Genomic DNA, 64,270 nt, shown 5'->3' on the forward strand with positions numbered 1-64,270 from the left:
GAATTACATACCTTGTAATAGTTATACATGATCAATGAAATAAAGCTTTTGGTTCACTCTTTGAGTCTTTTACCTCCTTTACTTGTTCATTTTTAGATCATGTATGTTTTTTCGACTAAAACCGCAGAGCTGGATATTTCCGCCTAGGCGTGTATGTAAGTTGTGATTTTCAAAAATCGTCCTTTAGGACGTAAGCTTAAGTTTTCTGGTGGAAATATCTTCTGTTGCAAACTCATGGATTCCTGGTAGCGATTTCCGGCACCTTGGCTGGGGGCTTGTTTCCGCGGTTATTGACGGACTGCCATTGGGCTTCGTCGCCGCTGGTGAGCGTTTCCGGCTAGAGGTTTTCCGGCTCGTGGAAGGTCAAATGGGCAAGCCGGAAATATACAAGCCAGCACTTGCTTTTCATAAACGAAACATGCAAATAAATATTCAAACGGATAGCAGGATAAGTGCTTTCCGCCCATGCATACGTGTTTCATTCCTAGCTACTTAAGAATTTAAAGTTATATTACAAACCCTCTCGGGGCCAAAATGATGCATTGTTTTTTCTTCTTCCCGCAGGAATAAGTTTTTCACTTCTCCTTCGCCGGAGAAGTTTCCACATTGACGTCAGCCCTTGCAGATTCCTTCTCTTCACCCTTGGCTGGAGAGGATACATCATCATCGTTGTCTTCCTCGTCTACAGCCGGAGACGCAGCGTGATGTCTACGCACACTCCTTTTCCTGTAGACAGTGTTGGGCCTCCAAGAGCAGAGGTTTGTAGAACAGCAGCAAGATTTCCCTTAAGTGGATCACTGATACGCGTACAGCACGCGTCCGTTGGGAACCCCAAGAGGAAGGTGTGATGCGTACAGCGGCAAGTTTTCCCTCAGTAAGAAACCAAGGTTTATCGAACCAGTAGGAGCCAAGAAGCACGTCGAAGGTTGATGGCGGCGGGATGTATTGCGGCGCAACACCAGGGATTCCGGCGCCAACGTGGAACCTGCACATCACAACCAAAGTACATTGCCCCAACGAAACAGTGAGGTTGTCAATCTCACCGGCTTGCTGTAACAAAGGATTAGATGTATAGTGTGGATGATGATTGTTTGCAAAGAACAGTAAAACAAGTATTGCAGTAGATTGTATTCGATGTAAAAGAATGGACCGGGGTCCACAGTTCACTAGAGGTGTCTCTCCCATAAGATAAATAGCATGTTGGGTGAACAAATTACAGTCGGGCAATTGACAAATAAAGAGAGCATGACAATGCACATACATGATATGATGAGTATTGTGAGATTTAATTGGGCATTACGACAAAGTATATAGACCGCTAACCAGCATGCATCTATGCCTAAAAAGTCCACCTTCAGGTTATCATCCGAACCCCTTCCAGTATTAAGTTGCAAAACAACAGACAATTGCATTAAGTATGGTGCATAATGTAATCAATAACTACATCCTCGGACATAGCATCAATGTTTTATCCCTAGTGGCAACAACATATCCACAACCTTAGAACTTTCTGTCACTCGTCCCGGATTTAATGGAGGCATGAACCCACTATCGAGCATAAATACTCCCTCTTGGAGTTAAGAGTAAAAACTTGGCCAGAGCCTCTACTAATAACGGAGAGCATGCAAGATCATAAACAACACATAGGTAATAGATTGATAATCAACATAACATAGTATTCTCTATCCATCGGATCCCGACAAACACAACATATAGAATTACAGATAGAAGATCTTGATCATGTTAGGCAGCTCACAAGATCCGACAATGAAGCACATGAGGAGAAGACGACCATCTAGCTACTGCTATGGACCCATAGTCCAGGGGTGAACTACTCACTCATCACTCCGGAGGCGACCATGGCGGTGAAGAGTCCTCCGGGAGATGATTCCCCTCTCCGGTAGGATGCCGGAGGTGATCTCCAGAATCCCCCGAGATGGGATTGGCGGCGGCGGCGTCTCAGTAAGGTTTTCTGTATCGTGGCTCTCGGTACTGGGGGTTTCGCGACGAAGGCTTTAAGTAGGCGGAAGGGCAATGCGGGGGGCCACACGAGGGCCCCACACGTAAGGGCCGCGCGGCCAGGGTCCAGGCCGCGCCGCCCTGTTGTGTCGGTGCCTCGTGGCCCCACTTCCTTTCCCCCTCGGTCTTCTGGAAGCTTCGTGCAAAAATAGGACCCTGGGCGTTGATTTCGTCCAATTCCGAGAATATTTCCTTTGTAGGATTTCTGAAACCAAAAACAACAGAAAACAAGAATCGGCTCTTTGGCATCTCGTTAATAGGTTAGTGCCGGAAAATGCATAAATACGACATATAATGTGTATAAAACATGTAGATATCATCAATAATGTGGCATGGAACATAAGAAATTATCGATACGTCGGAGACGTATCAGCATCCCCAAGCTTAGTTCCTGCTCGTCCCGAGCGAGTAAACGATAACAAAGATAATTTCGGAGTGACATGCCATCATAACCTTGATCATACTATTGTAAGCATATGTAATGAATGCAGCGATCAAAACAATGGTAATGACATGAGTAAACAAATGAATCATAAAGCAAAGACTTTTCATGAATAGTACTTCAAGACAAGCATCAATAAGTCTTGCATAAGAGTTAACTCATAAAGCAATAAATCAAAGTAAAGGTATTGAAGCAACACAAAAGAAGATTAAGTTTCAGCGGTTGCTTTCAACTTATAACATGTATATCTCATGGATATTGTCAACATAGAGTAATATAACAAGTGCAATATGCAAGTATGTAGGAATCAATGCATAGTTCACACAAGTGTTTGCTTCTTGAGGTGGAGAGAGATAGGTGAACCGACTCAACATAAAAGTAAAAGAAAGGTCCTTCAAAGAGGAAAGCATCGATTGCTATATTTGTGCTAGAGCTTTTATTTTGAAAACAAGAAACAATTTTGTCAACGGTAGTAATAAAGCACATGTATCATGTAAATTATATCTTACAAGTTGCAAGCCTCATGCATAGTATACTAATAGTGCCCGCACCTTGTCCTAATTAGCTTGGACTACCGGATTATCGCAATACACATGTTTTAACCAAGTGTCACAAAGGGGTACCTCCATGCCGCCTGTACAAAGGTCTAAGGAGAAAGCTCGCATTTGGATTTCTCGCTTTTGATTATTCTCAACTTAGACATCCATACCGGGACAACATAGACAACGAGATAATGGACTCCTCTTTAATGCATAAGCATGTAGCAACAATTAATGTTCTCATATGAGATTGAGGATATATGTCCAAAACTGAAACTTCCACCATGATTCATGGCTTTAGTTAGCGGCCCAATGTTCTTCTCTAACAATATGCATGCTCTAACCAATAAGTGGTAAACCTCCCTTACTTCAGACAAGACGGACATGCATAGCAACTCACATGATATTCAACAAAGAGTAGTTGATGGCGTCCCCAGGAACATGGTTATCGCACAACAAGCAACTTAATAAGAGATAAAGTGCATAAGTACATATTCAATACCACAATAGTTTTTAAGCTATTTGTCCCATGAGCTATATATTGCAAAGGTAAAGAATGGAAATTTTAAAGGCAGCACTCAAGCAATTTACTTTGGAATGGCGGAGAAATACCATGTAGTAGGTAGGTATGGTGGACACAAATGGCATAGTGGTTGGCTCAAGGATTTTGGATGCATGAGAAGTATTCCCTCTCGATACAAGGTTTAGGCTAGCAAGGTTATTTGAAACAAACACAAGGATGAACCGGTGCAGCAAAACTCACATAAAAGACATATTATAAATATTATAAGACTCTACACCGTCTTCCTTGTTGTTCAAAACTCAATACTAGAAATTATCTAGACTAGAGAGACCAAATATGCAAACCAAATTTAGCAAGCTCTAGGTGTTTCTCCATTAATGGGTGCAAAGTATATGATGCAAGAGCTTAAACATGAGCACAACAATTGCCAAGTATCAATATATTCAAGACATTTTAGAATTACTACATGTAGCATTTCCCGATTCCAACCATATAACAATTTAACGAAGAAGATTCAACCTTCGCCATGAATACTATGAGTAAAGCCTAAGGACATATTTGTCCATATGCAACAGCGGAGCGTGTCTCTCTCCCACACAATGAATGCTAGGATCCATTTTATTCAAACAAAACAAAAACAAAAATAAACCGACGCTCCAAGCAAAGCACATAAGATGTGATGGAATAAAAATATAGTTTCGGGGAGGAACCCGATAATGTTGTCGATGAAGAAGGGGATGCCTTGGGCATCCCCAAGCTTAGACGCTTGAGTCTTCTTAAAATATGCAGGGGTGAACCACCGGGGCATCCCCAAGCTTAGAGCTTTCACTCTCCTTGATCATATCGTATCATCTCCCTCTCTTGATCCTTGAAAACTTCCTCCACACCAAACTCGAAACAACTCATTAGAGGGTTAGTGCATAATAAAAATTCACATGTTCAGAGGTGACACAATCATTCTTAACACTTCTGGTCATTGCACAAAGCTACTGGACATTAATGGAACAAAGAAATTCATCCACCATAGCAAAAGAGGCAATGCGAAATAAAAGGCAGAATCTGTCAAAACAGAACAGTCCGTAAAGATGGATTTTATTGAGGCACCAGACTTGCTCAAATGAAAATTCCCAAATTGAATGAAAGTTGCGTACATATCTGAGGATCACGCACGTAAATTGGCATATTTTTCCGAGCTACCTACAGAGGGGCAGGTCGAAATTCGTGACAGCAAAGAAATCTGTTACTGCGCAGTAATCCAAATCTAGTATGAACCTTACTATCAACGACTTTACTTGGCACAAAAATGCACAAAACTAAGATAAGGAGAGGTTTCTACAGTAGTAAACAACTTCCAAGACTCAAATATAAAACAAAAATACTGTAGTAAAAACATGGGTTGTCTCCCATAAGCGCTTTTCTTTAACGCCTTTCAGCTAGGCGCAGAAAGTGTATATCAAGTATTATCGAGAGATGAAGTATCAACATCATAACTTGTTCTAATAATAGAATCAAAAGGTAACTTCATTCTCTTTCTAGGGAAGTGTTCCATACCTTTCTTGAGAGGAAATTGATATTTAATATTACCTTCCTTCATATCAATGGTAGCTCCAACGGTTCGAAGAAAAGGTCTTCCCAATATAATGGGACAAGATGCATTGCATTCAATATCCAAGACAACAAAATCAACGGGGACAAGGTTATTGTTAACGGTAATGCGAACATTATCAACTCTTCCCAAAGGTTTCTTTGTAGAATGATCAGCAAGATTATCATCCAAATAACAATTTTTCAATGGTGACAAGTCAAGCATATTATAGATTTTCTTAGGCATAACGGAAATACTTGCACCAAGATCACATAAAGCATTACAATCAAAGTCATTGACCTTCATCTTAATGATGGGCTCCCAACCATCCTCTAGCTTTCTAGGAATAGAAGTTTCAAGTTTTAGTTTCTCTTCTCTAGCTTTTATGAGAGCATTTGTAATATGTTTTGTGAAAGCCAAGTTTATAGCACTAGCGTTGGGACTTTTAGCAAGTTTTTATAAGAACTTTATAACTTCAGAGATGTGGCAATCATCAAAATCCAAACCATTACAATCTAAAGCAATGGGATCATCATCCCCAATGTTGGAAAAAATTTCAGCAGTTTTATCACAGGCAGTTTCAGCAGTTTTAGCTGTTTCAGGCAATTTTGCACGCTTTGCACTAGGAGTAGTAACATTGCCAACACCAATTATTTTACCGTTGATAGTAGGAGGTGCAGCAACATGTGAATTATTAACATTACTAGTGGTGGTAATAGTCCAAACTTTAGCTACATTATTCTCTTTAGCTAGTTTTTCATTTTCTTCTCTTTCCCACCTAGCATGCAATTCGGCCATCAATCTATATTCTCATTAATTCTAACTTGGATGGCATTTGCTGTAGTAACAATTTTATTTTCAATATCCACAGGTTTAGCAGCCATTTTATTAATTAAAGAAGATTGTGACGCAGACATGTATGAGATTCGGTTTTCAGCATTTGCTAGTTTAGTTTGCAACCCAGAAATCTCCATATTCAGATTTTCAAGTTGATTTCCTATATTCTTCAACAAGGTAGATTGTTCATTCATAGTTTTAGTAAACAATTTATTTTGCTCATATTGTGATTGCATAAAGCTCTTGGTGGATCTTTCAATTTCTAACATCTTTTCCTCATTAGGTGAAACATATCTACCATAAGAGTTACCATTAGCAGGATATGGCCTAGAATTATTGTAATTGTTATTTTTAACGAAATTCACATCAACATGTTCTTCTTGGGCAACCAATGAAGCTAACGGAACATTATTAGGATCAACATTAGTCCTATCATTCACAAGCATAGACATAATAGCATCAATCTTATCACCCAAGGAAGAGGTTTCTTCGACAGAATTTACCTTCTTACCTTGTGGAGCTCTTTCCGTGTGCCATTCAGAGTAATTAATCATCATATTATCAAGGAGCTTTGTTGCTTCACCAAGAGTGATGGACATAAAGGTACCTCCAGCAGCTGAATCCAATAGGTTCCGCGAAGAAAAGTTCAGTCCTGGATAAAAGGTTTGGATGATCATCCAAGTAGTCAGTCCATGGGTTGGGCAATTTTTAACCAAAGATTTCATTCTCTCCCATGCTTGAGCAACGTGTTCATTATCTAATTTCTTGAAATTCATTATGCTACTTCTCAAAGATATAATTTTAGCAGGGGGATAATATCTACCAATAAAAGCATCCTTGCATTTAGTCCATGAATCAATACTATTCTTAGGCAGAGATAGCAACCAATCTTTAGCTCTTCCTCTTAATAAGAAAGGAAACAATTTTAATTTTATAATGTCACCATCTACATCTTTATACTTTTGCATTTCACACAATTCAACAAAATTATTGAGATGGGCAGCAGCATCACCGGAAAATTGCTCTCGCATAACAAGATTCAAGAAAGCGAGGTTTAATTTCAAAGAATTCTGCTGTAGTAGCGAGTGGAGCAATAGGTGTGCATAAGAAATAATTATTATTTGTGGTTGTGAAGTCACACAACTTAGTATTTTCAGGAGTGGCCATTTTAGCAGTAGTAAATAAAGCAAACTAGATAAAATAAATGCAAGTAACTAATTTTTTTGTGTTTTTGATATAGAGTGCAATAAAGTAAAGCTAGCAACTAATTTTTTTGTGTTTTGATATAATGCAGCAAACAAGAAATTAAATAAAATAAAGCAAGACAAAAACAAAGTAAAGAGATTTGATTGTGGAGACTCCCCTTGCAGCGTGTCTTGATCTCCCCGGCAACGGCGCCAGAAAAAGAGCTTGATACGCGTACAGCACGCGTCCGTTGGGAACCCCAAGAGGAAGGTGTGATGCGTACAGCGGCAAGTTTTCCCTCGCAAGAAACCAAGGTTTATCGAACCAGTAGGAGCCAAGAAGCACGTCGAAGGTTGATGGCGGCGGGATGTAGTGCGGCGCAACACCAGGGATTCCGGCGCCAACGTGGAACCCGCACAACACAACCAAAGTACTTTGCCCCAACGAAACAGTGAGGTTGTCAATCTCACCGGCTTTCGTAACAAAGGATTAGATGTATAGTGTGGATGATGATTGTTTGCAAAGAACAGTAAAACAAGTATTGCAGTAGATTGTATTCGATGTAAAAGAATGGACCGGGGTCCACAGTTCACTAGAGGTGTCTCTCCCATAAGATGAATAGCATGTTGGGTGAACAAATTACAGTCGGGCAATTGACAAATAAAGAGAGCATGACAATGCACATACATGATATGATGAGTATTGTGAGATTTAATTGGGCATTACGACAAAGTACATAGACCGCTATCCAGCATGCATCTATGCCTAAAAAGTCCACCTTCGAGTTATCATCCGAACCCCTTCCGGTATTAAGTTGCAAAACAACGAGACAATTGCATTAAGTATGGTGCGTAATGTAATCAATAACTACATCCTCGGACATAGCATCAATGTTTTATCCCTAGTGGCAACGACACATCCACAACCTTAGAACTTTCCGTCACTCGTCCCGATTTAATGGAGGCATGAACCCACTATCGAGCATAAATACTCCCTCTTGGAGTTAAGAGTAAAAACTTGGCCAGAGCCTCTACTAATAACGGAGAGCATGCAAGATCATAAACAACACATAGGTAATAGATTGATAATCAACATAACATAGTATTCTCTATCCATCGGATCCCGACAAACACAACATATAGAATTACAAATAGATGATCTTGATCATGTTAGGCAGCTCACAAGATCCGACAATGAAGCACATGAGGAGAAGACGACCATCTAGCTACCGCTATGGACCCATAGTCCAGGGGTGAACTACTCACTCATCACTCCGGAGGCGACCATGGCGGTGAAGAGTCCTCCGGGAGATGATTCCCTCTCCGGCAGGGTGCCGGAGGTGATCTCCAGAATCCCCGAGATGGGATTGGCGGCGGCGGCGTCTCGGTAAGGTTTTCCGTATCGTGGCTCTCGGTATCGGGGGTTTCGCGACGAAGGCTTTAAGCAGGCGGAAGGGCAACGCGGTGGGCCACACGAGGGCCCCACACGCCGGGGCCGCGCGGCCGGGGTCCGGGCCGCGCCGCCCTGTTGTGTCGGTGCCTCGTGGCCCCACTTCCTTTCCCCTCGGTCTTCCGGAAGCTTCGTGCAAAAATAGGACCCCGGGCGTTGATTTCGTCCAATTCCGAGAATATTTCCTTTGTAGGATTTCCGAAACCAAAAACAGCGAGAAAACGACAGAATCGGCTCTTCGGCATCTCGTTAATAGGTTAGTGCCGGAAAATGCATAAATACGACATATAATGTGTATAAAACATGTAGATATCATCAATAGTGTGGCATGTAACATAAGAAATTATCGATACGTCGGAGACGTATCAATCACCCAAGGTTTATCGAACTCAGTGAGGAAGAGGTCAAAGATATCCCTCTCAAGCAACCCTGCAATCACGATACAAGAAATCTCTTGTGTCCCCAACACACCTAATACACTTGTCAGATGTATAGGTGCACTAGTTCGGCGAAGAGATAGTGAAATACAAGTAGTATGAATGAATATGAGCAGTAGTAACGGCGCCGAAAAATAGCTTGTCTGGCGTGCGATTGATGGTAGTAATATTGCGAGAAGTAAAGATGCAGTAAAACAATAAATAAGCGATGATTGCAGTATTTGGAAACAAGGCCTAGGGATCATACTTTCACTAGTGGACACTCTCAACATTGATCACATAATAAAACCACTCTACACTCTCTTGTTGGATGATGAACACCACTAATTGTGTAGGGCTACAAGAGCACCTCAATGCCGGAGTTAACAAGCTCCACAACATTCGATGTTCATATTTAAATAACCTTAGAGTGCATGATAGACCAACGCAATTATACCGAGTACTAACATAGCATGCACACTGTCACCATCAAGCTATGAAAGGAGGAATAGATCACATCAATACCATCATAGTAATGTAACTTCATAATCTACAAGAGATCACAATCATAAACTACGCCAAGTACTACATGATGCACACACTGTCACCATTACATCATGGAGGAGGAATAGAGTACTTTAATAACATCACTAGAGTAGCACATAGATGAATAGTGATACAAAGCTCATATGAATCTCAATCATGTAAGGCAGCTCATGAGATCATTGTATTGAAGTACATAGGAGAGAGATTAACCACATAGCTACCGGTACAGCCCTTAGCCTCGGTGGAGAACTACTCCCTCCTCATGGGAGACAACGAGCGGTGATGGAGATGGCGGTGGTGTCGATGGAGATGCCTTCCGGGGGCACTTCCCCGTCCCGGCGGCGTGCCGGAACAGAGACTTATGTCCCCCAGATCTTGGCTTCGCGATGGCGGCGGCTCTGGAAGGTTTCTCGTACCGTGGCTTTTTCGTATAGGGTTTTCGCGACGGAGTCCTTAAGTAGGCGGAAGGGCAGCCTCGGAGGGGCCCTGGTGGGCCCAGACAGTAGGGGGCGCGCCCCACCCCTTGGCCGCGCCGCCCTGGCGTGTGGGGCCCCCCTGGCTCCTCTCCGGTACTTCTTCGATGCTCTGGAACCTTCCGGGAAAAATAAGATGCTGGGCATTGATTTCGTCCAATTCCGAGAATATTTCCTTACTAGGATTTCTGAAACCAAAAACAGCAGAAAACAAGAACTGGCACTTCGGCATCTCGTCAATAGGTTAGTTCCGGAAAACGCATAATAATGACATATAATGTGTATAAAACATGTGAGTATCATCATAAAAGTAGCATGGAACATAAGAAATTATAGATACGTTTGAGACGTATCACAGCGCCAGCTTGGTCGTTGGAACCTGTCCAGGTGTATTGGCTTCCGGATTTGGCAGGACGGGACTCCGCCTCACGTTTCTTGTAGAGCTCTGCTTCAAGAGGCTCGTCGGCTGGGAGAACCACCTTGTCATAAAATTAATCGTGGCAAATTCTCCGGGCGATGCGGGTGTCATAGCCACTGACTGCGTTCAGTAGCGCATCAACATCCGCACCCGGAGGAACACCAGAAGTCACTCTATCTATATCCAAATCCGGGTTATGCGCCAAACACATGGCCAGGGACATGGCAGCTGTGCCTCGAGCCGATGACGCTTGCAGATCCACCACCAATTCCGGAAGAATGTCCATCCTCTTGATAAGCTTGCGAACATCGCAGGTTCGGCTCTTCTTGATGGCTAAGTTGTGACAAATCTTCCGGGAGGCGGAAATAAGATCTTTGTAGTCTTCTCCAGCAAGTTGAAGCAGATCATCGCGCGGGAATTGGCTCCGACGTTCTTCGTCATATCCAAGCGGATCTGGAGGACGTAAATTTCGATAAGTATAACAGGTTAAGCGCAACTTATGCACTAGTCTATGAACTTCAAGGACATACCCATGAAGTCGGAGTTCAGCAGATCCCAGCATTGCTCTGTTGTCTCCATGTACTTCCGGAGTCCGCCAAGATCCTTTTGCTGCTGCTTGATGGTTTCACTGTCAGCCTTCCTCTTCAGCTGGAATTCACCTTCTTTACGGATGAGCTCTGAGCTTTTCTCCGCTAGCTTCCTCTTCGCCTCTGCAAGCTTCGACTCTAGGTCTTTCTGGGAGGAGCGCAGGGTCTCCAGCTCGGAGGAGGCTGCAACGAGGGATGAGGATGCACCTACTCAAAGATATGTAAACATCAAGTTTGAGATGCGGAACATAACCTACAGGCAAAAAAGAGTCGGAAACCAACCTTGGGCTTCTGACAGCTGCTTTTTTAGATCCGCGTTCTCTTGCTTGAACAGCTGGATTTTTTCCGCCTGACTGAGGGTAACGCGGCACTGAAGAGCAATGTTCTTGTGCAGCTCGTAATGCAGAGCCTGCTGTTCCTGAAAATCCAGTCAGTGCAGAAGTAAGTTCCACAAGTATTTTATGGATAAGTCTTTCTAAAGCATTGTTGCCGGAAATCATTCCGCCATAATGCTTGGGGGCTACTACGACATTTTTTACAGCTACTTCAGTTTGAGTTTTTTCTCTAAGTATTTAGACGCTAACTATCAACTAGTTTCCGCCTATATACTTGGGGGCTACTGGGGAGTACCTTTCGCTTGCAGAGGAGTTTGTCGAGGAACTGGCCAACCTCTTTCTTAAAGTCCTGGATCTCCGACGATTCGGCGTCAGGCTTACCCCAGGCATTGTCCAGCATAGAGTTGAGCAGATCTTGCTCGAGCTCCCACTTTTCCGCCTCGGTGAGCTTGTTAAAAAACTTTGTTGCATAGGCCTTGGGAGTGGATGTGAGATCAGCCGGATCTCCGAAGTTCTTCGGAAAAACGACGATATCGCTGGCCGCCGCTTCAGCTTTTCCCGTAGAGTTGACTTCCGCCTCCTCTCGGCTCTCAACTTCAGCCTCTTCGGGGATAGGGCCTTTGGCTCTGGAGTTCTCCTCGCCCACCTTTTCGCTGCTAACCGGAATTATTTTCGGTGGAGTTTTGGTGGCTGGAGGAGGAGATTGCTCTGCTTGAGGAGGAGAGGGCTGGGGAGCAGCATGGGAGGTGCTTGGTGGAACTGGCGTCGCGGGACCAATAGCTGGAGACTTTTTCATATACTTAGTGATGGCCTCTTGGACATTGGTCCGCGCGGTGGTGGTACTCGGATTCCTACAGGCAGGTAAAAGGAAATATATAAGTTACAAAGTTTACCAAAATAAAAGACGCGCTGTACTCGGAAACTTACGTCGCGCCAGGAATATTGGGACGTGAGCGTTTTCCTGCTGTCACCAGCAGTTTGAGACGCTCGCGTTCCGCCTTCCTGGTGTCAAGCGGAGGCGGCCTGACGACCTTGGGCTTCTTGGCAGAGGCCTCGCCGCTGGCTCCAGCTTCGGAGCCGGAAGCTTTGGCGCGGGGACGCTTTGAAGGTCGAGGAGCAGCTTTTCGAGGCGCTCGCTCCTCTTCCTCCTCGGGGTCCTCCGGATCCTCCTCCACCACGTCGCCGCTTATAGGGACTCGAAGTATGGTGCGCAGATCTTCCTCCGCCAAAGTGTCGAGCTGAGAGGAGGATTCGATATTAAGTTAAAACACTTCATAAGATGTGAGAAGTTGAAAAATATGACAAAGGAGCAAGTATGTACCGGAGGACACTGGTTGTTCGTATTGATGTCCTTGATCAGTTTCGGGACTGGTTGGCCCCGGCCTATCTTCACAAGCGTCTTGAACCTCCTCTTGAGAGAATCCGCAGGGAGATCATGACGCGTTACCCGGAGAAGGTCGTCCGCCCCGGTATACTCGCACATCAGACGTGCGCTGTAACGGAGAGGCTGGATCCGCCGGGAAAACCAGCTAAGGGTCATCTGGGCTCCGGTCAGTCCATCGTGGACTAACCAAGATATCCTCCACGCAGCCTTTTCCAGGATCGGAGTCTGGGCGAGCGTAGGGATGAAGCTCCAGCTAGCGAGCTCTTCCGGAGGCTGGTTCTTGAACTTGGGAAGTCCATCGTGGACATTCGGAACTGAAATATTTTTCTCGTAGAACCATCCGGCGTTCCAGTACCGGACGGATTCGTGGGAATCATGAGGCGGATACATGCGGCCAGGCCGGAGCATAAACGTCATGCTCCCGTAGTTCACCATGGCCTTGTCCTTTGTCTCCTTCTTCACCCGGAAAAAGAACTGCCATAGTAGGACATCTGGTCGGATTCCGAGATGCCCTTCGCAGAGAGTTGCGAAGTTGGAGAGAAGGAGATACGAATTTGGGCAGATGTTGTGGGGTTGAAGACCGTATGTGTTGAGAACAGAGAGGAAGAATTCCGAACGGGGGAGCGACGAGACCCCGTTCGACCCAAGCCTTGGTCATGACTCTCTCGTCTGAATCCGGATTGGGGACGTCGGAGTCGCGCATGAAACTCCAGTGGGAGGAGATCATGCCCTCGTTCTGAAGCTCTCTGAGCTCCGCATCGGTAGTTTCACAGGGCCACCATTGACCCCGTATGCCTTCACGGATCCGGGCCTTGGAGGCCTTCTTGTTTTCCGCTTCTTGCACTTTGGCTGCCATTCTGGCTTGACCTTCGAGTTCTTCTTGAAGTTCTTTAAGCGTGGGAATCCGGCCTAATGCAGTCTTTGGAAGAGGCGGAGAATGGTTGAGCAAGCCTAGTGTCGGAAACGAATGGTGGTAGATATGCAATGGGATCCGGGCAGATTGGTTCTACAGTGCTGGGTTCCGGGCTACTCGGAGAGCTACCAGTACAATGTGGTGAACCATGTGACATGCTTCCGGCTGCACCCATGCGAGACTAAGTTGAGTATACAGAATCTACACTAAGCTACTTCTTCTTCTACAACACCGGTGCACTTACAGCTAATGGCGCGGTGGTTCGTCGAAACTCCGGCGAGGATGAGGTCGCCGGACTTGTAGCGTTGAGCCTCCAATGACCACGAATCGGTGGCGGAGACAATTTCCCGATCAAACGCGCGAATCTCGGGTCAAGAGCGACCTTGGAGCGGCGGTGGTCGAAGCTCTCAGTGCGGAGGTTCGCCGGAGTTCAGATCCGGCGGGCGGCGCTGCGCAAGGTAGAAGAAGAGGTGAAGGTTGCGGTGAAAGAATGGGAAAATCACCGCGCGTGGGGGTATTTATAGACCTCGCGCGGAGATTCGTGATTCCTATCTAACGGTGGGAACGGAACGGTCACACCTTCGGATGATTGACACGTGTCTTAGGTCAAAGGCGGTAAAACGACATGGAGGTAACTTAACTGTGCGCTCCCAAAATTTCCGGCTAAATATTCGCATCTCCGAAAATTTAGCGCGAGAAAAGAGGAAGTTGCGCGCGGGAAAAATGGAATCTCCGTTGCATTGCCGATTCAGAAGAAAAGAAGATTTTCGAATAGGTGATACCGGAAACAAGTAAGGTTTTGAAGCTCTTCAAGATTCTCTTCGGATCCGAGTTGAATGAAGTCGGAGGAATGATGAATCTCGGAGAACTTCGGGGGCTACTGTTGTGGGTATACTTTATGGGTATATCAACGACATGCCCTAGATCCGGCAAGCCCGGGTGGCCCACAGATGGTGATGTGGCATGTGGCCCATCGGGCGGCCCAGTTGCTATAGATCCTGAAGGATGAAGTCCAGCCCAGGAACAAGAAGCCGGATCCCAACCGACCTACGAAGGAGGCCGGATCCGTGAAGGCCCATGAAGTATCCGGATCCAGCACGATCCTGATGGAAGGCGGATCCTTGACGTACACGGCAAGATATTGTACCGTAGTTAGGCAACTTGTATTCCGGCTAGGACTCTCCATGTAAACCCTAGATCGGTGCGCCTTTATAAGCCGGATCCCGGGAGCCCTAGAGGCACAACCACAACTCATTGTAACAGCGCGAAAGCGCCCGGGTAATTCCGGACAAGCGGCGAGTAGGCCCTGTCATCGTGCATGTGTTCTGAAGCTGGGTAAATCGCGTACCACCGTCCCGTGTGCACTCCGCCCTATGGCCCCTACTTATTCTCCCCCTCGTGAGGATCCCTCCTCCGAGGCACCGTCGATTAGGCAACGACACGTCCTCGAGTAGGTAAGTGATAACAAAATAATTTTTGAGGTGACATGGAGCCAACACAATCTTGATCAAGCATGTAAAGCATTGTGAGCTGGGATCTAAGTACTCTAAACATAGGCATGATAGATATATAATTCAATAGAATTTAGCAACTATGTTATAACATTAAGAGTAAATCAGACAAAGGATCATAAATAATAGTGCATTGAAAGCAACTGTTTGTTTATGAGCATAGAGTAAACATAACAAAGTGGTACTCAACATGTTCTTTATGGAATAGCAAAACATGAATGCTAGGACACTGATGGCGTGTATTTCACACGTTCGTTGGGCAACCCCAAGAGGAAGGTATGATGCGCACAGCAGCAAGTTTTCCCTCAGAAAGAAACCAAGGTTTATCGAACCGGGAGGAGCCAAGAAGCACGTTGAAGGTTGATGGCGGCGGGATGTAGTGCGGCGCAACACCGGGGATTCCGGCGCCAACGTGGAACACTGCACAACACAACCAAAGTACTTTGCCCCAACGAAACAGTGAGGTTATCAATCTCACCGGCTTGCTGTAACAAAGGATTAACCGAATTGTGTGGAAGATGATTGTTTGCGAGAGAAAACGGTAAAACAAGTATTGCAGCAGATTTGTATTTCGAGTATTAAAAGAATGGACCGGGGTCCACGAGTTCACTAGAGGTGTCTCTCCCATAAGATAAAAGCATGTTGGGTGAACAAATTACGGTCGGGCAATTGACAAATAGAGAGAGCATAACAATGCACATACATGTCATGATAAGTATAGTGAGATTTAATTGGGCATTACGACAAAGTACATAGACCGCCATCCAATCTGCATCTATGCCTAAAAAGTCCACCTTCGGGTTATCGTCCGAACCCCCTCCGGTATTAAGTTGCTAACAACGAGACAATTGCATTAAGTATGGTGCGTAATGTAATCAATAACTACATCCTCGGACATAGCATCAATGTTTTATCCCTAGTGGCAACGAGCACAACACAACCTTAGAACTTTACTGTCACTTGTCCCGAGTGTCAATGCGAGGCATGAACCCACTATCGAGCATAAATACTCCCTCTTGGAGTTACTAGCATCAACTTGGCCAGAGCCTCTACTAATAACGGAGAGCATGCAAGATCATAAACAACACATATGCAATAACTTGATAATTAACATAACATGGTATTCTCTATCCATCGGATCCCGACAAACACAACATAGAGTATTACGGATAGATGATCTTGATCATGTTAGGCAGCTCACAAGATCCAACAATGAAACACAATGAGGAGAAGACAACCATCTAGCTACTGCTATGGACCCATAGTCCGAGGGGTGAACTACTCACTCATCACTCCGGAGGCGACCATGGCGGTGTAGAGTCCTCCGGGAGATGAATCCCCTCTCCGGCAGGGTGCCGGAGGAGATCTCCAGAATCCCCCGAGATGGGATTGGCGGCGGCGGCGTCTCATTAAGGTTTTCCGTATCGTGGTTTTTCGCCTCAGGGGTTTCGCGACGAAGGCTTTAAGTAGGCGGAAGGGCAGAGTCGGAGGGCTTGTGGTGTCGCCACCTCGTGGCCCCACTTCGTATGCTCTTCGGTCTTCTGGAAGGTTCGTGGCAAAATAGGCCCCTGGGTCTTGATTTCGTCCAATTCCGAGAATATTTCGTTACTAGGATTTACGAAACCAAAAACGGCAGAAAACTGCAAGCGGCACTTCGGCATCTTGTTAATAGGTTAGTTCCGGAAAATGCACGAATATGACATAAAGTGTGCATAAAACATGTAGGTATCATCAATAATATGGCATAGAACATAAGAAATTATCAATACGTCGGAGACGTATCAAGCATCCCCAAGCTTAGTTACGCTCGTCCCGAGCGGGTAAAACGATAACAAAGATAATTTACTGAAGTGACATGCCATCATAACCTTGATCATACTATTTGTAAACATATGTAGTGGATGCAGCGGTCAAAACAATGGTAATGACATGAGTAAACAAGTGAATCATAAAGCAAAGACTTTTCATGAATAGTACTTCAAGACAAGCATCAATAAGTCTTGCATAAGAGTTAACTCATAAAGCAATAAATCAAAGTAAAGGTATTGAAGCAACACAAAGGAAGATTAAGTTTCAGCGGTTGCTTTCAACTTGTAACATGTATATCTCATGGATAATTGTCAACATAGAGTAATATAACAAGTACAATATGCAAGTATGTAAGAATCAATGCACGATTCACACAAGTGTTTGCTTCTTGAGGTGGAGAGAGATAGGTGAACTGACTCAACATAAAAGTAAAGAGAATGGTCCTTCAAAGAGGAAAGCATGGATTGCTATATTTGTGCTAGAGCTTTTATTTTGAAAACATGAAACAATTTTGTCAGTGGTAGTAATAAAGCATATGAGTTATGAAAGTTATATCTTACAAGTTGCAAGCCTCATGCATAGTATACTAATAGTGCCCGCACCTTGTCCTAATTATCTTGGACTACCGGATCTTTGCAATGCACATGTTTTAACCAAGTGTCACAATGGGGTACCTCCATGCCGCTCTGTACAAAGGTCTAAGGAGAAAGCTCGCATTTTGGATTTCTCGCTTTTGATTATTCTCAACTTAGACATCCATACCGGGACAACATGGACAACAGATAATGGACTCCTCTTTAATGCATAAGCATGTGGCAACAATTATTATTCTCATATGAGATTGAGGATATATGTCCAAAACTGAAACTTCCACCATGAATCATGGCTTTAGTTAGCGGCCCAATGTTCTTCTCTAACAATATGCATGCTCCAACATAAAGGTGGTAGATCTCTCTTACTTCAGACAAGACGGACATGCATAGCAACTTGCATGATATTCAACAAAGAATAGTTGATGGCGTCCCCAGAAACATGGTTATCGCACAACAAGCAACTTAATAAGAGATAAAGTGCATAAGTACATATTCAATACCACAATAGTTTTTAAGCTATTTGTCCCATGAGCTATATATTGCAAAGGTGAATGATGGAATTTTAAAGGTAGCACTCAAGCAATTTACTTTGGAATGGCGGATAAATACCATGTAGTAGGTAGGTATGGTGGACACAAATGGCATAGTGGTTGGCTCAAGTATTTTGGATGCATGAGAAGTATTCCCTCTCGATACAAGGTTTAGGCTAGCAAGGTTATTTGAAACAAACACAAGGATGAACGGTGCAGCAAAGCTCACATAAAAGACATATTGTAAACATTATAAGACTCTACACCGTCTTCCTTGTTGTTGAAAACTCAATACTAGATATTATCTAGACTCTAGAGAAACCAAATATGCAAACCAAATTAGCAAGCTCTAAGTATTTCTTCATTAATGGGTGCAAAGTATATGATGCAAGAGCTTAAACATGAGCACAACAATTGCCAAGTATCAAATTATCCAAGACATTTTAGAGTTACTACATGTAGTATTTTCCAATTCCAACCATATAACAATTTAACGAAGAAGAAACTTCGCCATGAATACTATGAGTAGAGCCTAAGGACATACTTGTCCATATGCTACAGCGGAGCGTGTCTCTCTCCCACAAAGTGAATGCTAGGATCCATTTTATTCAAACAAAACAAAAAACAAAAACAAACCGACGCTCCAAGCAAAGTGCATAAGATGTGACGGAATAAAAATATAGTTTCGGGGAGGAACCTGATAATGTTGTCGATGAAGAAGGGGATGCCTTGGGCATCCCCAAGCTTAGACGCTTGAGTCTTCTTAGAATATGCAGGGGTGAACCACCGGGGCATCCCCAAGCTTAGAGCTTTCACTCTTCTTGATCATAGTATATCATCCTCCTCTCTTGACCCTTGAAAACTTCCTCCACACCAAACTCAAAACAAACTCATTAGAGGGTTAGTGCACAATAAAAATTAACATGTTCAGAGGTGACACAATCATTCTTAACACTTCTGGACATTGCATAAAGCTACTGGACATTAATGGATCAAAGAAATTCATCCAACATAGCAAAAGAGGCAATGCGAAATAAAAGGCAGAATCTGTCAAAACAGAACAGTCCGTAAAGATGGATTTTATTAGGCCACCAGACTTGCTCAAATGAAAATGCTCAAATTGAATGAAAGTTGCGTACATATCTGAGGATCATGCACATAAATTGGCTTAATTTTCTGAGCTACCTACAGGGAGGTAGACCCAGATTCGTGACAGCAAAGAAATCTGGAACTGCGCAGTAATCCAAATCTAGTACTTACTTTACTATCAAAGCCTTTACTTGGCACAACAAAACTCAAAACTAAGATAATGAGAGGTTGCTACAGTAGTAAACAACTTACAAGACACAAATATAAAACAAAGTACTGTAGCAAAATAACACATGGGTTATCTCCCAAGAAGTTCTTTCTTTATAGCCATTAAGATGGGCTCAGGCAGTTTTAATGATGCACTCGCAAAAGATAGTATGTGAAGCAAAAGAGAGCATCAAGAGGCAAATTCAAAACATATTTAAGTCTAACATGCTTCCTATGCATAGGAATCTTGTAAATAAACAAGTTCATGAAGAGCAAAGTAACAAGCATAGGAAGATAAAACAAGTGTAGCTTCAAAAATTTCAGCACATAGAGAGGTGTTTTAGTAACATGAAAATTTCTACAACCATATTTTCCTCTCTCATAATAATTTTCAGTAGCATCATGAGCAAACTCAACAATGTAACTATCACATAAAGCATTCTTATCATGAGTCTCATGCATAAAATTATTACTCTCCACGTAAGCATAATCAATTTTATTAGTTGTAGTGGGAGCAAATTCAACAAAGTGGCTATCATCATATATAGGAGGCATATTGTAATCATAAAAGAAAATTTTCTCCTCAATGCTTGGGGGACTAAAAAGATCATGCTCATCGAGCCAGCTTCCCCAAGCTTAGAATTTTCCATAGCATTAGCAACAATGGTGTTCAAAGCATCCATAGTAATAACATTCCCATTAGCATGCATATAAAGTTCCATGGGTTTTTTAATTCTCTCTTCAAACACATCATGTCCTAATTCAAGATAAAGTTCATAAAGATCTCTCATATTTTTGTTGTTTTCCATTATGCTTAACTAGTGAAATAAAAACATGCATGATATTAAGTAAAGTAAAACAAGTAACTAATTTTTGTGTGTTTTGATATAGCAAACAAGACAGTAAATAAGGTAAAACTAGCAACTAATTTTTTTGTGTTTTTTAATATAATGCAGCAAACAAAGTAGTAAATAAAATAAAGCAAGACAAAAACAAAGTAAAGAGATTGGGAAGTGGAGACTCCCCTTGCAGCGTGTCTTGATCTCCCCGGCAACGGCGCCAGAAAATATGCTTGATGGCGTGTATTTCACACGTTCGTTGGGCAACCCCAAGAGGAAGGTATGATGCGCACAGCGAGCAAGTTTTCCCTCAGAAAGAAACCAAGGTTTATCGAACCAGGAGGAGCCAAGAAGCACGTTGAAGGTTGATGGCGGCGGGATGTAGTGCGGCGCAACACCGGGGATTCCGGCGCCAACGTGGAACCTTGCACAACACAACCAAAGTACTTTGCCCCAACGAAACGAGTGAGGTTGTCAATCTCACCGGCTTCGCTGTAACAAAGGATTAACCGAATTGTGTGGAAGATGATTGTTTGCGGAGAAAACGAGTAAAACAAGTATTGCGAGCAGATTTGTATTTCGGTATTAAAAGAATGGACCGGGGTCCACAGTTCACTAGAGGTGTCTCTCCCATAAGATAAAAGCATGTTGGGTGAACAAATTACAGTCGGGCAATTGACAAATAGAGAGAGCATAACAATGCACATACATGTCATGATAAGTATAGTGAGATTTAATTGGCCATTACGACAAAGTACATAGACCGCCATCCAACTGCATCTATGCCTAAAAAGTCCACCTTCGGGTTATCGTCCGAACCCCCTCCAGTATTAAGTTGCTAACAACAGACAATTGCATTAAGTATGGTGCGTAATGTAATCAATAACTACATCCTCGGACATAGCATCAATGTTTTATCCCTAGTGGCAACAACACAACACAACCTTAGAACTTTACGTCCATTGTCCCAGGTGTCAATGCGGGCATGAACCCACTATCGAGCATAAATACTCCCTCTTGGAGTTACTAGCATCAACTTGGCCAGAGCCTCTACTAATAACGGAGAGCATGCAAGATCATAAACAACACATATGCAATAACTTGATAATTAACATAACATGGTATTCTCTATCCATCGGATCCCGACAAACACAACATAGAGTATTACAGATAGATGATCTTGATCATGTTAGGCAGCTCACAAGATCCAACAATGAAGCACAATGAGGAGAAGACAACCATCTAGCTCCTGCTATGGACCCATAGTCCAGGGGTGAACTACTCACTCATCACTCCGGAGGCGACCATGGCGGTGTAGAGTCCTCCGGGAGATGAATCCCTCTCTCGGCGGGGTGCCGGAGGAGATCTCCAGAATCCCCCGAGATGGGATTGGCGGCGGCGGCGTCTCGGTGAGGTTTTCCGTATCGTGGTTTTTCGCCTCGGGGTTTCGCGACGGAGGCTTTAAGTAGGCGGAAGGGCGAGTCGGAGGGCGACGAGGGGCCCACACCACGGGCGGCGCGGGCCCCCTTGGCCGCGCCGCCTTGTGGTGTCGCCACCTCGTGGCCCCACTTCGTATGCTCTTCGGTCTTCGGAAGGTTCGTGGCAAAATAGGCCCACGGGTCTTGATTTCGTCCAATTCGAGAATATTTCGTTACTAGGATTTCTGAAACCAAAAACAGCGAGAAAACAAGAACTGGCACTTCGGCATCTTGTTAATAGGTTAGTTCCAGAAAATGCACGAATATGACATAAAGTGTGCATAAAACATGTAGGTATCATCAATAATATGGCATAGAACATAAGAAATTATCGATACGTCGGAGACGTATCAGACACCTTTAAAGTTCAAAGGGTGACTAGATACAAGTAATTTAAGAACAAGCAATAGCATAATCATGAATCAATCAATAATAATTTTGGGACTATACTCATTGCACTAAGAATGACAACTATGCTCTCTTAATTGGTGCATAAAGAAGAAGATGAAGACTCAACATAAAAGTAAAAGAGAGACTCTTTGCAGAGTAAGCAAGATAAACAAGTTTTATAAACCTTCCAAAAAGTATGGTACTTAATAGCTTTGAGTTCTCATTGCCCCTATCATAAGCATCTTGAATGGTTAAAATTAATGTGAGTCAAATATGAGCTATATGCTTGCAAACCAAAAGTTGAAAATCTCATGCCCCTTGAATGCGAGTACCTGAACCTCATGCTACTCAACTTAGATCCCAAATAAGTTCTTGTCATTGTGTATACATGTATCATTGAGAACCGCCAACGGGATACCTGTTGACTGCCAAAACCCACCGGCGGGCAACGGCCTTGTCAACACTGTAGAGCCGGGGGGAGCCTAGAGCTGCGGCTGGCTGAGACCCCTCCGAGCGACGGCCCGCAATGCTCTTCTGGTCACACGCGGCGTTGCGAAGTGCAAGGGCGTGCCACCTGACCTATACCTGGTCAGGAAGGTGATGAGGTTGCCTCGCTTAGTTTCCTGCAGGGCATACATGTAAACGTTAAATACGAGCCTCGATCGGCTCTCAGGTTATCCTGTGAATCGGCTCAAAGAGCCGATCCACCCATGATCCGTACGGGGTGCACGAATACTTGGTGGTCCTGCTTGATCAAGATGAAGCTAATGAGATCTACGACGATTTAGGGTTTTCACCGCATAACCGGATCATCCTACTCCAGGTTGGGCCTTGCGGCCACGCACGGTGCTCGTAAGCCGATCCTAAACAAGGCCAAAAAACCAACATGAAGTTGATCCTAGGAACATCCCGTTTAGGACTTGCGAACGCCACCCTACGTGCCACTTGGATCCTCCCCCCATTGTAAGGCCAAACTATTGCAGATATTAAACTAATCCTTGTAGAACAAGGAGCAATCGTAACGGATCGGATCTACTAAATAATGATCAAGCGGGGTGCCGCCCCACACCTGAGATAGGCGTGAGGACGGCTAGATATGCAAGGGTTGCACTACGTAAGCATGCTTAAACGAAGAACAATGCTAACCCTAACACATCTAATGATAACTACGTTGCTCGCCATCAAAAACGCTTCGGTACGAGCAACGCATGAACAACGTGGGGCTTGTGCTTGCCTAGATCGCAAGATGCGATCTAGGCAGCATGTCGCTACCCGATAGAAACCCTCGAGATGAAGGAGTTGGCGATGCGCCGAGATTGGTTTGTTTTTGGGGTTGAACGTGAGTTGTTGTTTATTCCATAAACCCTAGGTACATACTTATAGTCCAGGGGACTTTCTAATGCGGGCGTTCACCAAACCGTGCACGAGACAAACTCTAACTTCTAAATCGATACATAATCTATTATGCTAAGATACACGGGCTTAACTAGCCCAAATTCTCCGTGCAAGGCCGCTTCATCGATCTTCCATATATAATCTTCCAAGCCCATCTTGATCGCGGCCCACCTCCTGATCGCGGTTAAATCCTGGTGATAACACATGCCCCCCTGGTTTTGGAAATGGTATTTCCAAAATCATTACGCTCCCGTTGGGTCATGTCGTGGACCGTCGCAGTATCCGTCACTATGATGACTTGCCTTCTCAACTTCTCCGCGTGATTTGGCAGTCTTTTCTCTTTCTTTCAAACACCACTTCCTCGGAAACTGCTGTGGCATTGAATTTTCACCATCTCCCTTTTATTTAACCGCTATGAACTGTTCTGCCCTGCATCCTCGCATTAGCAGTCCAAAAACCCTCCTGCACCATCATGTCTTCTTCCTCCTCAGCCCCATCGGACCCCTTCAGCCAGTCCTCCACGTCCCGCGAGCCGACGCCGGAGCACAACCCAGCGGCGGTCCATGCGGCCAATACCCGCCGCGCCATTGCGGCCGGGGAGGAGTCAGACCATGACTTCTCCATCTGGTCCGAGGACGACCAGTCCTCGACGGACGGGGAGAGCGACCTCCGTTTCCTCGCCGACGGGGAACCGGAGGAGGAGAGCGATGACGATCGCTTCTCCTGGGACGACTTCACCTCCTCCGAGGGGGTGATGGAGGAAGAAGAGGAGGAGGAGGACGATGACGACGATGACTCCTTCGAGGGCTACCCCCCAGCGAAGCGCCTTCGCATGTGGTGGGATGACGACAGCAGCGACGACGAAGACGGGGATGAGGCCCCCATGGAGGGCTACGGGAGTAGCGACGAGGAGCCCATCGGCAGCAGTGCCGATGAGAGCTCGGAGGATGACGATGAGGGCAATGACGGCCCGTAGATAGGACCTCTGTCATAGGGTCAGTAGTAGTAGATGGGGCAATGTATCCCCTCGTATTTCCTTCTGAGAGCAATTCAGCTCTTTATGTAAGAAATCCCGCCTATCAATGAAGAACTGTTCCCCACTTTGATTTTGCCGATTTCTTCTGAGTTTGATTGAGCCGATTTGCCTCTCCTACTGACCTTGCCGATTTGCCCTCTTCGCCAATGTGTAATGAGCCGATAACAACGCATCGGTCCTTCAACAGAGCAATCTACCAGGCCTGTTGCCCCCCGAGCCTTACTCGAGGCGAGAATGTCAGAGAGAATGCGCCACAGCCGATCCTCTTTCTTCCTCCGACAGCCGATAATCCTCCGTTTCCTCCTTGACGGAAAGGTTCAGGAACCCGGATCGGCTCGAAGCAGCTGGAGAAGTTTCCATTGCTTTACTCCCTCGAGGCAACAGAAAGCACCACCATTGGTCTAAATTTGGTGGAGACTCGATAAAACACTGCATAATTCTACTAAAGTCGATGGCTGCGCATCGGCCTTCATGCCCTTAAGTCGATGCCTGCTGCATCGGCTGTGCTCGAAAATTTTCGAATTTTCATTTTTATTACGGCCGACCTGTGCATCGGCCCCCATATTTCAATACCCATCAACAAAAGATGAGATGCTTCTGTTGCAATATCCTCGTACTTTCATATACACAGGTGCCCCCGAGCCGATTCTGTCAAGAAAATTGATGGTATCGGCTGCGTTGGATAACATGTTGAACCCGGGTAGAAAGGTAGGTGAGGATAATTTTGGCCGATTGCTGGAATCGGCCTCCACGTTGCTTGCTCGTTGAAGGTTTTGTAAGTTCCCTTCGTAAATTTTTTGGGGCCGATCAAAAGGATCAGCCTCTCCTGGTTTGCCCATTGGTTTGATCTTGCTACTTGGTCAGGCTGGATGAAACCAACCCAACCTCTGACTTGATGCGCCTGCTGTCGTCCACCTTGAGTGCTCCGTAGAGTCGTGGAGCGCTACGCTCTGTCGGCAAGACGAGTACCATGTTTGTGCCAGCCGATGTCTCATCATCGGCTTTCCTCTGTTTAGGGCGCCACTCCATTTTCCGTGGACGACCCTCTTCATCCAGGGTTCGCTGAACCTTTGCAGCCGGATCAGGCCGTGCCTTCCTTAGCGTATGCGAGGTACAACCTTTCGGCTTCCTCCGGGCCGCGCAATCGCTGAACCCTGCGCTTTTGGGAACGGCTGAGTCCGTCGGGGCACCACCTTGGCCGGTGGTACCTGTCTTCTTCCACTTCTCCCTCGTCTTCGAATCTTCAAGATCTGCCCAACGAGGTGACTCGGCGCGTTTGCTTCGTGGCGGGAGAGGCCCTAAGCGCTCGAACACGGACACGTTGGCTGCCTCCTTCTTTTTCGATTGCATTCTGGGCAATTGCCGATTGTGGGCAATCGGCTCATTCCTGAATCCCGGCGGTGTACGAAGAAGGGGCGGTCCCGATGTACTGGTGTTGTCCTCTTGCTCCCTGGATGCTTCCGTGGCACGGCGCTCGTGCTCCTCCTCATCGCGATTCCGCAGACGATGTCTTACGGCTTCTCTAGCCAAACGATCTTCTCTATCATCGTAATTGGGTCGCCGGCGTTGGTCATACTTGGCTAACATATTTGTTGAGGAGGTGATCGAGAGAGGGGTCGCTGATATCTTATATTCTTCACCTCTCCCTCCGTGACATAGCGCTTGCCATCATGATGGAGCCGATCGCGTGGAGCGGCCTCCTCGTGTCCTTGCTATGAGAGCAGCTGCCCTCATCTCCATCTTTGCCGAGTGGTTTCCGGGTCCTACCATGTTGATGCTGAACGAGGGACCTGGCTGGCAACCTTCGGGGTAGGTGATTTCTACCATGTTAACGGCGGGGAAGGGTTGGGCGTCGACCTTCATGGCGTGCTGGTTGAAAATTAGCCGCCCCTTCTCTATCGCCGCTTGGATGTGCCGACGCCACACCCGGCGGTCGTTGGTGGCATGGGAAAGCGAGTTGTGGAACTTGCGGTACGGCTTTCCGTTTAGCTCTTTCGCCGTGGGGAACTTGAGACCTTCGGGAACCGTCAACTTGTTTCTCCTTGAGCGGGAGGTCGAAGATTTGTTCGGTCTTGGTCACGTCAAAATCAAATCCCACAGGCGGCCCCGGTGGCTTTACCCATTTGCGGGCCACGGGGTTCCCCCCCGAGTCCACTCAGCCACTGCTATCTCTTGGCCTCCCGCAGGCACTTCATCCTCCTCCGTATCGACCATGACTACTGCACGCTTGAACTTGTCTTGGTACAGGTCGGGGTGGCGCTGTTCATATGCTGATAGTTTCTGAACCACGTGCGCCAGCGAGGGATAATCTGCTTGGGAGGCCATGTCCTTGAGCTGTGTTGCAAGGCCTGCTACTGCCAACTCGACTGCTTCCTTTTCGGTTATACGAACCGAATAACATCGGTTCCTAAGATTCCTGAAGCGCTGGATGTATTCCGTCACCGTTTCCCGCGCTTTGACGTAGCTGTGCTAGATCGGCAATGCCAGACTCGGAAGCCTCTGAATGGTATTGCATATGGAACTGTTCTTCCAATTGCTTCCAAGACTGGATGGAGTTTGCTGGCAAAGAGGTGTACCACCCAAAAGCCGATCCCGTGAGGGACTGTGAAAAGAGCCTCACGCGTAGCTGATCCGACACTGAAGCCGGTCCTAGTTGAGCCAAATATCGGCTGACGTGCTCGATGGAGCTGGAGCCATCTGATCCACTGAATTTGGAGAAGTCAAGGAGCCGATATTTTGGTGGCAGCGGGATCATCTCGTAATCGTCAGGGTACGGCTTGGAATAGCCGACTGCCCTTCTTTTCGGCATCATGCCGAACTGGTCTCTCGGTATGGTGCTGATCCGATCCGTTGTGCTGGCCGTAGGAGTTGCACTCCGAAGATTCGCCGGGGTGGCGTACTTGGCCTGCCATGTTTGCTTTTCCGGCTACGAGCCGAGCTGCGGGAGCTGGGCTCGGGAGTTTCGTCGGTGTGGCGTATTTAGTTAGCCACGTCCGCTCTGTCGCCGACGTTCCTCCTGTCTTCGCCGGAGTCCCCGATGTTGTGGCCTGGTTTGTGAGTGCCCAGTCACCACAATCCGGCACATACATGCACGCGTATCCATGAGGGATCTCCTTAGGCGCCTCCATTAAGAACTGGTAGTCACTGGGGTCGCCACCAATTCTGTAGACGAGGAATGCCGGTGTAGTCGGCACTTCAGCTGGTGCTGCCAACGCAAATGGCAGCGGTGGACGGGACTGGAATGGCAACTCTCCTTGATGCGTCCCGAGAGCTGGTCCTGACGGCGAGTACTGGTGGCTCATGATCTCCTGGATCACGCGCAGAGCGACACGCTCCGGCACGTTGACCAAGTTCTCGGAGTGGCGGTGTAGCGAGTGAGCCACCAGGTAGTTGATCTCCTGCCGCCGGACCCACGGTGCGTTCCTCCGACGGGCGGAGAGGTCTACCCCATCGAGTGCACCTTCGGTGAGAACCCCTTCCATCCGATGCCACCGGAACGGGTTCTCCGAAAAGAGCCGATGAGGTCGGCTTCGAGGGTAGCCTTGATCTCGTTGTATTGCTTTTTTAGGTCATCGAGCGGATCCTCGTAGGTGAGCTGGCGTGCCGTCCGCCATCTCGGATGTAGATGGCGATGTGGTTGATGTAGACGATAGTCCCACCGGGCGTGCCGAGAATGTGTTGATCTGCCAAAACCCACCGGCGGGCAACGGCCTTGTCAACACCGTAGAGCCGGGGGAGCCTAGAGCTGCGGCTGGCTGAGACCCCTCCGAGCGACGGCCCGCAATGCTCTTCTGGTCACACGCGGCGTTGCGAAGTGCAAGGGCGTGCCACCTGACCTATACCTGGTCAGGAAGGTGATGAGGTTGCCTCGCTTAGTTTCCTGCAGGGCATACATGTAAACGTTAAATACGAGCCTCGATCGGCTCTCGGGTTATCCTGTGAATCGGCTCAAAGAGCCGATCCACCCATGATCCGTACGGGGTGCACGAATACTTGGTGGTCCTGCTTGATCAAGATGAAGCTAATGAGATCTACGACGATTTAGGGTTTTCACCGCATAACCGGATCATCCTACTCCGGGTTGGGCCTTGCGGCCACGCACAGTGCTCGTAAGCCGATCCTAAACAAGGCCAAAAAACCAACATGAAGTTGATCCTAGGAACATCCCGTTTAGGACTTGCGAACGCCACCCTACGTGCCACTTGGATCCTCCCCCCATTGTAAGGCCAAACTATTGCAGATATTAAACTAATCCTTGTAGAACAAGGAGCAATCGTAACGGATCAGATCTACTAAATAATGATCAAGCGGGGTGCCGCCCCCACACCTGAGATAGGCGTGAGGACGGCTAGATATGCAAGGGTTGCACTACGTAAGCATGCTTAAACGAAGAACAATGCTAACCCTAACACATCTAATGATAACTACGTTGCTCGCCATCAAAAACGCTTCGGTACGAGCAACGCATGAACAACGTGGGGCTTGTGCTTGCCTAGATCGCAAGATGCGATCTAGGCAGCATGTCGCTACCCGATAGAAACCCTCGAGATGAAGGAGTTGGCGATGCGCCGAGATTGGTTTGTTTTTGGGGTTGAACGTGAGTTGTTGTTTATTCCATAAACCCTAGGTACATACTTATAGTCCAGGGGACTTTCTAATGCGGGCGTTCACCAAACCGTGCACGAGACAAACTCTAACTTCTAAATCGATACATAATCTATTATGCTAAGATACACGGGCTTAACTAGCCCAAATTCTCCGTGCAAGGCCGCTTCATCGATCTTCCATATATAATCTTCCAAGCCCATCTTGATCGCGGCCCACCTCCTGATCGCGGTTAAATCCTGGTGATAACAATACCTCCTGCACGATGATATGGAGGTACTCTTGTAAGAGCAATCCCATGCAAAAATGACAAGACAAAGAGACAATGAGCATCTCAACAATTTTTTTATTTACTATGGGTATAGCTTTTTATTGCAAATGCTTCATAGAATGCTCACTATGGTTTAGCTGTAAATTTCCACCATGAATGATGCATGCCTTACATTAGCGGCTCAGTCGTTTCTCTAACTCATATACAAACTCCATGGACTTATAAGTTTCCATTTTATTTCGCACCGCTAGGCATCCATAAACAAAAGAACATGACATCAACTAAATATAAGTGCAATGTCGAAAGTGTTCCCCATGAAAGCATGGTTCTACTAACTCCCAACTCGCAATTTGCAAACATATAAACTTCATAAGATGGGCACAATGATCAAGTTTATTAAGTGCAAGAAAGTAAATGTGTCATCAAGTTCGTGAGAGCTTTACGAACTAATTTTCTCATGCCAAAATTTAATTTGGAAGATAAATAAAAACATGATGAATACTTGGAATATCAATAATGCTACTAGGTATATATGGTGGACACAATTGGAAAACTTTGTTTCATGGTGGTCGGATGCACGAGTATAGTTCATACTCAGCACAGGCGAAAGCTAGCAAAAGACTGGGAGCGACCAACTAAGAGAGCATTAATGGCCATAATCATGCATAGCGATAAAACATTTCAATCAAAGCATAAAGTGATATTACAAGTCAAAAACTAAATGATCATAGAGGCTTTAGTTGACTGGTTATAGTCGTAACATGGTATAAGCATGCTCCAAGTCAACCCAATAAAGCATCAAAGGAAAATACCACAATATTATGCTTTTATGATGGAAACAACACATGATTCTTTCAATGGCACATTATGCACTCTCAGCCATTTGAGACAAGTCATGCTAAAACAACAAATGCTAAGCATATGACAAGAATAACATCCAACGTGACATGCCAAAGTCTATGCCACAGTCTAGACAAGCTTCCTTTTGCATCACTATAGTCATGAAACATTTTACTCGTATCCAGCACCAACTGACATAGGCATCCCCAATGGGCCTGCCGAAGAAGGTACCCGGGGTTTACTAAAGGCCCATGACTCGAAGAATATGAAGCCCAGAAGCCCAATCAAGTGTCGATAAGAAAAGATAGAGTTGTATTAGGAATAAATACTTGTAACTATACGGGACGAACTCAAAGAGTCTCCGGTTATTTGTAACTTGTACATCACGAAACCCTCGGCTCCACCTCCTATATAAGGGGGAGTCGAGGGAAAAAGAAATTATCGATTCATTGTCAACACAACCCTAACTTTTTAGCAGTCGAGTACTTTTCCGGCTGAAACCCTCGAGATCTACTTGCCCTCTACTCTCCACGAAACCCTAGTCTACATCGTGTAGGCATTAACAAGTTAATACCTTGTCACCAATCAAATTATTTGAAATAACTCTCAGAGATGAAATACATTATGGACCAGAGAGCTAATCATACACAAATAAAGAATACTAACGAGCTCGGAACAAAATTGAAGTGAAAGAATAAGAGAACGCAGTACAAGAAAGCTAGAACACTCGCAGAACAATAACAGCAAAAACTAGAATGTTCTATGCAATTAAAATGGAGCGGGTCTTTCTCCAAAACAAATAATCTGGGATCCAACATATGCTATAGCAAACAAAACTAAACTAAGCTGAAAACAAAAATAAAGACGCTCCAAGAACAACACATAGCGTATGAAGCAATAAAAATATAGCGTGTAGAAAGATGACATGTTGCTTTGTTGATGGAGAAGGAATGCCTTGGGCATCCCCAAGCTTTGACGCTTGTACCTCTTGAATATTTCTTGGGGTGTAGGGGCATCCCCAAGATTGAGCTTTTGTTCATTTTTCATCTCATCACATCATTCTTCTCTCCCTATACTTGAAAATTGCCTTCATACAAAACTTCACACAATTTTCTATTGGCAGCATTAGTACAATCAAAATAAATAAATCCACTTGACTTCAGTACTAACATATATCAAGAATCTATTAAAGCATTAGCTACTGTAGCAACTCTTCAAAAACTTCTTTGACTAAAAGAACTCAAAAAGAAAGAGAAAGAGTGCAGAAATCTGTCAAAATAGAACAATAGGTAAAGATCAATTTTTTCGAAAATCCTATCTTGCTCATCTAGAAAAGTGGTAAACTAACGAAAGTTAGATAATAATCTGGGGCATATTCATAAAAAATGACAACTCAAAATTCCGTTCTGGTTATCTTTACGAATTTTTATGGCAACAACACAGAATCTGTTTTCAGGGCAGCAACTTCCTTAAATCTTACTTTCTTCCTATTAGAGGATATTCTTGGCACAAAAACGAAATAAAAAATTATAAGAAGAGGTTATTATAGAGGTAATAAATTCCAAGGCTCAACAAAAAGAAAAATTACTGTAAATAAACATGGGTTATCTCCCAGGAGTGTTTTTCTTTAACGCCTTTCAGCTAGGCGCAGAAAAAGAGCGAGCATCAAGTATTATCAAGTGAAGAAGCATTAAGATCAATGCGAGAAGTCTTTTCAATAAGGATTTGTATTTTATCAATATAAGTTTTAAAAGATTCTCTCTCAGGACTTTTAGGTACACTACTTTCATCAAGTGGATTTTTAGGAACAATCCAACCAAAATTCTTTTCCCAAGCTTCATGCATTGCTACTAATTTGAAAGGTATTTGTATTTTACCTTCTCTCCTATTTTTGGTTTGGTCTATTTTTTCAAGTGTCCCAAAGATATCTACACATGAGCCTAGCTTCTCAAACCGATCAAAAACTTTTCTAGCTATTATAACAACATCTTTAAATTATATAAGAAAAGTTTTTTGGATAAAATCTTTCTTTTCATCATCCTCAATTTTATGGAGTTTAATAAATATTTGCTGCATAAAAGGATTAAAACTAACAAATCTAGCCTTCAGCATTTGAACTAAATAAGCTGCAACAGTTTCATAATTATGAGCAAGTTCGACCAGGGATTTATCTTCAATATCTTTATGCTTACTAACATGATTGAAAAAAAATTAAATGTTATATTTCCCAATTATAGAACCACTACCTACAGATAGATCCTTTAGATCGTACTTAGGGATCAACATAATGAACTAGAAACAAAATAACAGCTATAAAAGAAACAAATTTTGTGTGTGTTTTTGATATAATAAAGAAAACAAAACAAAATAAAGTAAACTAAGCAAACTATAACAAAGTAAAGAGATTGGAGATGAGAGACTTCCCTTGCAGAAATCCTCTTTCTCCCCAGCAACGGCGCCAGAAAATCTTGATGGTGCTCAGGTGATGGTGCCAGACAATCTTGCTGAGCGTTGTTGTGGAAGCGTTGGGAAACCCCAAGAGGAAGGTGTGATGAGCACAACAACAAGCTTTCACTCAGTACGAAACCAAAGTTTAATCGACCAGTAGAAGAAAGGAGTGACTTATGAAGGTGTTGCTAGCTGACTAGTGGCAGGGCGCACTACCGGCGTCAGCAACAACGGGGAACCTGCACACAACACAACCAAAGTATTTTGCCTCAACTTGCAGTGAGGTTGTCAATCTCACCGGTTTGCTGAACACAAAGGATTAGACGTATCGAGTGGAAAGAGATGTTTGCAGAAAGTAAACAGAACAGGATTGCAGTAGATGAATTTATCAGTGTAAAGAAAATGGACCGGGGTCCATAGTTCACTAGAGGTGTCTCCCCATAAAGATAAATAGCATGTTGGATGAAAAAATTACGGCTGGGCAATTGACACAATATTGATCATACATGACAAGATGATTACTATGAGATTTGATTGGGCATTACAACACAATACATAGACCGTAACACCCAGGACGCGCCATGGGGTGGTCTGGCCGCCCTGTGGCGCCTCTTCGACCCCCCTCTGGACTTCGTCTTCGTTTCGGTAAAATATTGACTTCGGCTTTTGTTTCGTCCAATTCCGATAATATTTCATGTACAACTTTCCTGAAATACAAAAACATTAGAAATAGGGAACTGGCACTGTGACATTTTATTAATAGTTTAGTGCTGGAAATCATGTAAAAGTGCAATGAAGTGTAAGAAAAACGTATATGAATTGGTGTAAAACAAGCATGGAGCATCAAAAATTATAGATACGTTTGAGACGTATCACAAAATCGCAGATCAAGGACCTGGCCGCCGCCCACCACCAGCGTGCCGCATCGAGGAGCCGACGGGAGGCGGGGAGGCAGCAGCGCAGATCAAGGCCTGGCTGCCGCCCACCACCGGTGTGCCGCAGCGTCGAGGAGGGACATGACCTCCGCCACCTAGCGCAGCATCGAGGAAAGTCCGCCGCCGCCGCCGCTATGCCCCGCGGGCTTTGCCCCATGGTGCCATTGTCGTCGGCCGCGGGGAGATGCATTAGGGTTTGGGGGTGTGGGAGGGGAGGGTGTTACGAGAAGATATACATGAAAGAAATAAGTGTTCATTGGTCTCATTAGAATCACAGAAGCAACATTTTTTACACCCCTCACTAAAAAAAGCCCCTCTTACCTAGTGAAATTTTTGGACAAGCGGATGAGCATTCTCCTAGGACAACAAGGCCGACAGACAATTTTCACCGTGATCTGGTTGATAGCGGCACAAAATTATCCCGCAGTAGGTGTCATACAAGAGGGGCACTCTTTTATGCCGCACTAGGGGGAAGGAGGCATTAGTTATTGCTTTGTGCATTGTAACTTCTGTTACTTGTGAGTCCACGCTTGAGAATAGTCAACCACACCCTGTTGACTGCTAGGCTTGCCTCGCTCACTAATGTGCCCCATCTAAGTCGGACCTTGGTTTTATATCTCGCTATCTGCACAACAACCACCAAGCGGCGGAGGAGACTTTCGAGGTGCCCGACTGCGAGGCACATGAGCACCTCACAACGACATGAAGATGCAATATCAATGGACGGGAGGCGGATTTGTAAGTTGCTCATTTTCGTGTAGATCCATTTCAAGGCTTTTTCCGTGGATCTATTTTGGTACTTCAATGTCACAAGAGGAAATTTATGTTTTTTTCATCAGATCGACATAGTACCGCGTTGAATCTATGATTGAGAGTGGAGAGTCATTGCTTTACGTTATGGAACAGAGAGAACATGTTTCTGTGATCAATTCCCGATGGACTCGTCGCATTCCAGGGCAGGGACACATTCCGCAGATTCTATGGCCGGAGCTACAAAGCCTCGTAGTGCCTTTTCAAAATCTAGAGGGATAAACCACACTCGTGGCAAAGATGCTTTGCTTGTACTGTGGCAGTGAACTCTGAAGAAGAAGGGAGCAATTTGTCCAATGAGTAGGAGATGGTGGAGGAAGCAAGGAGTGAAGCCAAACAAGAAATTGTCCCTTCGGTGATAGCGGTTCATGATGTTTTCCTTAGTGTGTCCTAGTCTTTAGAGCAGGTTAGGGTTAAACTAGATGGATTATCTGTTTGTATTATGATTAATAACGAGTATGTTTAGTGAGTAATATATAAGTAGTATGCTAGTCAAAACCATGTGAGGAGACTATGTTTATTGAGCAATATAAGTAGTATGTTTGTTTTTGGCCCATATTACTTGTCACAGACTTAGTACAACTTTGTACTAAATTTGCAACAACTAATATGGATCGGAGGGAATATGCAGTAACAACCATATGAGGAGACTATGTTTATATGGCTCATATTGTACTAAGTATGTGACAAGAAATATGGATCGGGGGGAGTATGTAGTCACAACCATATGAGGAGACTATGTTTATATGGCTCTAAAACAAACCGTTACCCCCACTGACTACTCCCGTTTTGAGCCCTTTGTGCCAACTTGGTCCACTACTTCTGTGACCCATAAAGCAAATTCTAATTTCCACTTGATACTCTTGTTTTCTATATAACATTTACCACTCACACGCCACCGTACTACCATCATCTCTTAGATCCCCACTTTCTCCACCCCGAACTGTAGGTCCCCACTTCACTTCTAGATGCACTACCCACTTCTCCTTATGATCCCCACTCTCTACACATGAAGGAGATGTTGTCGGAGTCGGTGACATCCACCGACGACCCCGAGCCGAATATTTGTTCTTCATCCCATCCACAGAACATGCTCCATCTTATTCTCTCTCCAATCGACCTCCGTATGATTTAGATCCACCTGACATTGACAGGATCGCTGAGGATGACGTGAAGATTCACATACAGGCCATCAACCACTCAGTGATGGTTGTGCAGATCAACGCTAACATCATCAGCCTCTCGTTGATTGTCGTGAAGATCCACGCCGATATCATCAGCCGCTCGATGATTGACGTGAAGATAAACGCCGCCATGGTCAGCCGCGCAGTAAATGACTAGGGAGGAGCTCAAGATATTGGATTTAGGTATTTTATTTTCCTCTTCTTTTTAGATTATATTTATGCTCTTTCTTAATGACATGGAAATTAACATTTAAATAGAACAAATGAACTGATATTGTTCGCACAGATTGCGATTAACTTTTATTCCGTTGGTGTGTGCATGAAAAGACGACAAGCGAGAACCACAAAGGTGACCAAGATGATGATTCCACTACTGAAGGAGGCGGTAGTGGAAGCAGCAAGCACACGTGGATCAGTCGGTGTAGTGGTGGAAGAAGGAACATGAGCCAGTCGAGCTCCCAAAGTCCTTGGGAGTCACGGCACCGAGGGCCAGCCCCAACAAGTGCCCGAGTGTGAGCATCTGGGACAGAACAAGAATCAACATAAAAAATAACCCGACAACCAGAATCAGCGAGCTGAGCAGCGGAAAACAAGTTCATGGTAGACGGGGAACATGACAAACATCCGGAAAGGAATAGAAAGAGTGCCACGACTAGCAACAGGAAGAGAAGTGCCATCGGCAGTAAGAACATTAACAGGAAGAGAAAGAGGTCAAAGAGAGGAGAGAGCAGAAGAATCAGGGGACATGTGAAAAGAAGCTCCAGAATCGAGAACCCACGAAGATGCACCTGACTGTGTAAAAGTACTAGCCACAGAGGCAGCAGTGCCCGTCGAAGAAGAGCTAGAGGAGGCAAGGAGGCGCCTAAGCCACGCAATTTCCTGCTCGGTGAAGTCGGTGGTGGAGGGCGCTGAAGAGGGGGCACGAGGACCAGTAGAGGCGGTGAGCGCGCCATTGCGCAAGTCTAGATGTTTCTTGAAGCGATCAGTCTCGGGGTGCCCGTGCCTGTGGTAGTATCCACAAGGCGGACCAGAACGAGGACGCCCCCGGCCACGGAAAGGCTGACCTCCACAACCAGGTGGCGTGGGAAAGAGAAGAGGAGCACTGAAGGGAGTGGGCGCTGGTGCAACAAGAACCCGAGCAGCAAGGATAAAGGGGACCGCAAGCAGACCATCACCACGCAGATGAGTCTCCTCAACCCGGAACTCAGTGAACACCTCTGAGATAGGGACACAGCCCCGAGCAAACAACTGAGCACGACGGGGCTCAAACTCCGGGCGAAGCCGAGATAGGAACTCGTGGATCCTCTGAAACTCCATATATGAACGCACAATCAGGCAACACTTGCAAGTACCACAGGCAACGTAGCGGAGGGAGTCAAGCTGACGCCAAATCGCAACACTCTGGATGTAGAACTCATCAACAATAGTGTCAACCTACCGAAGATCAGGCTCCTGACGCAACATAGATAAATAGAGAGAATCACCAGAAGGCTAATAGCGCTGACGAAGGTGAGACCATATCTCAGCGATAGTAGCAATGCCCATAAACACAGAAGCAAACTATGGCTGAACACTCTGAGAGAGAACAATAACAACTCTGGCTTTCTCATCACACCAACTAGATGATACCCCGCGCGATGCTGCGAAAGTATAATGTGGCAACAAAAGATTCATAAAGATGTGATCAACACATAAAAACTTAACCCAGTAACTCGATATTTCTAGATAAAGTGCTTCTTATATGTGCTTCAAAGTTTGCCAACAATGAATGAGACCGTGATTCCTTAATACCCCTTTCGTTCTAAAATATACTATATCGCAACTTTGTCTAGACACATTTGAGTTATAGATATATCCGAATCTAGGTAAATAGTCTAGATAAAGTTGCAACACTTAAAAAAAATATAGAGAAAACATCTTTTAAATCATAGAAAGATGTCCCGCCAAATAACCAAGACAATGCAACAGAATATCTTGAGTTATTCCCTCTCGGAACTTCTTTTGCTTCTCAAGCTGTATTTGGCTTACACTGAAGCTTTATTCTCGTTCGAGAACAAAAAAAAAAGAAGTTTTGACGCACTGCTATCTCTGAGTTGTGATTTGGCTACTCCAAAAAAATAATTATAAAACAACTTTATCTTATAAACTGATCGGCAAATTGTTGTTATTGTCGAGAATTGACAGAGGACAAAATCACTCTCCAGTGATTTTGTAAATACAATAAGAAATTTACTCTAAGATCATATAGTTTACAGTATGGCACATGAGAAACCAAAGTGCACGAATGAATGCTATCTTATTATAGAAGGAGCATGCCCATCCTCTGCTTTTTCAACATAATTAGATCTGATAACAGAACAATAATAGTGCCTACTGCAAGAATTAACATTAGTGTGTTTGCTTAGATTTAATGGAGTATGTTTTTATTGGAATGAGAAGGTATAATATAACCGAAAAGATTACTGAAAAACAGACTGCAATGTTAGAGAAAAGAGTACTGAAATTTAAAGAAACAAATAAGGGCATTGTTATTCAGCTTCTCTTTAAGGAAATCATCATGTGCTATAGAAGTTCAATACGATATTGCAATACCTAAACAATGGCTGTGATAAATGTAAAACTTTGCGGAGTAGCATGAACCTACAAAACTGTCATTAACCTGCTGTTGAAAAAATCGGAACTGGATGTTTATTTGATTTTTATCCATCAGTTCATCGCAAGATACTGCATGGGAGGACTTGAATCTTGATTCATTAGCACTGATGGATCACCACACAATCAGCAAAGGGACATATACATTGAGAAACAAAAATAAATGTAGGAAAATGATACGTACTGTAGGTCTTGTAGTCAATCGGACTCTGCAGTTTTGGAGCCCATCTGAAGAACTCAACAGGGAGGAATATATTTTCAATCTTCCGAATAAAAATACAAATAAACCCAAAGAGAGGGGATGGGGAATACTCATTGTAACTCACAAATCCTCCGAATTTTAACCAATCCATCAATGTCAACGGGGGTAGAACGGGTAGGAAAGATCACCTGGTAGAAACGTGCCCGCGATGAGGAGTGCATGCCGATGAAGAAGAAGCATTGCGAGGACTGGGTCGATGAGGAAGGCATTCATCCTATGGGGATATAATAGACGGGTATATATAAAGAGGAAAAGAAGATACATGAAAGAGAGGAGATATTGTAATGTGGAGTGGGAGAAGACGGCACAATTTGTCAAACGAACTTCCTCCATCAGTTAATGTGCAGTAATTTCTGGTGGGGATCGCAGGGGAGATGAGGGAGAGTGCGCCGGACGGAGAATCAGAGATCATGGAGAAGATAGAATAGAATGCGACATTAGTAGGGGTGGATGGTGGCGGTCAAGGAGAAGAAAAACAAAAATGGGATGGCTCATGCGATGTGTGATATATGGGATACTGGGCACGCGGGCCACGCTATTGATTTAACGGAAACATAAAATGGGTGAGGCCCGAACAAAATTAACAGTTTTCTCTCCGGGGTGGAATGAATGGGACGGAATTTGAAGGCAAACGAACGGATGAAGAGCTGACGGTGGCATACAGCTAAACTAAAACTGATGGATGTGATGTGGCCATCAGTTTCATCGCAAGATACTGCATGGGAGGACTTGAATCTTGATTCATTAGCACTGATGGATCACCACACAATCAGTAAAGGGACATATACATTGAGAAAGAAAAATAAATACAGTAAAATAATATATGTTAAGCTTCATGCACTAGCCACTTGAACCAACAGTCCGAACTAATGGAAAGGGCTAGGCAATCTACTTATACACTTCAACACTCCCTCTCACGTGTGACGGGAAGACGAGAAGACAAGTCAGCACGTGTAAAGAGGCAAAGAGGCAGCGGGAGGCCGGGCGCGGCATGAGGCTGCGAGAAGAGGGGGATCGAGAAGAGATAATTTTTAGAATAAATTGTGAAAGTCAGGATTTGAACTCGAGACCTGGGGCTCTGATACCATGTTAAGCTTCATGCACTAGCCACTTGAACCAAAAGTCTGAACTGATGGAAAGGGCTAGACAATCTACTTGTACAGTTCAACACCCCCTCTCACGTGTGATGGGGAGACGAGAAGACAAGTCAACACGTGTAGAGAGGCAAAGAGGCAGCGGAAGGCCGGAACCACACGGCAGGAGGCTGCGGGGAGAGGAGATAATTTTTAGAATAAATTGGGAAAGTCAGGATTTGAACTCGAGACATGGGGCTCTGATACCATGTTAAGCTTCATGCACTAGCCACTTGAACCAAAAGTCTAAACTAATGGAAAGGGCTAGGCAATCTACTTATACACTTCAACAATATGTACTGTAGGTCTTGTAGTCAATCTAACTCTGCAGTTTTGGAGCTCATCTCAAGAACTCAACAGGGAGGAATATATTTTCAATCTTCCGAATGAAAATACAAATAAACCCAAAGAGAGGGGATGGGGAATCCGCCTTGTAACTCACAAATCCTCCGAATTTTAACCAATCCATCAATGTCGACGGAAGGGTAGAACGGTTAGGAAAGATCACCTGGTAGAAATGTGCCCGCGATGGGGAGTGCATGTTGATGAAGAAGCATTGCGAGGACTAGGTCGATGAGGAAGGCATTCATCCTATGGAGGTATATTAGACGGGTATATATAAAGACGAAAATCAGATACAAGAAGGAGAGGAGATATTGTAATGTGGAATTGGAGAAGACAGCACAATTTTTCGAATGAACTTCCTCCATCAGTTAATGTGCAGTAATTTCTGGTGGGGATCGCAAGGGCGATGAGGGAGAGTGCGTCGGACAGAGAATCAGAGATCATGGAGAAGATAGAATAGGATGCGACATTAGTAGGGGTGGATGGTGGCGGTCAGGGAGAAGAAAAACAAAAATGGGCTGGCTCATGCGATGTGTGACATATGGGATACTAGGCTGCACACGGGCCACGCTATTGATTTAACATAAACATAACACAGTGAGGCCCGAACGAAACTAACAGTTTTCTCTCCGAGGTGGAATGAACGGGACGAATATTTGAAGGCGAACGAACGGATGAAGAGCTAATGTGGCATACAACTAAACTAAAACTGATGGATGTGATATGGCATGCTTGCATGTTGAGAGAAATCAAATTAGTGGGTTGCTCCTATTTAAATATTATAGATGAGTAAAAGCATCTAGACTATCATGATAGGGACCAAGAGTCTCTGAATAAATAAGTACCTACTGCTCATATGCATCATCATCAGCAGTCTCGGCAGTCTTGGCTGCAACCTGAACAACCTAGGTAGCATGATCAGCAAGGGCATGTGCCACAGGAGACGGGGTAGGAGGCACGGGAGCAATGGGGTGCGGCGGACAGGATACCTGGCCGATAAGAACACACCAAAGTCGAAGACCACGCATATGGATGCGCATAAAGGCAGCATGCTCTGCATAGTTGGTGTCATCAAAGATCACCGGGCACCAAGGAATGCTAACATAGCCCGCAGAAGAGGTTGCCATACTGATACTGCTCTCTCGGATTTTTTTGTCAACTGCACGCCCGCACCTCAGATCCAATCGAGCGCTCAGGCAGACGGCTCGTGCGTGCGAGCGGGAGGTGGTGCCTTGCGCGAGGACGGTCGGGAGTACACGCGACCGGCGGCGGCCGGGAATGGGTGGCGACGGGCAATTGCCGGATGGCGGGTGGCACGCCCGAGATGAGCAGCTATTGCAGCCGGGAAGCGGGCAACACGCCAGAGCTGAGAAGGGGCGAAGTGGCCACTGCAAGGAGCAGCGGTGGCCGGCTGGGAGGCGGATGTCGCGGCCACGACAAGGAGCAGCGGCGGCCGGATTTCAGCAAATCACGCCGATTCAAACTTTGGGGAACCAAATCAAGAAGTGATTCGACCCAATTTGAGGAGAGGAAGGTGGAGGGAGAGGCAGCGACTGGGAAGATCGTCAGCGTCGCGAGACTAGCACGGAGTTGCTACGTGCGGGGGAGCTAAACCTAGAGCTCTGATACCATGTTGGGAATGAGCAGCTGCATGTGTGTAAAGTGCAGAAAACTCCTTATAGAGTGGTGATATACAGGAAAGGAGACTATACATCTCTAACACATCCCAGCCAAACCTATATACACATCCATGCAATTGTCTGGAAATTCTTCAAGCTCCAGGACGTTTTTGAGTTTTGTCAAGAAAAAAAATCGCTACATGGAGGCCGGGGACAATTTGTGTTGTCCGGTATACATCATGCTAACCTCCGTTCCACTCAAGCTACCTAACGAGAACAAATGACTTGTCAAGAAAAAAGATAGGCGCTACATGGAGGCCGGGGACAATTTGTGTTGTCTGGTATACATCATGCTTACCTCCATTCCACTCAAGCTACCTAATTAACGAGAACAAATGGCTCGTCCCACAGTAAGTCTAGATTCAATGGATGTAGTATCAAGAATAAGTCTACATTCAATGGACCTGATTATCTCGTACTCTTCCCAGGCCCACCCGGCTCTTCAGCTACTATCCTCTTTCCTCGCTATTACTATTAGTACGAGCAGTGGCGAGTTGTCCATGCCCACTCTACTCACTTTGCCTTTCCAATTTCTCAAATTTACTCTTGCTCTTGCCTTGCTCTACTCCGTGCTGTATACATGGCGTCGGCAGCGGTAGAGGGGAAGAGCCGGGTGCTGGTGATCGGCGGCACGGGGTACATCGGCAGGTTCATCGTCGCCGCCAGCGCACGAGAGGGCCACCCCACCGCCGTCCTCGTTCGCGATCTCACGCCCGCCGACGCGGCCAAGGCAGCCGTCCTCCAGGGCTTCCGCGATGCTGGCGTCACCCTCGTCAAGGTGGTTCCCTTTTTTATGTTTCTTCTGGCTTCGTGTGGTTAGTGGTTCTACCTAGGTGTTGTGAACTTGGTTTAAAAAAAACAGCTATTATTTGAAAAGGATTAAAAGCATCAACTCTGCAAATCACCTCTAATATACACTTTTTGTTGAAACAAGATACAATATTTTCCATTTTCATTAACTAGGAGAAGAGAGGTGGCCGAATACCAGCCCCAAAAATGATACAAACACCCAACAATAAATTGACAATCTGATAATAGGGTTAGATGCATAGGAACACATACAGAAATGACGTCTATGTAGTGTTTCATAACAGTCCTTCTGTTGTTCGACAAAGAAAGTTTATTTGATGAGGCTGCACCTGCACGAAGCCAACAATCTTTCGTGCCATCTAAAAATAAACAACAATTGTAGCAAGGACAATTACCATCTCTGATTGTGTCAGTATCTTACTATGATTAGTCACATATTCTTATAAGATTGCATAGTGATGCCAAACTGTTTCGTTACTATTCGTCCTGAAGGGTGATCTATATGACCATGAGAGCCTGGTGTCTGCCATCAAGTCCGCAGATGTTGTGATCTCGACCGTGGGTTCCCTACAGATACCAGATCAAACCCGCATTATCGCGGCAATCAAGGAAGCTGGGAATGTAAAGGTGAGCTTCAAGAGATCCAAATCGTCAATATCAAATTATTATGTGTGCACACTGCTTTATGGCTTACTAAGAATGTTTAAACTGATATTAGTATAGTTCAGTTTTCTATATTATTGAACAGTATGCAGTACTAATGCACAACGGCTTGTAGGTTTTACCAGTAACAAATTGTGTATCCATTGAATTTCTTTGGGCTTCTTTGATTCATAGGATTCGTATAGGAATTGTGTAGTATTTAGATCCTATGTGCATTTTTCCTACACTAATTGTTTGATTACTAGAAGCAATGTCCTATACGAACTAATCCTATAAGAATCGTGTAGTGCAAATCCTATAGGAATAGAACATTATGTCATACCTCATGGAAAATTTCCTTCGGGACAATCAAACACAACTCATCTTTCTATAGGATTCAACTAGCCATGACATCTCAATCCTATACTTTTCATATTTCAATGATTTTCCTATCCTATCAAACAAAGGGGCCCTTTATGTAAAATAGGTCTACCCTGTTGAGGACAAGAAAATGGAAGGCATTGTTTTTTTAAAATGAAAATTTGACATTCCACCTCTCTTTTTTTATGTCTGGTAGACTGCTACAAATGTCTGATGTCATTTTCCCGATGAGCTCTTCACAGAGATTCTTCCCTTCAGAGTTTGGTAATGATGTGGACCATGTAAATGCGGTTGAGCCTGCAAAGTCGATATTTGCTTTGAAAGCTCATATAAGGCGTGCCATTGAGGCTGAAGGGATTCCTTACACATACGTCTCTTCCAACTTCTTTGCTGGTTATTTCCTGCCAACCCTTGGACAGGTTGGGGTCACTGGACCACCAACTGACAAGGTTCTCATATTAGGTGATGGAAATGTAAAAGGTAAGTTTGATATGCCTTTACATTTTTATTACATAACAGTGGAGTGTCTATTTTGAAGACATGATCGATTTCATGAAAATATCGCTGCGTCTTTATGTGTATTGTCGACAATAGGAGTATTTTCCGTGGAGGACGACGTGGGCACATACACTATTAAAGCTGTTGATGATCCAAGAACTCTAAACAAGACCCTGTATCTGCGGCCGCCAAGCAACACTTTGACTCATAACGAGCTTGTCTCACTATGGGAGAAGAAACATGGGAAGACATTCGAGAGGATCTACATCCCAGAAGATGAAGTCCTGAAGCAGATTCAAGGTCATAGGCCATGTTTTTTTTCACTTGAAACACTGAAGTTGTCGTCTACACTCCATACTTTTTTTTTCTTCCCGAACAATTTTTGGACTGAATTTTATCTCTTGCATATGTTTCAGAGTCTCCGGTGCCTCTGAATATAGTACTATCAATCAGCCACTCTGCTTGGGTGAAGGGGGACCACACTAACTTTGAGATCGAGCCATCATTTGGAGTTGAAGCCACTGAGCTTTATCCCGATGTGAAATATGTTACCGTGGATGAATACCTAAACAGGTTCATTTGAACTCCAAATTCCTATTGGCACCAATATTCATATGCACTGAATAATTATCGGAATTCATGTATCTTACTAGAATGCCAAGTGAATTATGCAATCAGAATGTGTGAGACCTCAATCTTTTGAGTTGCGAGGATGAATGCAGACCATACTGGCAATGCATTGCCTTGATCTTAGGGCTCAAGATTGTAAGCATGTTAATGTAATGTTTCTATAATGGATACTTATGGTTTTATCTGATAACATCAAAAAGTTTAAGCCGTCAAGGTCTATGATATGAACATTAGCCTCCATCATTACAACAATGTGTAAATGTCGGTATTGTTACTTGTGCTCAGAGTTTATACTGTTCTAAAACTTCGGGACATAAAATCATTCAGCTTTCCAGATCCAGTTCATTGTAACAAGTTTCTTGAGCATAGAGCGGAGTTTATTCAGTCAATGGGGCTTACTACTATGTTCGGTAGGAAGTTATTTAGTTATTTCGCTGAAGATACTTTCCACCATGAAAACTCATTTAACAAACATGTAATAACCGGCATGTCCACGCCTCCAACCCTCATGGCAATGTTGTGAGCCATGGCTGAGTCTTAGATGGTGTGACAAAGCACAACAAATGGGAACAAAAAAGAAAAGGAATAAAACCACAATTAAAAATTAAATCCGGTCATTTACACAATGTATTTGGTTGGAATTTTGTGACACCATCAGTTAATAGTTGGCTTCTAGCATGCCTACAAACAATGAATAACAAAAAAATGAGGTAAATTGTAACAATAATGTGCTTCTATGCGAGATTTTTAAAAATAAAAAGGAAACTGTACTTGCTTTGGGTTGTTGCTCATTATGTTTCCGTCCTCCATTTCTCCTGTTTTTTTAAAAAAAAAAATCATCTCGCACGGCTCAAGCAGAAACACAAAAGTTATCAAGGAATATTAGAAAAAAGTTTCAAAACTTCATCAGCAACTGGATTGGGTTTATTTTTGCCTTGAACATATGAAATAGTAAAAATTCTGAAGATATTCTTTGTGATGATAATGCCAAAAAAATATCAAGTTGGCTCATCTATCTTTTTTCCTTTCCCTTATGATAGTCATTAGAGGCCTCTTGACTTTTCTCTTCCCTATTTTGGATTTGTTTTTTTGTGCATAATCGTAATATAGAAATTATCTTGTCGCGATCCTATGAATTAGTTCAATTAATACCTTAGATTCATACTAGAGCCAACGATGATTGAGTCTGAAGCTAAACCAAGGGTTTTTCGAGTAAGAACCACTTGATAATCATTTAGTGAATCAGTGTAATGATTCGACAAAATTGGTATCAGCATCTTCCTTTGACTTTGAGGAGGACCGACACAAAAAATAAACACGTGGCACACAAGTTTTTCAGACCACCCTAAACCCTATTCTAGAAAATAACTAAAAGGGAGTCTGTTGAAAGAAACATAATCTAAATGAAAAAATAACAAACTTAATAACCGTGTATAATATTTTTGTGTAGGTGGGTTGTGAAACGATTTTAGTTTCTCACTAAAACTTGATCATGAATTTAAGACCTTAGCAAACTTGCTGCACAAAGCATTTCCATATGAACATTTAGCTTAAGGGTACAAAAAAACTACATCAAAAAACACATAGCGGTAAGGTGAAATAAAAGTAGAAAAGTGAAGCATTGTTGAAGGGAAACAAAAAAAAAAGTGAGAACACTTGATAATTTTTAATGATTTGTACAATAACAATTATCAAGATGACAAAGTGAGACCATCACTAGCGTCAGCAAAGATCAAAATCGGTTGCAAGCCCTAGACGTTTGTAAGAGAGTTCAAATCTCCAACTACATACATAACACACAAACACATGGCGTAATGAAAGATAAATAGGTCATATACCAAGCTCCGCGCTCTTCGAGCACCATCTCTTGGCGCAAAACAACATTCTATGTATTCCCCTCAGATATTGTTGGCAGATACAAAATAAACCAGCGGCAGTGATGGCGTGTAACTCACACGTTCGTTGGGAACCCCAAGAGGAAGGTATGATGCGCACAGCAGCAAGTTTTCCCTCAGAAAGAAACCAAGGTTTATCGAACCAGGAGGATCCAAGAAGCACGTTGAAGGTTGATGGCGGCGGGATGTAGTGCGGCGGAACACCAGAGATTCCGGCGCCAACGTGGAACCTGCACAACACAACCAAAGTACTTTGCCCCAACGAAACAGTGAGGTTGTCAATCTCACCGGCTTGCTGTAACAAAGGGTTAACCGTATTGTGTGGAAGATGATTGTTTGCAAGAAAATAGTAAAACAAGTATTGCAGCAGATTTGTATTTCAGTATAAAAGAATGGACCGGGGTCCACAGTTCACTAGAGGTGTCTCTCCCATAAGATAAAAGCATGTTGGGTGAACAAATTGCAGTCGGGCAATTGACAAATAGAGAGGGCATAAGAATGCACATACATGTCATGATAAATATAGTGAGATTTAATTGGGCATTACGACAAAGTACATAGACCGCCATCCAACTGCATCTATGCCTAAAAAGTCCACCTTCAGGTTATCATCCGAACCCCTTCCGAGTATTAAGTTGTAAAACAACGGACAATTGCATTAAGTATGGTGCGTAATGTAATCAACAACTACATCCTTAGACATAGCATCAATGTTTTATCCCTAGTGGCAACAGCACATCCACAACCTTAGAACTTTACGTCACTTCGTCCCGAGATATCAATGGAGGCATGAACCCACTATCGAGCATAAATACTCCCTCTTGGAGTTAAGAGCAAAAACTTGGCCGAGCCTCTACTAATAACGGAGAGCATGCAAGATCATAAACAACACATAGGTAATAACTTGATAATTAACATAACATAGTATTCTCTATCCATCGGATCCCGACAAACACAACATATAGTATTACGGATAGATGATCTTGATCATGTTAGGCAGCTCACAAGATCCAACAATGAAGCACAATGAGGAGAAGACAACCATCTAGCTACTGCTATGGACCCATAGTCCAGGGGTGAACTACTCACTCATCACTCCGGAGGCGACCATGGCGGTGAAGAGTCCTCCGGGAGATGAATCCCCTCTCCGGCGAGGGTGCCGGAGGAGATCTCCGGAATCCCCCGAGATGGGATTGGCGGCGGCGGCGGCTCGTAAGGTTTTCCGTATCGTGGCTCTCGGTGCTGGGGGTTTCGCGACGGAGGCTTTAAGCGAGGCGGAAGGGCAACGCGGGGGGCCACACGAGGGCCCCACACGCCAGGCTGGCGCGGCCAAGACCTAGGCCGCGCCGCCCTAGTGTGGCGGCGCCTCGTGGCCCCACTTCGACTCCCCTTCGGTCTTCTGGAAGCTTCGTGGCAAAATAGGACTACGGGCGTTGATTTCGTCCAATTCCGAGAATATTTCGTTACTAGGATTTACGAAACCAAAAACAGCAGAAAACAAGCAATCGGCTCTTCGGCATCTTGTTAATAGGTTAGTTCCAAAAAATGCACGAATATGACATAAAGTGTGCATAAAACATGTAGATATCATCAATAATGTGGCATGGAACATAAGAAATTATCGATACGTCGGAGACGTATCAGGCAGCAAACCATAGTATATCGAGACAAAGAAACCAAATTGTGAGAAGCAAAATGGTTGAGTGCTATAGGAGGGGACCGCTAGACATGGAAACAATGATCGGCTTAAAGAAAACAAAAAAATCGACGGCAACCACCGATTCCACAAGTTTTTGCCCACATTTGCTCTATATCGCCCATAGGATCTTGGGCACTGATACGTCTCAAACGTATCTATAATTTCGTATGTTCCATGCTACTTTATTGATGATACTCACATGTTTTATACACATTATACGTCATTATTATGCATTTTCCGGCACTAACATATTGACGAGATGCCGAAGAGCCAGTTGCTTTTTTTGGTTTCAGAAATCCTAGTAAGGAAATATTCTCGGAATTGGACGTAATCAACGCCCAAGGTCCTATTTTTCCACGAAGCTTCCAGAAGACCGAAGGAGATACGAAGTGGGGCCACGAGGTGGCGACACACTAGGGCGGCGTGGCCAGGCTTGGGCCCGCGCGGCCCTAGCGTGTGGGCCCCTCGTGACGCCCCTGACTCTACCCTTCCGCCTACTTAAAGCCTTCGTCGCGAAACCCCGTGCACGAGAGCCACGATACGGAAAACCTTCCGGAGACGCCGCCGCCGGTGCATGCGATCGACACGTCCGTTGGGAACCCCAAGAGGAAGGTGTGATGCGTACGGTAGCAAGTTTTCCTCGAGAAAGAAACCAAGGTTTATCGAACCAGGAGGAGCCAAGAAGCACGTTGAAGGTTGATGGCGGAGGAGTGTAGTGCGGCGCAACACCAGGGATTCCGGCGCCAACGTGGAACCTGCACAACACAATCAAAGTACTTTACCCCAACGTAACAGTGAGGTTGTCAATCTCACCAGCTTGCTGTAAACAAAGGATTAGATGTATAGTGTGGATGATGATGTTTGTTTGCAAAGAACAGTAAAGAATAATTGCAGCAGATTGTATTTCAGATGTAAAGAATAGGACCGGGGTCCACAGTTCACTAGCGGTGTCTCTCCCATAAGATAGCAGATGTTGGGTGAACAAATTACAGTTGGGCAGTTGACAAATAAAGAAGGCATAACAATGCACATACATATATCATGATGAGTACTATGAGATTTAATCAGGGCATTACGACAAAGTACATAGACCGCTATCCAGCATGCATCTATGCCTAAAAAGTCCACCTTCAGGTTATCATCCGAACCCCCTCCAGTATTAAGTTGTAAACAACAGACAATTGCATTACGTATGGTGCGTAATGTAATCAACACAAATATCCTTATACAAAGCATCAATGTTTTATCCCTAGTGGCAACAGCACATCCACAACCTTAGAACTTTCATCCATCGTCCCAGATTTAATGGAGGCATGAACCCACTATCGAGCATAAATACTCCCTCTTGGAGTCACAAGTATCAACTTGGCCGAGCCTCTACTAGCAATGGAGAGCATGCAAGAACATAAATAACATATATGATAGATTGATAATCAACTTGACATAGTATTCAATATTCATCGGATCCCAACAAACACAACATGAAGGATTACAAATAGATGATCTTGATCATGATAGGCAGCTCACAAGATCTAACATGATAGCACAATGGGGAGAAGACGACCATCTAGCTACTGCTATGGACCCATAGTCCAGGGGTGAACTACTCACACATCGATCCGGAGGCGATCATGGCGATGAAGAGACCTCCGGGAGATGATTCCCCTCTCCGGCGAGAGGTGCCGGAGGCGATCTCTCGAATCCCCGAGATGGGATTGGCGGCGGCGTCTCTGGAAGGTTTTCCGTATCGTGGCTCTCGGTACTGGGGGTTTCGCGACGGAGACTTTAAGTAGGCGGAAGGGCAGGTCAAGAGGCGCCACGGGGGCCCCACACAACAGGGCCGCGCGGGCCCCTTGCTGCCCGCGCCGCCCTGTTGTGGCGGCGCCTCGTGGCCCCACTTCGTGACTCCTTCAGTCTTCTGGAAGCTTCGTGCAAAAATAGGACCCTGGGCGTTGATTTCGTCCAATTCCGAGAATATTTCCTTACTAGGATTTCTGAAACCAAAAACAGCAGAAAACAGCAACTCGCTCTCCGGCATCTCGTCAATAGGTTAGTGCCGGAAAATGCATAATAATGACATATAATGTGTATAAAACATGTGAGTATCATAATAAAAGTAGCATGGAATATAAGAAATTATAGATACGTTTGGGACGTATCAAGCATCCCCAAGCTTAGTTCCTACTCGCCCTCGAGTAGGTAAACGATAACAAAGATAATTTCTGAAGTGACATGCTATCATAATCTTGATCATACTATTGTAAAGCATATGAGATGAATGCAGCGATTCGAAGCAATGATGAAGATAATGAGTAAACAAATGAATCATATAGCAAAGATTTTCCATGAATAATACTTTCAAGACAATCATCAATAAGACTTGCATAAGAGTTACTCATAAAGCAATAAATTCGAAGTAAAAGCATTGAAGCAACACAAAGGAAGATAAAGTTTCAGCAGTTGCTTTCAACTTCAACATGTATATCTCATGGATAATTGTCAACACAAAGTAATATAACAAGTGCAATAGGTAAACATGTAAGAATCAATGCACACGAGTTGATACAAGTGTTTGCTTACGGGATAGAAAGAATAGGCAAACTGACTCAACAATAAAGTAGAAGATAGGCCCTTCGCGAGAGGAAGCATTGATTACTATATTTGTGCTAGAGCTTTTCATTTTGAAAACAAGAAACAATTTTGTCAACGGTAGTAATAAAACATATGAGTTATGTATAAGACATCTTATAAGTTGCAAGCCTCATGCATAGTATACTAATAGTGCTCGCACCTTGTCCTAATTAGCTTGGATTAACACTGATTATCATTGCATAGCATATGTTTCAACCAAGTGTCACAAAGGGGTACCTCTATGCCGCTTTGTACAAAGGTCTAAGGAGAAAGCTCGCATTGGATTTCTCGCTTTTGATTATTCTCAACTTAGACATCCATACCGGGACAACATAGACAACGAGATAATGGACTCCTCTTTAATGCATAAGCATTTCAACAACAATTAATATTCTCATAAGAGATTGAGGATTAGCTGTCCACACTGAAACTTCCACCATGAATCATGGCTTTAGTTAGCGGCCCAATGTTCTTCTCTAACATTATGCATACTCAAACCATTTGATTGTGAAAACCGCCCTTACTTCAGACAAGACGAACATGCATAGCAACTCACATGATATTCAACAAAGGTAAAAGAGTTGATGGCGTCCCCAGAAACATGGTTATCGCTCAACAAGCAACTTACTAAGAAATAAGACACATAAGTACATATTCTTCACCACGATAGTTTTTAAGCTATTTTGTCCCATGAGCTATATATTGCAAAATTAAAGAATAGAAATTTTAAAGGTAGCACTCAAGTAATTTACTTTGGAATGGCGGAGAAATACCATGTGGTAGGTAGGTATGGTGGACACAAATGGCATAGTTATTGGCTCAAGGATTTGGATGCACGAGAATAATTCCTCTCAATACAAGGCTAGGCTAGCAAGGTTGTTTGAAGCAAACTCAAGTATAAAAGGTGCAGCAAAGCTCACATATGAACATATTGTAGCTATTATAAGACTTTACATTGTCTCCTTGTTGTTCAAACACCTCAACCAGAAAATATCTAGACTCTAGAGATCAATCATGTAAACCAAATTTTAACAAGCTCTATGTAGTTATTCATTAATGAGTACAAGGTACATGATGCAAGAGCTTAAACAAGATCTATATGAGCACAACAATTGCCAAGTATCACATTATTCAAGACATTTAACCATTTACCACATGCGGCATTTTCCGTTTCCAACCATATAACAATGAATGAAATAGTTCAACTTTCGCAATGAACATTAAGAATAAAGCTAAGAACATATGTGTTCATACGAAACAGCGGAGCGTGTCTCTCTCCCAAACAAAGAATGCTAGGATCCGATTTATTCAAACAAAAACAAAAATAAAAACAAACAGACGCTCCAAGTAAAGCACATAAGATGTGACGGAATAAAAATATAGTTTCACTAGAGGAACCGGATAAGTTGTCGATGAAGAAGGGATGCCTTGGGCATCCCCAAGCTTAGACGCTTGAGTCTTCTTAAAATATGCATGGATGAACCACGGGGGCATCCCCAAGCTTTGACTTTTCACTCTTCTTGATCATATTGTATCATCCTCCTCTCTTGACCCTTGAAAACTTCCTCCACACCAAACTCGAAACAAACTCATTAGAGGGTCAGTGCATAATTCATATATTCAGAGGTGACATAATCATTCTTAACACTTCTGGACATTGCACAAAGCTACTGAAAGTTAATGGAACAAAGAAATCCATCTAACATAGCAAAACAGGCAATGCGAAATAAAAGGCAGAATCTGTCAAAACAGAACAGTTCGTAAAGACGAATTTTAAAGTGGCACCAGACTTGCTCAGATGAAAATGCTCAAATTGAATGAAAGTTGAGTCTATATCTGAGGATCACGCACGTAAATTGGCAGATTTTTTTGATTTTTCTACAGGGACTACTGCCCAAATTCGTGACAGCAAGAAATTTGTTCCTGCGCAGTAATCCAAATCTAGTATTGGCTTTACTATCAAAGACTTTACTTGGCACAAAAATGCAATAAAATAAAGATAAGGAGAGGTTGCTACAGTAGTAAGTAACTTCCAAGACTCAAATATAAAATAAAGTGCAGAAGTAAAATAATGGGTTGTCTCCCATAAGCGCTTTTCTTTAACGCATTTCAGCTAGGCGCAGAAAGTGTATATCAAGTAACATCAAGAGATGAAGCATCAACATCAATAGGTATCTTAGATGCTCCCCCATCCGTAGTGGTGCTAAGGGCTTTGTCAATTTTAGGCCTATAATAATTTTTTGGCTTAGGCACTTTAGAGACATACATAAACTTTTGCTCCTTAACCACATAAGCTTTCTCCTTAAACTTAAGAGAAGAAAAAGTTGAACCCAAGGTTCCCATAGCTTCTTCAAGTTCACTAATCCTATGGGTTCGATTATCATGAGTAGCACAAGTTTCTAAAACAGCAATTCTCTCATTAATTCCACCTAGAGATTTATCAAGTTTATCAGTGCTATTAAGTAATATTCCCAATTTAGTCTCAATGCTTGGAAGATCTTTTTCTATGGCTTCCAACTTTTTCATGACATCTTCCAGAGAGATTTCAATTTTAGCTTCATTAACAGGTGGTATTCCAACTAGACTCTCAATAATGCAACTAGCTTCTAAAGCGAGAGTGCCTAGGAAATTACCTCCCGCAAGAGTATCAAGAACATATCTATTCCAACTAAAGATTCCAACATAAAAGTTCCTAAGTAGTATAATAGTGGAGTGTTTCTTAATGCACCTATGATGAGCATCGCTAATTCTATACCAAGCATCTTTAAAACTTTCTCCCCCTTGTTGCTTAAAGGAACGAACTTCAACTTCCGGATTACTCATTTTTAGCAGTAGTAAATAAAGCAAACTGAATAAAGTAAATGCAAGTAACTAATTTTTTGTGTTTTTAATATGGAGAACAAGACAGTAAATAAAATAAAACTGGCAACTAATTTTTTTGTGTTTTGTTTAAGTGCAGCAAACAAAGTAGTAAATAAAATAAAGCAAGACAAAAACAAAGTAAAGAGATTGGAAGTGGAAGACTCCCCTTGCAGCGTGTCTTGATCTCCCCGGCAACGGCGCCAGAAAAAGAGCTTGATGCGTGCGGTCGACACGTCCGTTGGGAACCCCAAGAGGAAGGTGTGATGCGTACGGTAGCAAGTTTTCCCTCAGAAAGAAACCAAGGTTTATCGAACCAGGAGGAGCCAAGAAGCACGTTGAAGGTTGATGGCGGAGGAGTGTAGTGCGGCGCAACACCAGGGATTCCGGCGCCAACGTGGAACCTGCACAACACAATCAAAGTACTTTGCCCCAACGTAACGGTGAGGTTGTCAATCTCAGCGGCTTGTCTGTAAACAAAGTATTAGATGTATAGTATGGATGATGATGTTTGTTTGCAAAGAACGAGTAAAGAACAATTGCAGCAGATTGTATTTCGGATGTAAAGAATAGGACCGGGGTCCACAGTTCACTAGCGGTGTCTCTCCCATAAGATAGCGAGATGTTGGGTGAACAAATTACAGTTGGGCAATTGACAAATAAAGAAGGCATAACAATGCACATACATATATCATGATGAGTACTATGAGATTTAATCAGGGCATTACGACAAAGTACATAGACCGCTATCCAGCATGCATCTATGCCTAAAAGTCCACCTTCAGGTTATCATCCGAAGCCCCTTCAGTATTAAGTTGTAAACAACAGACAATTTCATTAAGTATGGTGCGTAATGTAATCAACACAAATATCCTTAGAGAAAGCATCGATGTTTTATCCCTAGTGGCAACAGCACATCCACAACCTTAGAACTTTACGTCCATCGTCCCAGATTTAATGGAGGCATGAACCCACTATCGAGCATAAATACTCCCTCTTGGAGTCACAAGTATCAACTTGGCCGAGCCTCTACTAGCAACGGAGAGCATGCAAGAACATAAATAACATATATGATATATTGATAATCAACTTGACATAGTATTCAATATTCATCGGATCCCAACAAACACAACATGAAGGATTACAAATAGATGATCTTGATCATGATAGGCAGCTCACAAGATCTAACATGATAGCACAATGGGGAGAAGACGACCATCTAGCTACTGCTATGGACCCATAGTCCAGGGGTGAACTACTCACACATCGATCCGGAGGCGATCATGACGATGAAGAGACCTCCGGGAGATGATTCCCCTCTCCGGCAGGGTGCCGGAGGCGATCTCCTGAATCCCCCGAGTTGGGATTGGCGGCGGCGTCTCTGGAACGTTTTCCGTATCGTGGCTCTCGGTACTGGGGGTTTCGCGACGGAGACTTTAAGTAGGCGGAAGGGCAGGTCAAGAGGCGTCACGGGGGCCACACACAACAGGGCCGCGCGGGCCCCTTGCTGGCCGCGCCGCCCTGTTGTGGCGGCGCCTCGTGGCCCCACATCGTGACTCCTTCGGTCTTCTGGAAGCTTCGTGCAAAAATAGGACCCTGGGCGTTGATTTCGTCCAATTCCGAGAATATTTCCTTACTAGGATTTCTGAAACCAAAAACAGCGAGAAAACAACAAGTGGCTCTTCGGCATCTCGTCAATAGGTTAGTGCCGGAAAATACATAATAATGACATATAATGTGTATAAAACATGTGAGTATCATCATAAAAGTAGCATGGAACATAAGAAATTATAGATACGTTTGGGACGTATCAGCCGCCGCCAATCCCATCTCGGGGCATTCAGGAGATCGCCTCCGGCACCCTGCCGGAGAGGGGAATCATCTCCCGGAGGTCTCTTCATCACCATGATCGCCTCCGGATTGATGTGTGAGTAGTTCACCCCTGGAATATGGGTCCATAGCAGTAGCTAGATGGTTGTCTTCTCCTCATTGTGCTATCATGTTAGATCTTGTGAGCTGCCTATCATGATCAAGATCATCTATTTGTAATGCTACATGTTGTGTTTGTTGGCATCCGATGAATATTGAATACTATGTCAAGTTGATTATCAATCTATCATATATGTTGTTTATGTTCTTGCATGCTCTCCGTTGCTAGTAGAGGCTCGGCCAAGTTGATACTTCTAACTCCAAGAGGGAGTATTTATGCTCGATAGTGGGTTCATGCCTCCATTGAATGCTGGGGAGTGACGACAACCTCTAAGGTTGTGGATGTCTTGTTGCCACTAGGGATAAAACATCGATGCTTTGTCTAAGGATATTTGTGTTGATTACATTACGCACCATACTTAATGCAATTGTCCGTTGTTGCAACTTAATCTTGGAATGGTTCGGATGATAACTCTGAAGGTGGACTTTTAGGCATAGATGCATGTCTGGATAGCGGTCTATGTACTTTGTCATAATGCCACTGATTAAATCTCATAGTACTCATCATGATATATGTATGTGCATTGTTATGCCTTCTTTATTTGTCAATTGCCCAACCGTAATTTGTTCACCCAACATGCCATTTATCTTATGGGAGAGACACCACTAGTGAGCTGTGGACCCCGGTCCATTCTTTACATCTGAAATACAATCTACTTGCAATACTTGTTCTTTGCTTGTTCTTCGCAAACAAACATCATCATCCACACTATACATCTAATCCTTTGTTTACGAGCAAGCGATGAGATTGGCAACCTCAACTGTTACGTTGGGGCAAAGTACTTTGATCGTGTTGTGCGGGTTCCACGTTGGCGCCGAATCCACGGTGTTGCGCCGCACTACACTCCGCCACCAACAACCTTCACGTGTTCCTTGACTCCTACTTGGTTCGATAACCTTGGTTTCTTGCGAGGAAAACTTGCTGTACGCATCACACCTTCCTCTTGGGGTTCCCAACAGGCGTGTGTCTCACGCGCCATCAAGCATATTTTTACAGCGCCGTTGCCGGGAGATCAAGACACGCTGCAAGGGAGTCTCCCACATCCAATCTCTTTACTTTGTTTTTGTCTTGCTTTGTTTTACTTTATTTACTGCTTTGTTTGCTCTTATATCAAAAACACAAAAAAATTTGTTGCTAGTTTTACTTTATTTACTGTCTTGTTCTCCATATTAAAAACACACAAAAATTAGTTACTTGCATTTACTTTATTTACCTTTTGTTTATTTCATCATGTTCCCTCCTAAATACACTCTAAAAGACATACCGGTAGGACGAGGATCTATAATTGGAAGAGATAATATAGAAGCATTTTTCACCCATGTTAGTATGGATGAAGATTTTGAAGATACACTGCTGGCGTGTAGTTGACGTGGGAGTTAGAAATCTTTGTGGTGTAACTTTTCTTCAGTTCCCCGACAACGGCGCCAGAAAAAATGCTTGATGCGCGTACAACACGCGTCCGTTGGGAACCCCAAGAGGAAGGTGTGATGCGTACAGCGGCAAGTTTTCCCTCAGAAAGAAACCAAGGTTTATCGAACCAGGAGGAGCCAAGAAGCACGTTGAAGGTTGATGGCAGCGGGATGTAGTGCGGCGCAACACCGGGGATTCCGGCGCCAACGTGGAACTCTGCACAACATAACCAAAGTACTTTGCCCCAACGAAACAGATCGGGTTGTCAATCCCACTGAAGCTTCGCTGTAACAAAGGATTTGATGTATAGTGTCGATGATGATTGTTTGCGAGAAAACGATAGAACAAGTATTGTAGTAGATTGTATTCAATGTAAAAGAATGGACCAGGGTCCACAGTTCACTAGAGGTGTCTCTCCCATAAGATAAATAGCATGTTGGGTGAACAAATTACAGTCGGGCAATTGACAAATAGAGAAGGCATGACCATGCACATACATGATATGATGAGTATAGTGAGATTTAATTGGGCATTACGACAAAGTACATAGACCGCTATCCAGCATGCATCTATGCCTAAAAAGTCCACCTTCAGGTTATCATCCGAACCCCTTCCGGTATTAAGTTGCAAACAACAGACAATTGCATTAAGTATGGTGCGTAATGTAATCAATAACTACATCCTCGAACATAGCATCAATGTTTTATCCCTAGTGGCAACGAGCACATCCACAACCTTAGAACTTTGCATCCATCGTCCCAGATTTAATGGAGGCATGAACCCACTATCGAGCATAAATACTCCCTCTTGGAGTTAAGAGCAAAAACTTGGCCGAGCCTCTACTAATAACGGAGAGCATGCAATATCATAAACAACACATAGGTAATAGATTGATAATCAACATAACATAGTATTCTCTATCCATCGGATCCCGACAAACACAACATATAGAATTACAGATAGATGATCTTGATCATGTTAGGCAGCTCACAAGATCAGACAATGAAGCACATGAGGAGAAGACGACCATCTAGCTAATGCTATGGACCCATAGTCCAGGGGTGAACTACTCACTCATCACTCCGGAGGCGACCATGGCGGTGAAGAGTCCTCCGGGAGATGATTCCTCTCTCCGGCAGGGTGCCGGAGAGCGATCTCCTGAATCCCCGAGATGGGATTGGCGGCGGCGGCGTCTCTGGAAGGTTTTTCGTATCGTGGCTCTCGGTACTGGGGGTTTCGCGACGAAGACTATATGTAGGCGGAAGGGCAGCCTCGGAAGGGTCACGGGGGCCCCACACAGCAGGGCCGCGCGGGACCCTCCTGGGCCGCGCCGCTCTAGTGTGGCGGCGCCCCGTGGCCCCACTTCGTCTTCTCTTCGGTCTTCTGGAAGCTTCGTGGCAAAATAGGCCCCTGGGCGTTGATTTCGTCCAATTCCGAGAATATTTCCTTACTAGGATTTACTGAAACCAAAAATAGCGAAAACGACAAGCGGCTCTTCGGCATCTCGTTAATAGGTTAGTGCTCGGAAAATGCATAAATACGACATATAATGTGTATAAAACATGTAGATATCATCAATAATGTGGCATGGAACATAAGAAATTATCGATACGTCGGAGACGTATCGGCATCCCCAAGCTTAGTTCTCGCTCGTCCCGAGCGAGTAAACGATAACAAAGATAATTTCTTGAGTGACATGCCATCATAACCTTGATCATACTATTGTAAGCATATGTAATGAATGCAGCGATCAAAACAATGGTAATGACATGAGTAAACAAATGAATCATAAAGCAAAGACTTTTCATGAATAGCACTTCAAGACAAGCATCAATAAGTCTTGCATAAGAGTTAACTCATAAAGCAATAAATCAAAGTAAAGGTATTGAAGCAACACAAAGGAAGATTAAGTTTCAGCGGTTGCTTTCAACTTGTAACATGTATATCTCATGGATATTGTCAATGTAAAGTAATATAACAAGTGCAATATGCAAGTATGTAGGAATTAATGCACAATTCACACAAATGTTTGCTTCTTGAGGTGGAAAGAGATAGGTGAACTGACTCAACATAAAAGTAAAAGAAAGGCCCTTCGCAGAGGGAAGCATTGATTGCTATATTTGTCCTAATTAGCTCGGATTACCGGGATTATCGCAATACACATGTTTTAACCAAGTGTCACAAAGGGGTACCTCTATGCCGCCTGTACAAAGGTCTAAGGAGAAAGCTCGCATTTGGATTTCTCGCTTTTGATTATTCTCAACTTAGACATCCATACAGGGACAACATAGACAACAGATAATGGACTCCTCTTTAATGCATAAGCATGTAGCAACAATTAATGTTCTCATATGAGATTGAGGATATATGTCCAAAACTGAAACTTCCACCATGATTCATGGCTTTAGTTAGCGGCCCAATGTTCTTCTCTAACGAGTATGCATGCTCTAACCATTAAATGAGTGGTAAATCTCCCTTACTTCGAGACAAGACGGACATGCATAGCAACTCACATGATATTCAACAAAGAGTAGTTGATGGCGTCCCCGGGAACATGGTTATCGCACAACAAGCAACTTAATAAGAGATAAAGTGCATAAGTACATATTTAATACCACAATAGTTTTTAAGCTATTTGTCCCATGAGCTATATATTGCAAAGGTAAAGAATGGAAATTTTAAAGGTAGCACTCAAGCAATTTACTTTGGAATAGCGTAGAAATACCATGTAGTAGGTAGGTATGGTGGACACAAATGGCATAGTGGTTGGCTCAAGGATTTTGGATGCATGAGAAGTATTCCCTCTCGATACAAGGTTTAGGCTAGCAAGGTTATTTGAAACAAACACAAGGATGAACCGGTGCAGCAAAACTCACATAAAAGACATATTGTAAACATTATAAGACTCTACACCGTCTTCCTTGTTGTTGATGTCTACGGGAGCTTCTATTCTTGTAGACAGGTGTTGGGCCTCCAAGAGCGAGAGGTTTGTAGAACAGCTGAGCAAGTTTCCCTTAAGTGGATCACCCAAGGTTTATCGAACTCGGGGAGGAAGAGGTCAAAGATATCCCTCTCATGCAACCCTGCAACCACAAAGCAAGAAGTCTCTTGTGTCCCCAACACACCTAATAGGTGCACTAGTTCGGCGAAGAGATAGTGAAATACGGGTGGTATGAATAAGTAGTAGCAACGGCACCGGAAAAGTGCTTTGCCCGGGACGATAAACAAGCGAGTAGTAACGCAGCGGTAGTAACGCAGCGGTAGTAACGCAGTAAAACGAGTAAACAAACAACGATAGCGGTATTTAGGAACAAGGCCTAGGGATTAGACTTTCACTAGTGGACACTCTCAACATTGATCACATAACAGAATAGATAAATGCATACTCTACACTCTCTTGTTGGATGATGAACACATTGCGTAGGATTACACGAACCCTCAATGCCGGAGTTAACAAGCTCCACAATTCAATGTTCATATTTAAATAACCTTAGAGTGCAAGAAAGATCAACACGACTAAACCAAGTACTAACACGAGCATGCACACTTGTCACCTTCACACTATGTAGGAGGAATAGATCACATCAATACTATCATAGCAATAGTTAACTTCACAATCTACAAGAGATCATGATCATAGCATACGCCAAGTACTAACACGGATGCACACACTGTCACCATTACACCGTGCAGGAGGAATAAAACTACTTTAATAACATTACTAGAGTAGCACATAGATAAATTGTGATACAAAACACATTGCAATCATAAAGGGATATAAATAAGCACTTCACTACGCCATTCATAACGGTGAATAAGTATTACGTGAAATATAGCCTAAGAGACCCACACGGTGCACACACTGTCACCTTTACACACGTGGGACAAGGAGTCTCCGGAGATCACATAAGTAAAATTCACTTGACTAGCACAATGACATCTAGATTACAAGCATCATCATATGAATCTCAATCATGTAAGGCAGCTCATGAGATTATTGTATTGAAGCACATAGGAGAGAGATTAACCACATAGCTACCGCTACAGCCCCGAGCCTCGATGGAGAACTACTCCCTCCTCATGGGAGCAGCAGCGGTGAAGATGGCGGTGGAGATGGCAGCGGTGTCGATGGAGAAGCCTTCCGGGGGCACTTCCCCGCTCCGGCAGGGTGCCGAAACAGAGACTCATGTCCCCCAGATCTTGGCTTCGCGATGGCGGCGGCTCTGGAAGGTTTTCCGTCTCGTGGTTTTTCGCATCAGGGTTTTCTCGACGGAGGCTTTAAATAGGCGGAAGGGCAGCCTCGGAGGGGGCCTGGGGGCCCACACCATAGGGCGGCGCGGCCCTCCCTCTGGCCGCGCCAGGGTGTGGTGTGGGGCCCCCGGGCTTCCCTCCGGCGGCTCTCGGGTGTTCGGAAGGCTCCGGGAAAAATAGGACCCCGGGTCTTGATTTCGTCCGATTCCGAGAATATTTCGTTACTAGGATTTCCGGAACCAAAAACAGCAGAAAACGAGCAAGCGGCACTTCGGCATCTTGTTAATAGGTTAGTTCCGAGAAAATGCACGAATATGACATAAAGTGTGCATAATACATGTAGGTATCATCAATAATATGGCATGGAACATAAGAAATTATCGATACGTCGGAGACGTATCAGCATCCCCAAGCTTAGTTACGCTCGTCCCGAGCGAGTAAAACGATAACAAAGATAATTTCGAAGTGACATGCCATCATAACCTTGATCATACTATTTGTAAGCATATGTAATGAATGCAGCGATCAAAACAATGGTAATGACATGAGTAAACAAGTGAATCATAAAGCAAAGACTTTTCATGAATAGTACTTCAAGACAAGCATCAATAAGTCTTGCATAAGAGTTAACTCATAAAGCAATAAATCAAAGTAAAGGTATTGAAGCAACACAAAGGAAGATTAAGTTTCAGCGGTTGCTTTCAACTTGTAACATGTATATCTCATGGATAATTGTCAACATAGAGTAATATAACAAGTGCAATACGCAAGTATGTAGGAATCAATGCACGAGTTCACACAAGTGTTTGCTTCTTGAGGTGGAGAGAGATAGGTGAACTGACTCAACATAAAAGTAAAAAGAATGGTCCTTCAAAGAGGAAAGCATCGATTGCTATATTTGTGCTAGAGCTTTTATTTTGAAAACATGAAACAATTTTGTCAACGGTAGTAATAAAGCATATGAGTTATGTAAATTATATCTTACAAGTTGCAAGTCTCATGCATAGTATACTAATAGTGCCCGCACCTTGTCCTAATTAGCTTGGACTACCTGGGATCTTTGCAATACACATGTTTTAACCAAGTGTCACAATGGGGTACCTCCATGCCGCTCGTACAAAGGTCTAAGGAGAAAGCTCGCATTTGGATTTCTCGCTTTTGATTATTCTCAACTTAGACATCCATACCGGGACAACATGGACAACGGATAATGGACTCCTCTTTAATGCATAAGCATGTAGCAACAATTAATGTTCTCATATGAGATTGAGGATATATGTCCAAAAGCTGAAACTTCCACCATGATTCATGGCTTTAGTTAGCGGCCCAATGTTCTTCTCTAACAGTATGCATGCTCTAACCATTAAATGAGTGGTAAATCTCCCTTACTCCAGACAAGACGGACATGCATAGCAACTCACATGATATTCAACAAAGAGTAGTTGATGGCGTCCCCCGGGAACATGGTTATCGCACAACAAGCAACTTAATAAGAGATAAAGTGCATAAGTACATATTTAATACCACAATAGTTTTTAAGCTATTTGTCCCATGAGCTATATATTGCAAAGGTAAAGAATGGAAATTTTAAAGGTAGCACTCAAGCAATTTACTTTGGAATAGCGTAGAAATACCATGTAGTAGGTAGGTATGGTGGACACAAATGGCATAGTGGTTGGCTCAAGGATTTTGGATGCATGAGAAGTATTCCCTCTCGATACAAGGTTTAGGCTAGCAAGGTTATTTGAAACAAACACAAGGATGAACCGGTGCAGCAAAACTCACATAAAAGACATATTGTAAACATTATAAGACTCTACACCGTCTTCCTTGTTGTTGATGTCTACGGGAGCTTCTATTCTTGTAGACAGTGTTGGGCCTCCAAGAGCAGAGGTTTGTAGAACAGCAGCAAGTTTCCCTTAAGTGGATCACCCAAGGTTTATCGAACTCAGGGAGGAAGAGGTCAAAGATATCCCTCTCATGCAACCCTGCAACCACAAAGCAAGAAGTCTCTTGTGTCCCCAACACACCTAATAGGTGCACTAGTTCGGCGAAGAGATAGTGAAATACAGGTGGTATGAATAAGTAGTAGCAACGGCACCGGAAAAGTGCTTTGCCCGGAGACGATAAACAAGCGATAGTAACGCAGCAGTAGTAACGCCAGCAGTAGTAACGCGAGTAAAACGAGTAAACAAACAACGATAGCAAGTATTTAGGAACAAGGCCTAGGGATTAGACTTTCACTAGTGGACACTCTCAACATTGATCACATAACAGAATAGATAAATGCATACTCTACACTCTCTTGTTGGATGATGAACACATTGCGTAGGATTACACGAACCCTCAATGCCGGAGTTAACAAGCTCCACAATTCAATGTTCATATTTAAATAACCTTAGAGTGCAAGAAAGATCAACACGACTAAACCAAGTACTAACACGAGCATGCACACTCGTCACCTTCACACTATGTAGGAGGAATAGATCACATCAATACTATCATAGCAATAGTTAACTTCACAATCTACAAGAGATCATGATCATAGCATACGCCAAGTACTAACACGGATGCACACACTGTCACCATTACACCGTGCAGGAGGAATAAAACTACTTTAATAACATTACTAGAGTAGCACATAGATAAATTGTGATACAAAACACATTGCAATCATAAAGGGATATAAATAAGCACTTCACTACGCCATTCATAACGGTGAATAAGTATTACGTGAAATATAGCCTAAGAGACCCACACGGTGCACACACCTGTCACCTTTACACACGTGGGACAAGGAGTCTCCGGAGATCACATAAGTAAAATTCACTTGACTAGCACAATGACATCTAGATTACAAGCATCATCATATGAATCTCAAT

At 43.9% G+C, this 64,270-nt stretch overlaps 1 protein-coding gene across 1 annotated transcript; it reads left to right on the forward strand.

The window, feature by feature from the left end:
- Positions 1 to 42,205: 42,205 nt before the first annotated feature.
- On the forward strand, positions 42,206 to 44,866 carry LOC124672649 (phenylcoumaran benzylic ether reductase Pyrc5-like). Its single transcript, XM_047208851.1, has 5 exons — positions 42,206 to 42,470; positions 42,995 to 43,129; positions 43,768 to 44,005; positions 44,120 to 44,323; positions 44,440 to 44,866. The coding sequence occupies exons 1-5, from the start codon at positions 42,273 to 42,275 to the stop codon at positions 44,604 to 44,606; spliced, it is 942 nt and encodes a 313-aa protein (XP_047064807.1). The 5' UTR covers positions 42,206 to 42,272; the 3' UTR covers positions 44,607 to 44,866.
- Positions 44,867 to 64,270: the final 19,404 nt, after the last annotated feature.

The sequence above is a fragment of the Lolium rigidum genome, chromosome 1 (genome assembly GCF_022539505.1).
Source record: "Lolium rigidum isolate FL_2022 chromosome 1, APGP_CSIRO_Lrig_0.1, whole genome shotgun sequence".
NCBI lineage: Eukaryota > Viridiplantae > Streptophyta > Magnoliopsida > Poales > Poaceae > Lolium > Lolium rigidum.

Coding starts and splice junctions, on each gene's coding strand:
- LOC124672649 (XM_047208851.1), top strand. CDS start 42,273: ATGGCGTCGGCAGCGGTAGAGGGGAAGAGCCGGGTGCTGGTGATCGGC. Junction 42,471..42,994: donor CTGGCGTCACCCTCGTCAAG/GTGGTTCCCTTT, acceptor TTCGTCCTGAAG/GGTGATCTATATGACCATGA. Junction 43,130..43,767: donor AGGAAGCTGGGAATGTAAAG/GTGAGCTTCAAG, acceptor AGCTCTTCACAG/AGATTCTTCCCTTCAGAGTT.